Here is a 72,089-nt window from a genome sequence, read left to right as displayed (position 1 = left end):
GCCAAATTCAAACCCGAAAACCTCAAAATTATCATTCAAACCCGCTGACTTTGACTTTGACCAAAAAGTCAAATTTTTTTGAAAAGTCATATTTTATGTTTTTCGACGTCTTGAATCTGATTCTGAAGTTTGTTTTACCAAATTCGAACCCAGTAAGCCATTTTACACTGATTTATCAACTAATTCGATCCGTTTTTCACAATTAAGCTCTGTTCTGATGAAATTTATGTTGATATGTATCCGAGGAATTATTGGAAGTTGATTTCAAGATCGAGGGCATTCAAATGGAGTGTAAATGGTCGATTAGTATGGCATGGAAATCGAGGTAATACATTACTACCTCTTTATGCTTTATAGAATATGTTGAAAATGGAAAAATGCATGGATGTATATGATTGGACTATTATGCCTGTTTGATTATGGATGGACTCGAAATGAATACGGTTTAAGTGATAAATTACGAGAATACTTCGATTAGGTAAAATTACAAAAATACCCTTATGTTGTAAAAAGATAAGAATTGACCTTGGAAGTTGGATAAGAAGTTATAAAGACATATTGATCTAATAAAACTACTGATGTGTATAGAAAATACTAGCTTTGCTTAAAAAATCTAGATAATCGATTTCTAAACCCAAGATGGCTTGTACAAGATACTATAAGTTTGATAAAAAATAATTTAAAGTTTAAGGATTATCTGAAATGAGATAAACCCTAGAATCTCTAAATTATAATTATCTTTGTTAAGAGTTTTAATACTGAAATTATATGGTTAAGAAATTATGAAATTACCCTTGAGAGGGAAAAGTAGCCCGAATTGACCCTGAATAGAAAAGTACTCAAGAAGTCATGCCTAAATCGATGAATTACTAGTTTCATCGTTAAGTTACACATTTATACAGAAAATTCCTGATAATCCGTAAATCTCCAAGTTATGAGTAAATACCTGAAGAATAATTTATCGATGGTGCTCTTTAGGATAGAATTGTTCAAAAGGACTGAAATAAATGATAAGTTTGAATTTGATAATAAGATCGGACGGAAGGAAATGATTGAAATACACTAGATATATAAAATAACCAAAATACCCTTAGAATAGAAATGGCTCAAGAATATTACCAAGCCTAGGAATGAATGGATATCCTCAAGCTTTGAAATGAATGGAAAAACATTGAGCACCAAAATGACCAAAATACCCTTATGACCTATACTAAGTAACTATCTTGGATTAATTAAGGAATCCAAATAAGCATAGGTGTTGTACTACCTTTAAAAGTTATATAACACAGCTTAAGTGAGTCGATCAATCCTAATGCTATGTCAGTACCTGAAAGTCATATATATCACTTGAATGTGTATTCGTTTTCTCAAGTTTCGATCGATGATAATTCTGGAAGTACTCAGCTCAGCTCAACTCTAGAGCACATTCAGTATTAAAATGTGGATATTCGTGAGACAAATCAACCACAAAGACCAAAATGACTTTATTATATGACCAAATTGAACTGAACAAAAATACAATATATATCCGAAATACAGAAATGTATGAATTACTCTGGAAAACTCTGGAGTAATCGAATAGACTTGTCTACTAAATGAACTAAGTAACCTCAATGAATGAGGATTAAGTAAGTGATTGAGATAAGTCTAGAAACTCGAATGAACTTACATGATGTACCATCCCTATGGGTTATGAACCACAAATCAAGTACATCAGTATTTCTTGATATCGTTGAAGCGTAGAAATGAAATAAAAACCATTGGAAGATTTATTCAGCGATGATTCCTAAAATGATCTATGGACAAGAATTTTTGGTATTAAAGAGTAAATACCCTGGAAGGACAAGGAATTGACCAGTCGACAAGCATCAGCTCTGGAGTTATTCAGTTTGAGTTATTTTGATAATTCGATATATCGACACAGAATATAAATGTCCTGAACCTTTATCTCTTTCTTATCAGCTCAAATCACATTATGAATAACTAATGATTATGTCAGTTAATGAACTCTTTCAATAGTGATTCTAAATTCTAACATTCTATCAGTATATTGAAGATCCTTGTTTCTCTGCCTGATAAGATTAACCAATATCTCTGGATAAATACTTTGATCCTCTAGTATGTTACATGTGTACTACATGACAGTTTTATATGTTTGAAATGAGTTTTAACAAAAGTATTGATTTACTAGTTTATGAACCATGGCAACATGGTATATGATCTCTGATTACGATTTTCATCGAAAAATATGAATTTGTTTAGTTAATCAATCGATGAATATGGCCAAGAGGGGGTGAATTGGCAAATAAAAATTTTAGTGGAAGCTTATACAGAAAATTGAAAGTAAACAGCGATTTAGAGTGGTTCGACTTTCTCAACCAAAGTCTACGTCCACTACCTTAGCTATCCACACTAAGGATTTTCCAACAAATTCACTAATTTGTTCTTTCTTTTGAGGACAAAGAGTAACCTTACAACTTCCTCAAGAATTATACCCCAATTCTTGAGCACACTCTTTTTCAAAGAGAAATACACAAATTTGCAAACTTACAAGGAAAACCTCACAAGGCAATATGTTTGCACAATTCTAGAACAAGATAAGAACACTCAAAGATGATTACAAATGAGAAAAAAAATGTGTTCTTGAAAGCAAAATGAATATTGACAGGAAAATTGGCTTGAATTACACAAACTTGATGTTTGATGCTTTCTCTCTTGTTTCTCAATTGATTCTTCTTAATTATTATTGATCAATGACTTCTAAACTTGTTTAAATACTCCTTCAAATGATTCTGAACGTTGGGGATGATTAGTGGAGTCAATAGAGCCTTTTAAGTGTGAAAACAATTAATTAAAGCAGTTAGGAGCATCAGCGCATCGATGCATAACAAGGTGCATCAAGTGTAAAATTCAAATATTTTGACAGTTGGAACACTTAGTGCATCGGTGCACTAAGTGTGCATCGATGCATAAAATACATTTGATGTTTCAAAATAGCCTGAGTGCTTCGATGCTTGGCTTGTGCATCGATGCATCAAATGCATTCGATGTTTTCATAAAACCCTGAGTGCATCGATGCATGGAGAGTGCATCGGTGCATAAATTGCATTCGATGTTTCAATTTATTCATTGGTGCATCGATGCATGGATTGGTGCATCGGTACATGCCTTTGAAAAATTAATTTTAGGCTTGATTTTGGTTCAAAATACTTTGTGAAAATTGTTTCAGAAATATATTAAGTATAAAACACAATTTTACTCATTTAGTAAGGTTTGAAATTGATCTTGAAAGACTTGGAGTAATAATTTGATATTCGAGTAATTAAATCGAATATACTTAGAAAACCATTTGTAAAATCCTTAAAATTCATTTAACTTAATTTGTTATATCGAAACATCAAAAATGTTCTCAACAATCTCCCCATTTTTGATATAACAAAACATTTGTGTAATTTTAAGATTTTATTTTAAAAAATCAATTTTGAAAATTAATTTTGAATTAATTTTGAAAGTACTCCCCTTACTATAACACTTCTCCCCTTTAAAACACTTTAACACTTACTTTAACACTTAACACTTCTCCCTCTTTTTGTTAAATCAAAAAGACTCAAAAATCGATTTAAAACAAGGTTTTGAAAAAGATACACAATTGATTATAAATATAGCTTAAGCTGCTAAGATCACAATCAAAAGAAAGATTAACCATTAGTTTCATAATCAATATTCATATCAAATGTGAAATGATAAATGTGTCATAATGCAACTAATATGTAAATGATGCAAAAATTAATAAACATTAATCTCAAAATGAAAATTCAAACCAAATATATAAAATAAGTTCAAGATCTAATCATCCAACTCCTAACAAATTTAAACGTTTAACAATCCAAAACAAACAATCCAGAAACATCAAAATCAATCTAAGTTTTAAATCCAAGTAAGCATAACAAGGAAACAAATCTACTCCATCGGAGGATCGGGAAGAGGAGGAAATTGTGCTTGCATCTCAAGATAAAGAGCATCCATACGCGCAAGCATCTACCGTTGAAACTCTATCTGTTGAGCTTCCAAAGCATTCAAGCAATGATGCACGGCTTCGTTGTTAGCAGTCAAATGGGATTCGATAGAAGCAAATTATAGATCAAATGTCTCCAAAAACGAGCGAAAATATGGAGGCACTTGATCCTCTTGTGGTGCCGGTGCATTGTCGGGATCGTCAATATCTTGAAATAATCCTTGAAGCTCGGGATCATCATCTGCAGCCGGATCCGGAGAAGGAGGAGCACGAGAAGAGCTAGGTGCAGCTCATGAAGAACTAGCTTCCGGAGTTTGCATAGAGGGTCGAAATACCCATTGACCAATTTTCTCGTCCTGTTTCTATTCAGCTTTCTTCAATGAGATGAGATTGATAGGGTTTTAGAGTGGAATGGGATTGTCAAGAAACACGTTTAGACGGAGTTTGATAAAAAGGTTACTAAGAAGACATCCATAAACTAATGTTTCAACATGTTTTGAAGGAACACTGTTTATGAAATCTACTAGTTGACTAAATATAATGTGGGGCAGATTTATTTTGTTTTTATTCTTGAGACAGTGCATCCACCATAAATCCCTAGCATGAAGAGTGGAGTACCTACCTCCGGATGGTCTAAACCACCAAGAGATCATCAAATGAAGAAAACGATCGTGATGAGAGTGTAGAGTACTAACACTAGCATTTGGAACATAGGGATAATCCACAGTTTCTTTCTCATTAAATAAACCTTCGTCATCTAGCCCAAAATGGAAAGCTATAGTCTCAGGGTCAATATTAACATATTGTCCTAAGAGATATGATCTGATTGCTATAGTCTCACACTGAGTATTGTTTTGAATACATACTGCATTGGAGTAGAAAATGCGAACTAACTGATGAAAGAATATAGGTTTGAGGTGAAACAATTTATCAAACTTCCAAATTTTAAGAATCGAAAGGTATTTGAAGTCAATATCTATCATGGCTTGAAGAGAATGAATACGCTCTTCCCTGATTCTTTAAGTTTGGAAAGAATTTATATACCTATGGTACAAGTCATCTCTACGACGTTCAGGCATATTAAAACATAATCTTATAAGATTATTAGGTGGAGGAGGAACGAGATTAGGAGGTCGGGTGGAACGACTAGAAGATGTCCTAGGGTGTTTGGTATTAGACATGGTTTAGGAATCAAAATAAGGAATATAACCTACAAATTGAAACATATGTATGCAGTTTAATCATTCCCAAAACTCAATTGAGTCTGCAATAATTCAAGGTTCTCTAAACCGAATCCTAATGAGCATATTTTTGAAAAACTATTTAGAAAATAATGTTTGAAAATTATAATATGAATAGTTTTCATGAAAACAACATAATTGAATCAAAAACATCAAATTTAAAAATTAAATTTAGATTTTCGATTTTTTAATTTTGGAAATTTAAAAATTCATTAAAAATTTGTGAGTTTTTGATGAAATTAGTTGTAAAATCTAGTTTGTAATCATCAAACAATCAATGTCTGATATAATGTTCCTCCTAGAAGTAATTAAAACTAGTCCTAAGATCAAAAATCAATAAAATAAAGTTTTTGAAATATTACTTTGAAAAATTTCGGATTTAAGAGGAATGTGATGTTGTTTTGCACGATTTGATGATAAAAGTAGGACTTTGAGATGAAATGAGGATGAATTCCGATCCAAATCGTTGATTTTGGAGCAAGAATGGAGATTTTGGATGAGAGAGGGATGAACGGCGGGGTGTATGGAGGCTTAGGTATTTGAAAGAATGAGAAAATAGGGTTTTAATACCTAAAACCCGACGGATGCATCGATGCATGGCTTTGTGCATCGATGCACATTCAAGGAGTGCATTGCTGCACCTTCATGGTGTATCGATGCACATTCAAAGGGATGCATCGATACACTGTTAAGTGTATCGATGCACAAAGCACAAAAATGTCAAAAATCCTTTTTAAACACTCAAAATGCTAAATTAATTAGCTTTAGTGGTATTGGAAACTCATATATTGAAAATTAATCATGTTCAATCAATCAAATTAATACTTAAACTACATTTGAACATAAAATTAATTTTCACCAAGCAACATAAACTCCCCCTAACTAATAGCAATGAATGCAATCAAAAATTATTATAAGCATTTTTCATTTATTCTTAAAAGTGCTAAACTTATTTTAAACACTAAGTGAAGATAGGTTAGTTAAACCTAATTCTCTCCTAAGTGTCCAAAATCTTTCCTTGTCTAAAGGATTTGTAAAAATATCCGCTAATTGGTCCAAAGTATCAACAAATTCTAGAACTACATCTTCCTTAGCGACATGGTCTCTAATGAAGTGATGTCTTATTTCAATGTGCTTAGTTCTAGAGTGTTGGATGGGATTTTTTGTGAGACAAATAGCACTAGTATTGTCACACTTGATAGGAATAGTACCTACTTTAATTCCATAATCAAAAAGTTATTTTATCCATAAAATTTGTGCACAACAACTACCGGCTGAAATGTATTCCGCTTCAGTGGTAGATAATGCAACACAATTTTATTTCTTTGAAAACCAAGAAATCAGCATATTTCCAAGGAATTGGCAAGTACCGGAGGTGATTTTCCTATCTAATTTGCATCCTCCATAATCCGCATCAGAAAAGGCATGCAAGCTAAAGCTAGAGTCTCTAGGATACCAAAGTTCTAAACTAGGAGTGTCCTTAAGGTATCTAAAGATTCTCTTAACAGCTAGTAAATGTGATTCCTTAGGACATGATTGAAATCTAGCACATAAGCAAACACTAAACATAATGTACAGTCTACTTGTAGTTATATAAAGCAAAGAGCCAATCATTGACCTATATAATTTAACATCCACACATTTACCTCCTTCATCTATGTCAAGCTTTGTTGATGAGCTCATTGGAGTATCATGAGGTTTCCCATTTTCCAATCCAAACTTCTTGAGCATATCTTTGACATACTTAGCTTGATTGATGAAGATGCCATCTTTTCTTTGCTTGATTTGGAGTCCCAAGAAAAATGAGGGCTCCCCCATCATGATCATATCGAATTCACTTTTCATTAGCTTAGAAAATTCTTGGCAAAGAACATCATTAGTAGAACCAAATATGATATCATCAACATAAATTTGAACTACCAATAAATCTTTACCTTTTCTTTTTATAAACAATGTAGTGTCAACCTTCCCTTTTGAAAAACCTTTTTCAATTAAAAAGTTTGATAATCTTTCATACCAAGCTCTAGGAGCTTGTTTTAAACCATAAAGCGCTTTTATCAATTTAAGAACATGATCCGAAAATTTTGAATCTTCAAAACCAGGAGGTTATTCCACATACACTTCTTCTTTTATAAAGCCATTTAAAAATGCACTTTTAACATCCATTTGATATAATTTAAATTCATGAAAACATGCAAATGTTAATAACATTCTAATTGCTTCCATCCTAGCTATGGGAGCATATGTTTCATCATAGTCTATGTCGTCTTCTTGAGTATACCCTTGACCAACAAGTCTAGCCTTGTTTCTCACTATATTACCACTCTCATCAAGCTTATTCCTAAATACCCATCTAGTACCTACAGTAGATTTATTACTAGGCCTTTAAACTAATGTCCATACTTTACTTCTCTCAAATTGATTTAACTCTTCTTGCATAGCCATAATCCAATGTTTATCATTTAATGCTTCTTTAATATTCTTAGGCTCAATGCATGAGATAAATGCAATATAATTACATATATTTCTAAGAGAAGATCGAGTTGTTACCCCTTTGGATGGATCACCTATAATTTCACCATCCTTGACATAGTTGTACTCTCTTGGGTAAGATACTTCCCTTTCTTCAATGGTTAGATTCTCGAGAGGATCTTGAGTTTCCTCATTTTTCGTTTCTTCCTTTGACGAAGGTTCTCCAACGTCATGTCCAACGTCATTTATATTTATAATGCCTACATCATCATTCACACAAGAATCATTCCTCGAAAGGAGATTATCATCGAAAACAACATGTATAGACTCTTCTACAACTAAAGTTCTTTTATTAAATACTCAATAAGCTTTAGAATTTAAGTAATAACCCAGAAAAATTCCTTCATCACTTTTAGCATCAAATTTGCCAAGATTTTCTTTACCGTTGTTTAAAACAAAACATTTACATCCAAAAGGATGAAAATAACTAATGTTAGGTTTTTTATTTTTGAAAATTTTTATATGGAGTTTTCTTTAAAATTGGCCTAATCATTACTCGATTTATAATATAACAAGCGGTATTTGTGGCTTGCGCCCAAAAATATTTTGGCAAATTATTTTCATAAAGCATGGTTCTAGCCATTTCTTCTAAAGTTTGGTTTTTTCTCTCAACAACTCCATTTTGTAGAGGGGTTCTAGGTACTGAAAAATTATGGCTAATACCATTAGAATTACAAAATTGAGTAAATCCAAGATTTTCAAATTCAGTTCCATGATCACTCCTAACACTAGTGATAGAGTAACCTTTTTCGTTTTGGATTACTTTTGAAAACGTGATGAAATGTTCTAATGCTTCATCTTTATTACTTAAAAATAGAACCCAAGTATATCTAGAATAATCATCTACCAAGACAAATGCATATTATTTTCCACCCAAGCTAGTAGTCCTAGTCGGCCCAAAAATATCTATATGGATCAATTGTAATACTCTACTAGTTGATACATCATTAATAGATTTAAAAGAAACTCACTTTTGTTTTCCTTTAGCACAAGCATTACAGATTTTATCATTATCAAATTTTAGTTTAGGCAACCCTCTTACTAAATCTCCTTGAATTAGCCGTTGCAAAACACTCACGCTAGCATGTCCTAGTCTCCTATGCCATAACCAACTATCATGCTCATCCTTAGCAACTAGGCATAAATTAGTCATATCTATGGAATCTAAATGCACCATATAAATGTTTCCTAATCTATGACCAACAAGCATAATCCGATTAGATGCAATGTCAATAACTTTACAACCATTAGTTTCAAACATGACACTGAATCCCTTATCACAAAATTGACTAATACTTAAAAGATTATGCTTTAATCCATTCACATATAAAACATTCTTAATTTGTATGGAAGAGGTATTACCTATAGTGCCTATACCTTCAATGTGACCTTTTGAGTTATCACCCAAAGTCATCTCTCTTCCATTTTTGGCGTTAAGCTCAATGAATCGGCTTTTGTCTCTGGTCATGCGTCTTGAGCATCCATTATCAAGGAACCATGAGTTTGAATTTGTTTCCCGTACCTTGTAGCAATGCTCCTTTTCCTACAAACATAAATTAATTTTTGATTTTTGGTACCCAAGTTCTTTTGGGTCCATATTCATTAGTTTCCAAAATCCTAGTCCCCTTAGGTATCCTTTTGTGTAGGATATCCTTATCTTTAGTAGTAATGAGTCCTTTAGGAACCCATATACTTCTAATGATTTTTCCATTAGAGGTTCTTTAGGGACTTCTATGATTGTAGTTTTTAAAACTTTTTCTAACAAAGTTGGATTTTGAATTTTCTCCATTTTCAAAACGTTTTGTTCCAACTTTATCAAAAGAAGCTTTAAGATAATCAATTTTCTTTTGATGATCATCATTGACCCTTGAAAGTAAATTTTGCAAATCTGAATTTTTCTTTTCAAACTCTTCTAGTTTGATTTGAAAATCTTTGATTTTACTTTCAAGATCATTGTTGGTTTTGGATATGAGTTTGTTTTCATTTTTCAATTTTGAAACATCATTTTTATATTTTAAAAACAACTTCTCATAATCTGAAGCCAACCCATTATATTCCTCTAATAACTCATCATAAGATAAATCATCTAAATCAAATGAGTTAGAGGTTACCTTAGAATCTTCCCCGAATGTCATCAAGCACAAGTTTGTTACTTTTTGTTCCTCTTCATCGGAACCTTCTTCATCGCTCCATATAGCCACGTGAGCCTTGTTTTTAATCTTTGATTGACCCTTCTTCTTTAATTATGGGAAATCATATTTGACATGCCCCGGTTTTTTTTGCATTCATAGCAAATGATCGGGTCCTTCTCTTTTGGTTCATTTTTGAAGCCTTCATTTTGTTTGAATTTTCTTCCTCGGTTTGGCCTCATCATTTTTCTGAACCGTTTGGCAAACAATGTCATCTCCTCATCGTCGTCATCTACATCTGAATCACTCTCATCTCTTGTTGATTTGAGAGTAACTCCCACGTTCTTCTTCTTCTCCGTCTCCTTATTTGGCTCGTCTCTTTTCTCAAGGTCTTCATCTTCTTTAAGAATCATTTCATGCATGAGCAGAGAGCCAATAAGTTCATAGAGGGTCAAGGATTTTAAGTTCTTAGCCTCAATGATCGCCGCCTTCTTTGATTGCCAAGCTTTTGGAAGAGAGAAAACTAACTTCCTTACAAGCTTATCATTTGGAATGATTTCTCCATATGATTTGAGACTATTGAAAAATGTGGAGAATCTATCCGTCATAGCTTTGACATCTTCATCCGGTTTCATCCTGAAATTTTCATAGCTATGAGTTAAAAGACTAATTTTAGATTCTTTTACCTCGTTTGTGACTTCATGAGTGACTTGTAGTTTGTCCCATATCTCCTTGGTGGTTGTGCAAGATGAAACTCCCCCGTATTCATCCGGTCCAAGAGCACAAAAAATTATATGGATGGCTTTGGAGTTGAGTTGGAACATTCTTGTCTCTCCTTCACTCTATAACCTCGGGTGAGTATAGGGTTTGATGTATCCATCTTCTATGATATTCCATACTCCCATGTCACTTTATTGAATGAAATACATCATCCTATTCTTCCAATAAGCATAATTAGCTCCATTGAAGAAAGGAGGCTTGTTGACGGGCAATGAATCGAGACCGAAGTCGGAGTTTGAAGCGCCAGCCATTGATGACTTGAATATCGATGAATTCTTCCCGAATCGACTCAAGAGGTGATTAAACCTTCAAATGAGTGAGGCTCTAATAACAATTGTTAAGTTAATCAATCGATGAATATGGCCAAGAGGGGGTGAATTGGCAAATAAAAATTTCAGTGGAAGCTTATGCAAAAAATTGAAAGTAATTGCGCAGCGATTTAGAGTGGTTCGACTTTCTCAACCAAAGTCTACGTCTACTACCTTAGCTATCCACACTAAGGATTTTCAAACAAATTCACTAATTTGTTCTTTTTTTAGGACAAAGAGTAACCTTACAACTTCCTCAAGAATTATACCCCAATTCTTGAGCACACTCTTTTTCAAAGAGAAATACACAAATTTGCAAACTTGCAAGGAAAACCTCACAAGGAAATATGTTTGCACAATTCTAGAACAAGATAAGAACACTCAAAGATGATTACAAATGAGAAAAAATTGTGTTCTTGAAAGCAAAATGAATATTGATAGGAAACTTGGCTTGAATTGCACAAACTTGATGTTTGGTGCATTCTCTCTTGTTTCTTAATTGATTCTTCTTAATTATTATTGATCAATGGCTTCTAAACTTGTTTAAATACTCCTTCAAATGCTTCTGAATGTTGGGGATGATTAGTGGAGTCAATAGAGTCATTTAGGTGTGAAAACTATTAATTAAAGCAGTTGGGAGCATCAATGCATCGATGCATAACAAGGTGCATCGGTGCATCAAGTGTAAAATTCAAATATTTTAACCGTTGGAACACTTAGTGCATTGGTGCACTAAGTGTGCATCGATGCATAAAATGCATTCCATGTTTCAAAATAGCATGAGTGCATCAATGCTCGGCTTGTGCATTGATACATCAAATGCATTTGATGTTTTCATAAAACCCTGAGTGCATCGATGCATGGAGAGTGCATCGGTGCATATATTGCATTCGATGTTTCAATTTATTCATTGGTGCATCGATGCATGGATTGGTACATCGATGCATGTCTTTCAAAAATTGATTTTAGGCTTGATTTTGATTCAAAATACTTTGTGAAAATTGTTTCAAAAATACATTAAGTATAAAACACAATTTTACACATTTAGTAAGGTTTGAAATTGATCTTGAAAGACTTGGAGTAATAATTTGATATTCGAGTAATTAAATCGAATATACTTAGAAAATCATTTGTAAAATCTTAAAATTCATTTAACTTAATTTGTTATATCGAAATATCAAAAATGTTTTTAACAGAGTTGTACATGAATAATGAAATCATGAAATTTACTGGTTTATGAATTATGGTTACCTGAAATGTGTTATATGGTTTCCTGTTTTCACTGGAAAATATGAATTGTTCATGATTTATAAAATCATGGAATATACTGGTTTATGAATTATGGTTACATGAAATATGTTATTGGTTTCATGTTTTCACTGGAAAAATATGAATTGTTCCTGATTTTTGGAATCATGGAATTTACTAGGTGTGCAGGTGGGGGAACCTACATATTATGTAGTGTTCGGTTGGAGGGATTAATATGGTTTTTGAATAAAAATATGTTTTAAACTGTCACTATTTTAAAAAAAGATCTGTATCTTTTCACTGGTTTGGCGTGAACACATTAGATAACCTATCTTGATCTCCTGAACTCAGTCATCCAAAAATATTTCTCTAAACTAAAAGCTCACTGTCTGTTACTACTTGAAATATCAGTAGGATTTCCGCTCAACATAAAGATCTGTAGATGTCTGAACCGATAAGGAAATATATATTTATCTGTATCTGCACGTTCTTCAGCATCATCTGATAGTTCTGTATCACTGAGCTTTTTAAAGGTCACTATGTTACTCACCTTTTCAGGTTAAAAGAATCGTACCAGTGCATCTATCGACATCAGTAAAGAAGTTCTTCCGGCATTGCTTGTAGAGTATGGTACATGTGATTAGGGGGCATGTAATTGTATTTTGTTTTATATATATGAGTCTGAAAATCTGTTTTATTTCTGAATACTGATAAATTTTATTTTGTATTCATAAATCATTTTATGAGTTTACATATTTTGACAAAATTTTTAAATTTTCTGAGATTTTTACATTGGGTCACTTTGGTGGCCCCAAATGTGACACCACAGATCGGATTGGGTTATAAGCATCGGTCTGAGGGAGTTACATCTACATCAAACTTTGACTTCGTTCTTGATTCTCAGCCCGTCAATAAACCTCTTTTCTTCAATGGAGCTAACTATGCTTACTGGAAGAATAGGATGAAGTTCATCATTCAAGCTAGTGACATGAGAGCATGAAAAATCATGATGAACGAATACTCTGAACCATCCACAAATCTGAATATATGGAGTGAAGAAGAGATGAGATTATTCCAGCTCAACTCAAAAGTTATCCATATTCTTTTCTGTGCACTTGGACCAGAAGAATACGGGAGAATATCATCTTGTTCAACCGCCAAGGAGATATGGGACAAACTTCAAGTCACTCATGAAGGAACCAATGAGGTAAAAGAATCAAAAAATTAGTCTTCTCAGTCATAGCTATGAAAATTTCAAGATGAAACCAAATGAAGATATCAAAGCTATGATGGATAAATTCTCGGTGATTGTCAATGGCCTTAAGGAATTTGGAGAAATAATCCCCAACGAGAAAGTTATGAGGAAGATAATTTATTCTCTTTCAAAAGCTTGGTAATCAAATAAGACTGCGATTATCGAAGTTAAAGACTTAAAGTCTTTAACTCTCGATGAGCTCATTGGTTCTCTCCTCACTCATGAAATGATGATTCAAGATGAGGTAGACCTCAAGAAGAAGAACGACACAAAGAATGAGATGGAGAAAAAAAATGCTCTCAAATCCACAAAAGATGAGAGTGATTCTGATGATGATAACGACAATGAAGAAATGACATTATTTTCCAAATGATTCAGAAAATTAATGAAGCCCAATAGAGGAGGAAAATTCAAACGAAATGAAGGCTTTAAAAAATGAATCAAAGGAGAATAACCTTATTATTTGCTATGAACGCAAAAAGCTCGGACATGTCAAATATGATTACCCATAATTGAAGAAGAAGGGTCATTCAAAGAAGAAACAGAAACCACACGTTGCTACTTGGAGCGATGATGAATCATCCAATGAAGAGGAACAAGAAATAGTAAACTTGTGCTTCATGGCCACCGGGGAGGATTCTCAGGTAACCTCTAACTCATTCGATTTAGAAGATTATTTTTTTTATGAGTTATTAGAGGAATATAATGGGTTGGCGTTGGATTATGAGAAATTATTTTCAAAATACAAGAAAGATATTTCAAAGTTGAAAAATGAAAAAGATCTCATATCCAAGACCAACAATGATCTTGAAAGTAAAATAAAAGAATTTCAAATCAAAATAGAAGATTTTGAAAAGAAAATTTCTAATTTGTATAATTTACTTTTAAGAGTCAATGATGATCATCGAAAAGAAATTGATGATATTAAAGCTTCTTTCAATAAAGTTGGAACAAAATGTTTTGAAAAAAGTGAAAGTTAAAAATCCAACTATATTAGAAAGAATTTTAAATCTTACAATCATAGAGGTCCCCAAAAAACCTCTAATGGTAAAATTATTAGAAGTATATGGGTTCCTAAAGGACTCAATACTACTAAAGATAAAGATATCCTAAATAAATGGATACCAAAGGGGACTAGGATTTTAGGAGCTAATGAATATGGACCCAAAAGAATTTAGGTACCAAAAATAAAAAACTAATCTATATTTGTAGGAAAAGGACCATTGCTTCAAGGAACGAAATACAAGTTCAAACTCATGGTTCCTTGATAGTGGATGCTCAAGACATATGACCGGAGAAAAAAGCCAGTTTACAGAGCTTAACGACAAAAATGGAGGAGTGATAACCTTTGGTGACAACTCAAAAAGTTACATTGAAGGATATGTATTATAGATAATACGTCTTCCATACAAATAGAAAAAGTATTATATGTGAATGGGTTAAAACATAATCTACTAAGTATAAGTCAATTATGTGATAAAGGATACAATGTCTTGTTTGAAACAAATGGTTGTAAAATTATTGACATTGCATCTAATCGGATTATGCTTATTGTTCATAGAATAGAAAACATTTACATGGTGCATTTAGATTATATAAATATGACTAATTTATGCCTAGTTGCTAAGGATGAACATGATAGTTGGTTATGACATAGGAGACTATGACATACAAGCATTAGTGTTTTACAAAGACTAAATCAAGGAAATTTAGTAAGAGGTTTACCAAAACTGAAATTTAATCTTGATAAAATATGTGATGCATGCTCAAAGGGAAAACAAAAGATAATTTCCTTTAAATGCATTAATGATGTATCCACTAGCATAGTGGTACAATTGATCCACATAGATCTTTTGGGCCAATTATAACAACTAGCTTGAGTGGAAAACAATATGCATTTGTCTTGGTAGATGACTATTCTAGATATACTTGGGTTCTATTTTTAAGTACTAAAGATGAAACATTAGAACATTTTATCACTTTTTCAAACGTAATCCAAAACAAAGAAGGTTACTCCATTTTAAGTGTTAGGAGTGATCATGGTACTGAATTTGAAAATCTTGGATTTACCGATTTTTGTAATTCTAATGGAATTAGCCATAATTTTTCAGCACCTATAACCCCTCAACAAAATGGAGTTGTTGAGAGGAAAAACAGAACTTTAAAAGAAATGACTAGAACTGTGAAAACAATTTGCCAAAATATTTTTGGGCGGAAGAACAAATAATGCTTGTTATGTTGTTAATTGAGTAATTATTAGGCCTATTTTGAAGAAAACTTCATATGAAATTTTCAAAAATAAAAAACCTAACATTAGTTATTTTCATCCTTTTGGATGTAAATGTTTTGTTTTAAACAACAATAAAGACTATCTTGGTAATTTTGATGCTAAAAGTGATGAAGGAATTTTTCTGGGTTATTCCTTAATTTCTAAAGCTTATCGAGTATTTAATAAAAGAACTTTAGTGGTAGAAGAGTCTATCCATGTTGTTTTCGATGATAATCCCCTTTCGAGGAAGGAATCTTGTGTTGATGATGATATAGGTATTGTAAATGCAAATGACTTTGGAGAACTATCATCAAAGGAAGAAGTGAAGGATAAGGAAACTCAAGATGTCTTTAAGAATCTAACCATCGAAGAAAGGGAAATCGCATACCCAAGAGAGTACAACTATGTCAAGGATGGTAAGATATTAAGTGATTCATCCAAAGGGGTAACTACTCAATCTTCTCTTAGGTAAATTTGTAATTATGTTGCATTTATCTCATGCATAGAGCCTAAAAATGTTAAAGAAGCATTAACCGATGAAAATTGGATTATGGCTATGCAAGAAGAGTTAAATCAATTTGAGAGAAGTAAAGTATGGACATTAGTTGAAAGGCCTAGTGATAAATCCACTATAGGTATTAAATGGGTGTTTAGGAACAAACTAGATGAGAGTGGTAATATAGTGAGGAACAAGGCTAGACTTGTTGCTCAAGGGTACACTCAAGAATAAGGTATAGATTATGATGAAACATATGCTCCCGTAGCTAGGATTGAAGCAATTAGAATGTTATTGGCATTTGCATGTTTCAATAAATTTAAATTATATCAAATGGATGTTAAAAGTGCATTTTTAAATGGTTTTATAAAAGAAGAAGTTTATGTGGAACAACCTCTTGGATTTGAAGATTCAAAATTTCCAAATCATGTTTTTAAATTGACAAAAACACTATATGGTTTAAAACAAGCTCCTAGAGCTTGGTATAAAAGATTGTCAAACTTTTTAATTGAAAAAGGGTTTTCAAAAGGGAATGTTGACACTACATTGTTTATAAAAAGAAAAGGTAAAGATTTATTGGTAGTTCAAATTTATGTTGATGATATAATATTTGGTTCTACTAATGATGCTCTTTGCCAAGAATTTTCAAAGCTGATGCAAGGTGAATTTGAGATAAGCATGATAGGGGAGCATTTATTTTTCTTGGGGATCCAAATCAAGCAAAGGAAAGATGGCATCTTCATCAATCAAGCAAAGTACATTCAAAATATGCTCAAAAAGTTTGAATTGGAGAATGTGAAACCCCAAGCCACTCCTATGAGTTCTTCAACAAAGCTTGACGAAGATGAAGGAGATAAATGTGTCAATGTTAAATTATATAGGTCAATGATTGGTTCTTTACTTTATCTAACCGCAAGTAGACCAGACATTATGTTTAGTGTTTGATTATGTGCTAGATTTCAATTATTTCCAAAGGAAACACATCTACAAGCCATTAAGAGAATCTTTAGATACCTTAAGAACACTCATAGTATAGGACTTTGGTATCCTAGAGACTCTAGCTTTAGCTTGCATGCATTCTCAGATGCGAATTATGGAGGATGCAAAATAGATAGGAAAAACACTTCCGATACTTGTCAATTCCTAGGAAATATGTTGGTTTTTTGATTTTCAAAGAAAAAATATAGTGCTGCATTATCTACCACTGAAGCGGAATACATTTCAGTCGGTAGTTGTTGCGCATAAGTTTTATGGATGAAACAACAACTTTTAGATTATGGAATTAAAGTTGGTACCATACCTATCAAGTGTGACAATACTAGTGCTATTTGTCTCACTAAAAATCCCATCCAACACTCTAGAACTAAGCACATTGAAATTAGACATCATTTCATTAGAGATCGTGTCACTAAGGGAGATGTAGTTCTAGAATTTGTAGATACTTTGCACCAATTAGCCGATATTTTTTACAAAACCTTTAGATAAATAAAGATGTTGGACACTTAGGAGAGAATTAGTTTTAACCAACCTACATTGACTTAGTGTTTAAAATGATTTTATCACTTTTAATTAGAAAAAGAAAAATTCGTATAAAAAATAACATTTTTGAATGTCTTCTATGCTAATAGTTAGGGGGGTTTATGATATTTAGTGAAAATTAATAATATGTTCAAATAAAATTTAAGTGTAGATTTGATTGATTGAACATTGTTAATTTTCATGATATGAGTTGCCAATACTACTAAAGCTGGTTAATTTAGCATGTTAAGTGTTTAAATGTGGATTTTTGATAATTTTGTGCACTAGGTATCGATACCTGACACCCAGGTACCGATACCCTCTTGCTAGGTATCGATATTGATTCAATTGGTATCAATACCGTCCTTGAATGTGTATCGATATCCCCTGTCAGGTTTAGGCTTTAAAATCCCTAAAATCACTATTTTTGCCAAAACCCCAATATCAAACTCATCTTCATTCCTCCTCTAAAAATCCATAATCTCCATATTGCTCAAAACCTTCGGTTTCAAGTCGGATTTTTATCATTTTTCAACGTATAATCCTATTATATTCATTAAAATCGTGCAAACAATAACAAATCTCACTCAATCTTCAAATTTTCAAGGTAACTTTTCTAAAAACACTATTTTATTGATTTTTTAACATAACACTAGTTTTAGTTAGTTCTAGTTCGAATTAATGATCGGGGATTGCTTATATTATGATTTTACACTAGAATCTACAACAAATTTTATCAAAAATACTATTTTTTATAATCTTGTTTTTTGAAATTCGAAATAAAAAAATTGTTTTTGATTCAAATGGTTGTTTTTGATTTAATTATGTTATTTTCATGAAAACTATATACATTATAAGCATTCAAACTTAGTTTTCAAAATAATTTTCAAAATTGCCCGTTAGATACTGAGTAAGAGAACCTTGAAATATTGAGGACTCATATTGAGTTTTGGGAATAATTGTTGCATACATGTGTTTTAAAATTGCAGGTATTCTTTCATATTCCAATTTCGTAAACCATGTCTCATTCTAAATGTCCTAGGACATCGTCTAATCGATCAAACCCACCTTTAAATCCACCTCATATTCAAAACCGTAATGAACCCTAGATGACAATTCTAAACTCGTGTTTTAATGAACCAAACCGTAGAGGTCTCTACACTAGGTTTGTTCACCACTTCGAGTCATATGACATTAGGGAAGAATATATCCCTTCTCTCTAAGCCATGATAGAATGAAATTTAAATATCTCCCTACCCTACAATCATTGAAATTTGATAAACTCTTCAATCTTGAACCAGTTGTTTATCACCAACTCGTTCATATTTTCTACTCAAATACAATTTGTGTTCAAAACGAGCCTCGAACCGCAACCGAGAGTATTTAGTCTTATCTCTTAGGCTAATACATTAATATAGACTCTGAATACATCGCTAATGAATTTGGATTAGATAATAGAGGGTTAGATAATGAGCGAGCTATAGTGTCTACTCCTTATAAAGCCAAGTCTATTGCGAGTGTTTTAGATCAGATCCTTTCCTTCATCTCATCATCTCTTGGTGGTTTAGACCATCCGGAGGAAAATACTCCACTCTTAGAGCACTTGACTTATGGTGGATACACTGTATCCAGAAAAATAAGAAAATAAACCTTTCTCGGATTATCTTTTCGGAGCTAGTAGAAATCGTAAACAACGTTCCCTCTAAATATGTTGAAACATTAGTTTACGGCTGTCTACTTAGTAACATATTTATCAAAGCCAAGCTTAAGGTAGAGCTTGATGCAGCCATCCCTCTTTTAAATCAATCTTACATCTTTACGTAAATTGGGATGGAGTGGAGAAGAGGATCAATGGGTTTGTTCAACTCATAAAACCCCCGGTGCTAGCTCTTCACAAGCTGCTCTGGCTCCGGCTACTGCTCAAGTGCTTAACGATCTTCTACGGGATGTCGATGATCCTGTAAACTTGCCCGAAGATGATCCAGCCCAGCAAAAAAACATAATACCTCCATACTTGTAATCCTTTATGGAGACATTGGACTTAAGGTTTGCATCCTTGGAGTCCCACTTGACTGCTATGGGAACTCAACAATTGGAGAATCAAAGGGAAATTCGAGCTAACCACGAAGTAATGGATACTAGATTCAATGCTATGGATGAGAGACTCGACACACTTACCCGCGATGTTGCTTATCTTAGAGGACATCGATTCGATCCCGATACTCCTACGGATGTTTGACCTTGACTTGCTAGTTTTCTTAGGTTGAAACTTGAACTTAGAATTATTAAAACATTTTGAATGATTTGGATGGATTTTGGATATTTGGTTTGAATGTTTGTGTTTTGGATATTTTATGATTGATTATGAATGATATTTAGTTATTTGAACTTAAATTGAATCTTCAATAGTTTTTGCATCATTTACATATTAGAAATCTAATGACCAATTCCCAATTACAGATGTTTATGAATATTGATTATGGACTAATGATTAATATTTCTCTTGACTTTGATCTTAGCAGCTATATAAATATAAATTGATTGGTTATTTTCTTTAAAAACTTGTTTAAACATTTTATAGAGTCTTTTTGATTTAACAAAAAAGGGGAGAAATGTTATAGCAAGGGGGAGTAATTTTTCAAAGTAATTTTGCAAAGTAATTTTTCGAAATACAAAAAATCTTAAAATTTCTAAAAGTGTTTTGTTATATCAAAAAGGGGGAGATTGTTGAGAAAATATTTTGATATTTCGATATAACAAAAGTGTTAATGATTTTTAAGATTGAATTTTAAGATTTTATATTTGATTCAAAATTATATATTCGATTAAATTATTAGAATATCAAAAATATTACTCCAAGTCTTCAAAGATCAATTTTTACTCCTTACTTAATGAAAAATTGTGGTTTATACTTAAAATATTTTTGGAACAATTTTTACAAAGTATTTCAAACCATAATCGAGTCAAAATTGAGTTTTAAATAGGATGTACTGATAACTTCTTAAGAGGTACTGATACCCCTCAAATATCGAATGCAAAAGATGTACTGATACCCCATAGGGTATCGATACCCCTTTATATAGGAGTACTAATACCTATCCCAAAAGTACTGATACCCATCCCAAAGGTACCGATACCCCTTTTGTTGATTTTGACTTCAATAAAAACAGAATGCAATATGGGTACCGATACATGATATGTATCGATACCTCTTTGCATAGAAGTATCGATACCACCTTAAGAGGCACTGATACCCTTGTTTTTATAACGGTCGAAATATTTGAATTTTATATAGGTAGTATCGATACCCATTGAAGGGGTACCGATACCCATATGCTCCCAATAGCTTTTTCAAGTGGATCTTCACACTATAACGGCTCTATCATCACCAATTTGATTCCCAACTGCTAGAACTCATCCAAGGTGTATTTAAACAAGTTCCTGAAGCCTTTGATCATTAATTATTACAAAGAAAAGCTAGAGAAACAAGATAGAAAGCATCAAACATCAAGTTTGAGCAATTCAACCCAAATTCCTTTCAATATTCATTTTGCTTTCAAGAACACACTTTGTGCTCAATTGTATTTATCTTTGAGTGTTCTTTCCTTGTTCTAGAATTGTGCAAATAATCTACCTTTTGAGGTTTTTCTGTAAGTTTGAAAAATTTGTACGTTTCTCTTTGAGAGAGGGTGTTCTCAAGAATTTGGGGTATAATTATTGAGGGAGTTGTAAGGTTACACTTTGTCCTAAAAAGAAAGACAAATTAGTGAATTTGTGGAAAATCCTTAGTATGGATAGCTAAGGTAGTGGACGTAGACTTTGGTTAAGAAAGTCGAACAACTCTAAATCGTTGTGCAAATCTTTTCAATTTTATGTCAAATCTTCCATCGAAATTTTAATGGTCAATTCACCCCCTTTTGGTCGATTCATCCGATCGATTAACTCAACACCACATTTGATGCATCACTTTCAAAAAATAGCTTGGTTGCAACCCCACTAAACAACAAGACAAAGATCGAAACAAATGGCTTGAGCTTTAATATAACATGCATCACGTGGACCAGTAATGCAAGTTGCCCGAGCAACCAAAATAAAACCTTTAGAATATCTGACCATTGCACCCATTGTCTCATCAAGAGGATAAACGACATCGACATTAACCTTAAGAAATCTCACTGAAGGTATATGCCAGTAACAAACCCTGAAACTTTGAAAGTTATAGAAACCATTACTCGATCATAAGCCATTTGTATAGCAGAACTCGAAGCAACCACTTGCCATCCTAGGAGAAGGCAACCCTCATGCACATATACGTTTCGTCGATACCAAATCTGTGAAAGAAGCACCACAAGAGGAAGTAAAGGATCCACTAGTCAAACAAGATAGCATTGAATCTAGCCATGAACCACATGAAATAAACTCCCCGAAAGTCATAAATGACGGTAAACCTACACTAGTAAAGATAGGTTGAACCAGTGGACACTCCCTTAATGCATGCAAAATTATTTCTTCCACTGCACCGTTAGGAATCGCGGTCTTTCCCGCTTCGTGAAGTTAAGATAGGCTCTTAGAGATTAAGGATAGTAAAGAGAGCACAAGAGTATAATTCTCCAATTTGGAGATTCTTCCACTATACAAAAGAATAGTAGGATTACAGTAGGATTACAGTAGGATTACAAGGATGTGTTCACCAAATTTGACTCACACTTGGTGGCTCACTCAAGCTTGAGGATAAAGACTTCTCAAGCTATCTCTCTTCTCTCTCAAAGAGGCTCTCTAACTATCTAGTTTCTCTAGTTTCTCAAGCTTGGATTTCTTAGATGGTTAGGAATGAAGTCTCTCTCCCCTATTTATACTACTCCACCTCTACAATGAATGGTAGAGATTACTTATCCAAGGGTGGAGATTAATTATCTAGAATGCTCCACACACTCTAAGAAGCTCTACACTCTTCCACTCCCTTCCATATCCTTCCATACTCCTTTATAAGGTTCCACACATCTCCAGAAAATTCCAGAGGATTCTAAACTCTTCTACAAGCTTCTAGAGAGTTCTACACTTCTCTAGAGTTCTTTGGAATGTTATAGAAAATTCTACACTTCTCCAGAAAGCTCTATAATTTTCTAGAACCTCTCCAATTAAGGAGAAATCTAATAAATCTCCCCCTCTTGACTTAATTGGGAGGTAGTAGCAAGCCGAAACCTTGACAACAATCTTCGAACTTCTTTGTCGGTATTACCTTGGTCATCATGTCTAACCAGTTCTCATCTGTGTGAACCTTGTCAAGATGTATTTGCTTTTCTTCGAGAACTTCTCGGATCTAATGATATCTAGTGTCTATGTGCTTTGTACGAGAATGAAATATTGAATTCTTTGCCAGATAAATTGTACTTTGATTGTCACACTTTAAGAAATAACTTTCTTGATCTATTCCCAGCTCCAACAACAAAATTCTTCATCCACAACATCTCCTTACAAGATTTAGTAGTTGCGATGTACTCTACCTCAGTAGTGGACAATGCAACACACTTTTGTACCTTTGATTACCACGAGACACCTCCCCCTGCAAAAGTAGTTACGTATCCCGATGTTGATTTTATTGAATCAATATTTCCAGCCAAGTCTACATCTGTGTATCCTTCCAACACATGTTTTCCTTTTCCAAAGAATAAATACCTTTTGGAAGTTCCTCGTAGATATCGAAGGATCCATTTTACTGCAACCCAATGTTCATTCCCTGGGTTTGCCAAGAAGCGACTCACGACTCCAACTGCATAGGCAATATCTGGTCTTGTGCATATCATTGCATACATGAGACTTCCTACTACAGATGAGTATAAAATTTTCTTCATTTCCTCCATTTCATTCTCACTTATGGGACTCTGCTTCAAACTCAGCTTGAAGTGTCCAGCAAGTAGTGTGTTAACCGACTTTGATTTGTGCATGTTTAATCTATCACAAGTTATTCGCATCCCAAGGATTTGTTTAGTCGATCCCAAATCTTTCATGGCAAAAATATTGCTTAGTTCTTTCTTTAAAGAAGCTATCTTCATGTGATCTTATCCAATAATTAATACATCGCCAACATATAGCAAGAGTATGAGAAAATCACCATTTGCATACCTTTTTGTGAAGACACAATGATCGCTTTTCATCTTTTTGAAATTATGTTCTTCCATGAAAGAGTCAAACTTTTTGTATCATTGCTGTGGTGCTTGCTTAAGCCCAAATAGACTCTTAGTCAGACGACACACTAAATTTTCTTTGCCTGGAACTTTGAATCCGTCAGGCAGCTCTATGTAGATGTCTTCCTCTAGATCGCCATATAGGAACGCCATCTTAACATCAAGTTGTTCAATCTCCAAATCTTGCATGGTTCGTTAAGCCAAGGACCATTTGTATGGATGACATCTTTACCATGGGAGAGAGTATTTCTTCAAAGTCTATACCTTTTTCTTGTTTGAATCCTTTGACGACCAACCGAGCTTTATAGTGAGGCTTTGAGCTGCTATCTTCGATCTTGATTTGATACACCCACTTATTCTTCAAGGCTCTTCTCTATTTTAGTAGCTCCACAAGTTCATAAGTATGATTCTCATACAAGGATTGCATCTCTTCTTGCATGGCTTTTCTCCATTCTTCTTTATGACTATCACTCATTGTTTCTTTATAGCTTTGAGGCTCCCCTTCATCAGTGAGCATAACGTACTCATTTGTATTATACCAAGTGTATGGTCTTCTATCTCTCGAGGATCATCTCAGCTCTGGTGCTGTTGGAGAGCTAGATTGAGGCTCTTCCTGAGCTGGTTCATCATGAGTCTTCTGGTTGCTTTGCTCTAACATAGGTTCATGATCTTCAGTATCATTTTTTTTCTTATGTATTATTAGGATATTACATTCATCAACGAGATATAGTAGATATTCTTTTGATACTACAGTAGTAGTACTATTTTCTTCTTGCTTATTTGTTGGGCTAACTTGGTCTGGCTTAACATTATTGGTCTTCTGATCTCTCTTGAAGGATCAACATTCCATTTTCTTGTAGCACATCCTTCCACAGTAGTAACATGTAATCTTCGAGCGTGACTTGGATCTACCTCGAGATTGATGTAGATCTCGACTTTTGCTACGTCCACGAGTTTCATTCTTACCCTAATTCTCAATAATATTAGCTTCGGGATTAATAGACTCACCTCATTCCATTCTCCTTTCTTCTTCACCGAGGAAGTTATCACTAATGGTATCCATGGTGAGTTTTCCTTCCGGAGCTGAATTACTAAGTGTAACAACGAGTGTATCCCAACTTTCCGGTAAGGAACTAAGGAGTAGAAGGGCTTGTTGCTCATCATCAATTTTCATCTCAGTTTTTGTTAATTGATTTACGAGCCCCTTGAAATTATTTAAGTGCTCAATCATAATTTAACCATTCTTATACTCCAATTTCACCAGCTTTCGAACTAAATTGGCTTTGTTACGAGGCGTTTTCTTTTGAATCATGAACTCAAGCTTTGTCCATAATTCATAAGCATTTGTATAAGTATAAACATGCTCAAAGAGGGTTTTATCAATGTATTTACGGATCATAGCAACGACCTTCCGATTTAGTAGCTTCCATTGATCATCACTCTTGCCTTCTACCTTGTCTTTGTAGATGATGAGCTCATGCAAATCCTTGCAGTATGGGTGGTCCTCCATCATCGGCTTCCAATATGAGTAGTTATTGGTTGTGAGCTTAAACATGTCTTGTTGAAAACATTTTGATATTTTGATATAACAAATTAAGTTAAATGAATTTTAAGATTTTCCAAATGATTTTCTAAGTATATTCGATATAATTATTCGAATATCAAAACATTACTCCAAATATTTCAAAAATCATTTTTAATCCTTACTTAAGTGTAAATTTAAGTTTTAATCTTAAAAAAATTTCAAAATAATCTTTCAAAGTATTTCGAACCATTTCAAAGCCAAAAATTCCAGATTGCTCAGAGGGAACTGATTCCCCCCTAAGGGGGTACCGATTCCCCCCTGAATGGTTTTGCTCCAAGATTTCCAGAATGCTCGGAGAGAATCGATTCCCCCTATTCAACGGTCGAAATATTTGAATTTTACACTTAGGGAACCGATTCCCTATGAGAGGGTACCGATTCCCCCCACGCTCCAAGCATTTTTATTAAATGTTTTCACACTTAAACGGCTATATTATCTTCATTAATCATCCCTAACGTTCAGAAGTGATTCAAGATATATTTAAGCAAGCTTAGAAGCCATTGATCAAATACAAGAAACATCAAGCAACTAGAATCAAGAGAGAATCAAAGAGAAAGCATCAAACCTCAAGTTTGAGCATTTCAAGCCTATTTTCATTCAATATTCATTTTGCTTTCAAGAACACATATTGTGCTCAATTGTATTCATCTTTGAGTGTTCTTTTCTTTATTCTAGAATTGTGCAAACAATCTACCTTGTGAGGTTTTCCTTGTAAGTTTGCAAATTTGTGTATTTCTCTTTGAAAAAGAGTGTGCTTAAGAATTTGGGGTATAATTCTTGAGGGTTTGTAAGGTTACTCTTTGTCCTCAAAAGAAAGAACAAATTAGTGAATTTGTTGAAAAATCCTTAGTGTGGATAGCTAAGGTAGTGGACGTAGACTTTGGTTGATAAAGTCGAACCACTCTAAATCGCTGTGCAATTACTTTTAATTTTCTGCAAAAGCTTCCACCAAAACTTTAATTGCCAATTCACCCCCCTCTTGGCCATATTCATCGATCGATTAACTCAACAATTGGTATCAGAGCCTAACTCATTTGAAGGTTTAATCGCCTCTTGAGTCGATTCGGGAAGAGTTATATCGATAATCAAAGTTATCAATGGCCTCCGCTTCAAACTTCGACTCCGGTCTCGACTCGATGCCCGTCAACAAGCCTCCTTTCTTCAATGGAGCTAACTATGCCTATTAGAAGAATAGAATGATGTACTTCATTCAAGCAAGTGACATGGGAGCATGGAATGCTGTAGAAAAATGATACATCAAACCTCTCACTCATCCAAGGTTGTGGAGTGAAGGAGTGATAAGAATGTTCCAACTCAACTCCAAAGCCATCCATATCATTTTTTGTGCTCTTGGACCATATGAATACGGAAGAGTTTCATCGTGTACAACCGCCAAAGAAATATGGGACAAACTTCAAGTCACTCATGAAGGTACTGATGAGATAAAGAAATCTAAAATTAGTATTCTAACGCATAGCTATGAAAATTTCAGGATGAAACCAAATGAAGATATCAAAGCTATGACGGATAGATTTTCAACGATTGTCAATGGTCTCAAATCATATGGAGAGATCATTTCAAATGAAAAGCTTGTGAGGAAGTTAGTCTACTCCCTCCCAAAATCGTGGCAATCAAAGAAGACGGCAATCATCGAGTCTAAAGACTTAACGTCCTTAACTCTTAAAGAGCTAATTGGGTCACTCCTCACTCATGAAATGATGCTCGAAGATGAGGTGGACCTCGACAAGATTGACGAGACACCAAAGAAGAAGGAGAAGAATAAAAACATTGGAGTTGCTCTCAAATCCACAAAAGATGAGAGTGATTCGAATAACGATGACGATGACGAGGAAATGGCATTGTTTGCCAAACGGTTCAGAAAAATGATGAGACCTTATCGAGGAAGAAAATTCAAACGAAATGAAGGCCTCAAAAATGAACCGAAAGAGAATGACCCAATCATTTGCTACGAATGCAAAAAGCCAGGGCATGTTAAATATGATTGCCCACAATTGAAGAAAAATGGTCAATCAAAGAATAAGCACAAGGCTCATGTGGCTACATGGAGCGATGAAGAAAGTTCCGATGAAGAGGAACAAGAAGTAGCTAACTTGTGCTTGATAGCATTTGGGGAAGATTCTAAGGTAACCTCTAACTCATCCGATTTTGATGATTTATCCTATGATGAGTTATTAGAGGAATATAATGGGTTGGCTTCGGATTATGAGAAATTATTTTTTAAAATATAAAAATGATGTTTCAAAATTGAAAAATGAAAACAAACTCAAATCCAAAACCAACAATGATCTTGAAAGTAAAATCAAAGATTTGCAAATCAAACTAGAAGAGTTTGAAAAGAAAAATTTAGATTTGCAAAATTTACTTTCAAAGATCAATGATGATCATCAAAAGAAAATTGATGATCTTAAAACTTCTTTTGATAAAGTTGGAACAAAACATTTTGAAAAAGGTGGAAATTCAAAATCCAACTTTGTTAGAAAAAGTTTTAGAAACTACAATCATAGAGGTCCCCAAAGAACCTCTAATGGAAAAATCGTTAGAAGTATGTGGGTTCCTAAAGAACTCATTACCACTAAAGATAAAAATATCCTACACAAATGGATACCTAAGGGGACTAGGATTTTGGAAACTAATGAATATGGACCCAAAAGAATTTGGGTACCAAAAATCAAAAATTAATCTATGTTTGTAGGGAAAGGAGCATTGCTACAAGGCACGGGAAACAAATTCAAATTCATGGTACCTTGATAATGGATGCTCAAGACACATGACCAGAGACAAAAGCCGGTTCATTGAGCTTAACGCAAAAAATGGAGGAGAAGTGACTTTTGGAGACAATTCAAAAGGTCACATTGAAGGTATTGGTACAATAGGTAATACCTCTTCCATACAAAGTAAAAATGTTTTATATGTGAATGGATTAAAGCATAATCTATTTGAGTATTAGTCAATTATGCGATAAAGGATTCAATGTCTTATTTGAAATTAATGGTTGTAAAGTCATTGACATTGCATCTAATCGGATTATGCTTGTTGGTCATAGAATAGGGAACATATACATGGTCCATTTAGATTCTTTTGATATGACTAATTTATGCCTAGTTGCTAAGGATGAACATGTTAGTTGGTTATGTCATAGGAGACTAGGACATGCTAGTATGAGTGTTTTGCAACGGTTAATTCAAGGAGACCTAGTAAGAGGGTTGCCTAAGCTTAAATTTGATAATGATAAAATCTGTGATGCTTGTGCTAAAGGAAAACAAAAGCGAGTTTCTTTCAAATCCATTAATGATGTATCAACTAGTAGAGTTTTATAATTGATCCATTTAGATCTTTTTAGGCCAACTAGAACTACTAGCTTGGGTGGAAAACAATATGCATTTGTCTTGGTAGATGACTATTCTAGATATACTTGGGTTCTATTTTTAAATACTAAAGATGAAACATTAGAACAATTCATCACATTTTCAAAAGTAATCCAAAATGAAAAAGGTTACTCTATAACTAGTGTTAGGAGTGATCATGGAACTGAATTTGAAAATCTTGGATTTACTGAATTTTGTAACTTTAACGGTATTAGCCATAATTTTTCAGCACCTAGAACCCCTCAACAAAATGGAGTTGTTGAGAGGGAAAATCGAACTTTAGAAGAAATGGCTAGAACCATGCTTTGTGAAAATAATTTGCCAAAATATTTTTGGGCGGAAGCCACAAATACCTCTTGTTATGTTGTAAATCGAGTAATGATTAGGCCAATTTTAAAGAAAACTCCATATGAATTTTTCAAAAATAAAAAGCCTAACATTAGTTTTTTTCATCCTTTTGGATGTAAATGTTTTGTTTTAAACAACGATAAAGAAAACCTTGGCAAATTGGATGCTAAAAGTGATGAAGGAATTTTTCTGGGTTATTCCTTAAATTATAAAGCCTATCGTGTATTTAATAAAAGAACTTTAGTTGTAGAAGAGTCTATACATGTTGTTTTCGATGATAATCCCCTTCCGAGGAAGGATTCTTGTGTGAATGATGATGTAGGTGTTATAAATACAAATGATGTTAGACATGACGTTGGAGAACCTTCATTAAAGGAAGAAACGAAAAATGAGGAAACTCAAGATCCTCTCGAGAATCTAACCATTGAAGAAAGGGAAGTATCTTACCCAAGAGAGTACAACTATGTCAAGGATGGTGAAATTATAGGTGATCCATCAAAAGGGGTAACAACTCGATCTTCTCTTAGAAATATTTGTAATTATGTTGCATTTATCTCATGCATAGAGCCTAAGAATATTAAAGAAGCATTAAATGATGAACATTGGATTATGGCTATGCAAGAAGAGTTAAATCAATTTGAGAGAAGTAAAGTATGGACATTAGTTGAAAGGCCTAGTAATAAATCTACTGTAGGTACTAGATGGGTATTTAGGAATAAGCTTGATGAGAGTGGTAATATAATGAGAAACAAGGCTACACTTGTTGCTCAAGGGTATACTCAAGAAGATGGCATAGACTATGATGAAACATACGCTCCCGTAGCTAGGATGGAAGCAATTAGAATGTTATTAGCATTTGCATGTTTCAATGAATTTAAATTATATCAAATGGATGTTAAAAGTGCATTTTTAAATGGTTTTATAAAATAAGAAGTGTATGTGGAACAACTTCCAGATTTTGAAGATTCAAATTTTTCGGATCATGTTTTAAAATTAACAAAAGCACTTTATGGTTTAAAGCAAGCTCCTAGAGCTTGGTATGAAAGATTGTCAAATTTTTTAATTGAAAAAGGTTTTTCAAAAGGGAAGGTTGACACTACATTGTTTTTGAAGCATAAAGGTAAAGATTTATTAGTAGTTCAAATTTATGTTGATGATATAATATTTGGTTCTACTAATGATGTTCTTTGCCAAGAATTTTCTAAGCTAATGCAAAGTGAGTTTGAGATGAGCATGATGGGGGAGCTCTCATTTTTCTTGGGACTCCAAATCAAGCAAAGAAAAGATGGCATCTTCATTAATCAAGCTAAGTACGTCAAAGATATGCTCAAGAAGTTTGGACTGGAAAATGGGAAACCTCATGACACTCCAATGAGCTCTTCAACAAAGCTTGATTTAGATGAAGGAGGTAAATGTGTAGATGTTAAATTATATAGGTCAATGATTGGATCTCTACTTTATCTAACTGCAAGTAGACCGGACATTATGTTTAGTGTTTGCTTATGTGCTAGATTTCAATCATGCCCTAAGGAATCACATTTACTAGCTGTTAAGAGAATATTTAGATACCTTAAGGACACTCCTAGTTTAGGACTTTGGTATCCTAGAGACTCTAGCTTTAGCTTGCATGCTTTTTCTGATGCGGATTATGGAGGATGCAAATTAGATAGGAAAAGCACCTCCGGTACTTGCCAATTCCTTGGAAATATGCTAATTTCTTGGTTTTCAAAGAAACAGAATTGTGTTGCATTATCTACCACTGAAGCCGAATACATTTCAGTTGGTAGTTGTTGTGCACAAGTTTTATGGATGAAACAACAACTTTTTGATTATGGAATTGAAGTAGGTACCATTCCTATCAAGTGTGACAATACTAGTGCTATTTGTCTCACTAAAAATCCCATCCAACACTCTAGAACTAATTACATTGAAAATAAGACATCACTTCATTAGAGACCATGTCACTAAGGAAGATGTAGTTCTAGAATTTGTTGATACTTTGCACCAATTAGCGGATATCTTTACAAAACCTTTAGACAAGGAACGATTTTGGACACTTAGGAGAGAATTAGGTTTGACCAATCTATCTTCACTGAGTGTTTAAAAAATAATTTTAGCACTTTTAAGAATAAATGAAAAATGCTTATAATAGTAATTTTTGGTTGCATTCGTTGCTATTAGTTAGGGGGAGTTTATGATTCTTGATGAAAACTAGTTTTATGTTCAAATATCGTTTAAAGAATAATTTGATTGTTTAAACATGATTAATTTTCAATATATGAGTTGCCAATACCACTAAAGAAAATTAATTTAGCATTTTGAGTGTTTAAAATCAGATTTTAGCATTTTTGTGCAGAGGGAATCGATCCCCCCATGAGGGAACCGATTCCCCCTTTGAAGGGGAACCGATTCCCCCCACAGGGGAATCGATACCCCCTTGGGGTTCTGTTAAATCGGACAGAACACCCAAAACCCCAAAATACTCAAACCCTCTTCTCTTCCGCCGTTCTATCTCAACTTTTCTCAAATCTCCATTTTTGCCCCAAATCAACGATATTAATCGGAATTCGATTCAAATATCATCTTCTAAACCTGTTGGAATCATTAAAATCGTGCAAACAACATCAAAATCCCCTCAATATTCATCTTTCAAGGTAAATTTTTCTAAACTCTCTATTTCATTGATTTTGAACATAGGATTAGTTTTTAATTAGTTCTAGGTTGAAATAGTGATCGGGCATTGATTGTTTAATGATTAGAAACTAGATGTTACAACTAATTTCATCAAAAACACAAGAATTTTACAAAATTTTAAAATTTTTGAAATTAAAAAAAATGTTAATTTTCAAATTATTGTGTTTTGATTAAATTATGTTGTTATGAAGACTATATATATATATATATATATATATATATATATATATATATATTGTTTCTCAAAACCATATTTGTCAAAAGTTTTTCAAAAACTTTGCCCAATAGGATTGATTTAGCGAACCTTGAAATATTGAGGACTCAATTGAGTTTTGGGATTAATTGAATTGCATACATTTGTTTTTAAAATTGCAGGTTATCCAATCTATTCCGATTTCCTTTACCATGTCCAATCCTAAACGTGCTAGGTCTTCATCTAGTTGTTCTAGTCGTCAACCAAATTCACCTCCAAATCCTCCTCCTATTCCTCAAAATCCTATTCCAAATCTTGATCCTAACTTGACTATCTAAAATTCTTGTTTCAATCAACCGGGTCCTAAAGATTATCGTTTTTGGTTTTACCAATATTTTGACTCGTATAAGATTAGGGAAGAACGTATCCCATCTCTTCAAGTTATGGTTGCTATTAACTTTAAATATCTCCCTATCTTGCACGAATAGAAATTTGATAAACTTTTCGAACTTGAACCCGTTGTCTATCATCAACTTGTTTGTATCTTCTATTGTAATGCCGTTTGTATCAAAAATCGTGACAAAACCAAAACCATAGGAGTACGTTCCTACCTCCTAGGTTAATATTTCCATCTTGATCTGGCTTACATAGCCAATGCCTTAGGCTTGGATAATGAAGGTTTATCAAATGAAAAACAAGTTTTAGGCTCTCGATATAAACGAAATGATAGTGCAAGTGTTCTAGATCTTCATGAGTGTTTTCTTCATCTCATGATCACTTGGTGGTTTCGACCATCCGGGGGTCGTTATTCTACTCTCAGAGCTTTAGATCTTTGGTGGTTGCATTGTTTTTGAACACAATATAAAAATAAACCTTTCCGAGATTATCTTTGCTGAGATTGTTGAAACCGTTAACCTAGTGCCAAATAAGAAACTCTGTTATTCACTAGTTTACGGTTGTATCCTTAGTAATCTCTTTTCTAAAGCCGAGCTTCGAGTTGGTCTAGATGCCTCCTTTCCTCTTAAGAAACAAATCAATCTTCTTTCTTTAACAAGAGCGGGATGGGTCAAAGATAAAGAAACCGGTGAATGGGTTCGATCTTCTGCAACTACTCCGGGAGCTAGTTCTTCACAAGCTCCACTCGAAGCTGACGAAGATCCAGAGTTTGAACAATTAATAAGGGATATCGATGAAGCCGAAGATGAGCCTGAGCAACCCGAGGAGCACGCACAACAATCAACTCAAATGCCTCCATATTTTCAATCCTTTATGGAGACATTTGATTTCCGATATGCGACCATGGATTCGCGCTTTACTTCTATAGAGTCCCATTTATCCACAATAGGAGCTCAACAATTAGAGATTCTCCGAGAGATGCGCACAAACAACGCTTCGATGAATGAACGTATTAATGACCTCACTAACGAAATGGCCGCTATGCGAGCTCGTTTTCCTCCTCCTGATCCGGATATGTGATTAAATGTTTTACTTTGAACTCCAAACTTATTGTTTTAACATTTTGAATATTTTGGAATGTTTGAATTTGTGAATTGATTGATTGTGAATTTGTTTGGATTTATGGATGGTATGAACTTATATGTTTTGTGTGATTTATTCATTATTGCATCATTTACTTCATGTTAGATAAATGACCAATTTTGCCATATCACATTAAATATGAATATTGATTATGAAGCTAATGGCTAACGTTTCTCTTGATTGTGATCTTAGCAGCTTATGCATACATATACCTAATCAATTAGCTAAAATTTTTTTCACGTTTCTTTGAATCTTTTTGATTTAACAAAAAGGGGGAGAAGTGTGTGTTTTAAGTGTGTGTTTTAAAATGATAAATGGGAGAAGTGTTAAAGTAAGGGGGAGTAATTTCAAAACTTGATTTCAAAATCTTAAAATTACTAAAATGTTTTGTTATATCAAAAAGGGGGAGATTGTTGAAAACATTTTGATATTTCGATATAACAAATTAAGTTAAATGAATTTTAAGATTTTCCAAATGATTTTCTAAGTATATTCGATATAATTATTCGAATATCAAAACATTACTCCAAATATTTCAAAAATCATTTTTAATTCTTACTTAAGTGTAAAATTAAGTTTTAATCTTAAAACAATTTCAAAATAATCTTTCAAAGTATTTCGAACCATTTCAAAGCCAAAAATTCCAGATTGCTCAGAGGGAACTGATTCCCCCCCAAGGGGGTACTGATTCCCCCCTGAATGGTTTGGCTCCGAGATTTCCAGAATGCTCGGAGGGAACCGATTCCCCCATAGGGGGTACCGATTCCCCCCTATTCAACGGTCGAAATATTTGAATTTTACACTTAGGGAACCGATTCCCTATGAGAGGGTACCGATTCCCCCCACGCTCCAAGCATTTTTATTAAATGTTTTTCACACTTAAACGGCTATATTATCTTCATTAATCATCCCTAACGTTCAGAAGTGATTCAAGGTATATTTAAGCAAGCTTAGAAGCCATTGATCAAATACAAGAAACATCAAGCAACTAGAATCAAGAGAGAATCAAAGAGAAAGCATCAAACCTCAAGTTTGAGCATTTCAAGCCTATTTTCATTCAATATTCATTTTGCTTTCAAGAACACATATTGTGCTCAATTGTATTCATCTTTGAGTGTTCTTTTCTTTGTTCTAGAATTGTGCAAACAATCTACCTTGTGAGGTTTTCCTTGTAAGTTTGCAAATTTGTGTATTTCTCTTTGAAAAAGAGTGTGCTCAAGAATTTGGGGTATAATTCTTGAGGGTTTGTAAGGTTACTCTTTGTCCTCAAAAGAAATAACAAATTAGTGAATTTGTTGGAAAATCCTTAGTGTGGATAGCTAAGGTAGTGGACGTAGACTTTGGTTGATAAAGTTGAACCACTCTAAATCGCTGTGCAATTACTTTTAATTTTCTGCAAAAGCTTCCACCAAAACTTTAATTGCCAATTCACCCCCCTCTTGGCCATATTCGTCGATCGATTAACTCAACATGTCTCCATCATGAGCAACGTTATCCTCCATCTTGAACTACACGAGCTAATTACGGCTACGAATGAACCTGAATCTGATACTGTAGAGCTTCTTAGAGTATGTGGAGTATTCTAGATAATTAATCTCCACCCTTAGATGTAAGTAATCTCCACTATTCATTGTGGAGGTGGAGTAGTATAAATAGGGGTGAGAGACTTCATTCCTAACCATCTAAGAAATCCAAGCTTGAGAAACTAGAGAAACTATAGAGTTAGAGAGCCTCTTTGAGAGAGAAGAGAGATAGCTTGGGAAGTCTTTATCCTCAAGCTTGAGTGAGCCACCAAGTGTGAGTCAAATTTTGTTAACACATTTGTATAGTGGAAGAATCTCCAAATTGGATAATTATACTCTTGTGCTCTCTTTACTATCCTTAATCTCTAAGTGCCTATCTTAACTTCACGAAGCGGGAAAGTCTGTGATTCCCAACACCATCTGCATAGCAGAACTCGAAGCAACCACCTGCCATCCTGGGAGAAGGCAACCCTCATGCACATATACGTTTTGTCGATACCAAATTTGTGAAAGAAGCACCACAAGAGAAGTAAAGGATCAACTAGTCAAACAAGATAGCATTGAAGCCAGCCATGAACTACATGAAATAAACTCCTCGGAAGTCATAAATGAAGGTAAACCTGCACTAGCGAAGATAGGTTGAACCAGCGGACACTCCCTTAATGCATGCAAAATCGTTTCTTCCACTGCCCCACAAAATGCACTGCCCATCTGAAACGCCAGCAAGGAAAAGACGACGGCCAACAGGCAAAGCCTCATGAGCAGCCCTCCAACCAAAAAGATGCACCTGAGGCAATGTAGAAAGGCGGGAGAGTAAAACCCAAAGAGGAGACACATGCAAATGAGGACGATGTTGACGTGAAAGCCATTCATACCCAGATTTAACCGAATAAGCCCCCAAAGAGTGTCCATCCAAAACTAGAACATCAGAATGAATTGGAGCAATAGGACAATTTAAGATCAAGGAAGCATCGGTAGTTGAAAATTACCTGTCGAACTAACCTCGAATTCCAAAGAGGGGCGCCTGGAATCATGAACTCACCCACTCGAATGGGAGCAGCAGAATTATCGGTATATGTAGACTGAAATGTAACCAGAGCAGTGCCACCCCTTTGTTCGACATGCATCAGAGCCAAACTGTTAATCCCAACCAGCCGAAAAATCCAGGCAGGAAAGTTTGAAGTGCAATAAATATACTTCCCCATACAAAAGGAGGACATTCACCTAGCCTCGTCGAAAGAATATTCCCAGACGAATAATATTTGGCAGCAAGAAATCGGGAAACTAAACTATCTGAATGTTGCAAACAACACCACACCTGCTTACCGAGCGTTGCTAAATTGAAAGATTGGAAGCTGAGAAAACCTATACATATGAATTGTTCTATTTTATAGTAGCCAAGAAACAGTATCGATACCTAATTGAAATATTGATACTTAAGCTATAATTCATTATCATAAGAGAAAATATCGATACATTTTATTTTTTATTGATTTTAAAAGAATACTGAAGCTTAAAATTGTATCAACACATTGATTTAGCATTGATACCAAACATAAAGGGAATCAATATAATTTGTTAAGTATTAATACCTTTTGTTATAAAGTGATAACGGTTGCTTTTTTTTAATTTTTTTATGATTGCTCAAATTTTCTTTGTGCCATTGATAACTTTTAAAGTATACAATATAGTTCCTAAACTACATCATTTTTCACATAATTCAAAACATATAACTTGATAGTTTAAATCATTATTTTATATGTTTTAAATTTATAACGTGATTTAAATAAAATTGATAATTTAAGTATTAAACGCATAGTTTATCCTAATTTATATTTATTAAATGAATTGTATTGTAGGGGTAGAAACAAACTATTTGTTGGACAAGAGGAGTTGTGATCCCTCAAAATTTTTAATATAATAATATTGTAGATTTTTATTAATTTAAATATCAATCAATTAAATTTTAATTTTTATTAATTTTTAAATTTAAATACTTATTTTTTTTAATGTCTTCCGATATTTAATCTTGTTGTTGGTATTGTATTGAAATTATTGATGCACTTTTTAATCATTTGATAAGTGGGAAAATCAAATGTTAAGATATATTGATGAAAGGCATATTAAAAGGAAAGTCCAATAATTTATATAACACAAAACAAAAAGAAAGGGAAAATTAATGCAGAAAATAATTTCCAATAATTGGGAACCTGACAACTATGGAGACCCATAACTCATTTTTTTAAGCTAATTTCCAAGTCAAATAAATACTAACAATGTGTCATTGTCAACTAACTAATTTTCCACCCTATTTTGTGGAGACTCGAAATTGTTCTTATAATATATATTATTTGTTTTAAATAAGATATTTTGGTTCAACAGTTCTGATATATTAGGTTGATGGAGTTTATTTAAATTCTTTTTAATTTAAAAATTTTAAGATTTATTAATAACTTTTTTTAAAAAAATAAAAAGGACTTAATTAAAAGAAATAAAAGCTTAATGAGCATTTTTAAAAATATCAAATATTAATGCCGTTACAATGCAAGGGGTAAAAACTACAATTATAAATATTATATTTGGGTCAAATTCTTATATTTGTTCTTTTACTGTATATAAAATATAGGTTTGGTTTTTACTTTTAATTTGATCGATTTTTATTTTTGACTCAAATACTATAAATAAAATTTAATTAAGTTATAGAGTCCTGGAATGATTAAATTAGTTAACATAAATTTAATTTATAGATTATATATAATATAATAATTAATAACAAAAATTGACTTTATTACTACATGTGAATTTTTAGTCCTGCGAATCCCGTCCATGCAAACATAAGACTTATTTGGACCTTCATATATATGGATCATACCCTAATAATCTAACGTGCCAACCACCTACTATCCGTGCTTACACAGTTTACAAATAAAATCGGAGCTCCCTTCAGTCTAATACCCCATACTCTTATTTTTCTTTCTTATTCTTTGAATTTCCTCTCTTGTTTTCACAGTTTGTTAACAATTTTCCTTTTTCTAATCTGGGTTTTGCTTCTTTTCTGGCGGGAACTCCTCAGTTAGCGGGGAGAAACCAACTTGCCTCTTGTGTTTCCATTTTGTTCTGTAGAATCCCGAGGAGAGGTGTTAATTAGATAGGGAAGTTTTGAATCTAAAATTAATGGCGAACCCACCGGGGAACCATCAACAGGAAGCAAATCACGCGTCATCTTCTTTTAATGGAGCTCACTTGAGCGACGGGAATCCTAAACCCGAGACATCGGGTTCGTGTTTGAAGCATAATCCTGTTATTTACTTAGATTGGACCTTGGAAGAGCAAGCTATACTAGAAAACGGGTTAAAAAAGTGAGCTTTTTTTACTCTCTTCCCCCCCCCCTCTTTTGGTTGGCATGGAATTTGGGGGGTTTTGGTAAAATTCTATTTTGTCAATTTTGAATTTTAACTCCTGGGAATGTGATTTTTATTGACTCAAACTGTTTGGAATTATGTAAGAAGAAAATAGTCTGCGTTTGTCACTATTGCTGTTTTCAGTTGCGTGGTTGTGAAATAACGGTTTTGGACGGCACCTTCACCACTATATAATGACCACTATTCCAATACCAGACCGCTATTTAAATCCCTGGTCTGCATATCTCAGTGTTTAAGTGTATGAATGGAAGGGAATGGAATGTTTACCTGCTAATAAGCATAGGAGCAACATACTTATATCCATCGTTGTTCCTTGCTGGAATTTTAATGGAGATAGAAGTCTGTTGAATGCGAGTCTTGTGTTTATCTGAATTCTTTGTTAGTTGTTTTTGATAATCCAATTGCTGCTTTTCCACATTTTACTGAATGAGCTCATTATTAGCCTAATTTATTTATAGTTCTTCCTTTTGTTGGTATTAGGAGACTGCAAATTTTGATTCTGATTCTATTTGTGTGACATCTCGCAGATTTGCATCAGAGCCGAGCATAATTCGTTGTGCAAAAATAGCTTTGCAGTTACAAAATAAGACTGTCCGGGATGTCGCTTTGCGATGCAGATGGATGACTGTAAGTTTTGCTGTTCTCATAAGTATCGATTTAAACTCATCATCCAACTGTTTGACTTACATATTTTCTTAAGGAAGAACATAATATAGCCAGGAAAAGTAAAGACAAAAAGGTATTATTTACTGGTTCTTTCTTCTGTGTGCGAAGCTGTATTTATTACCATTTTCTTTACTCTGATGACTCTGCTTGGTTGGTTAACTGTTAGAATGCAAGATATTAGATATCATTAGAAAAGTAAATCATCACTCTCTCTCTCTCTCTCTCTCTCTCTCTCTCTCTCTCTCTCTCTCTCTCTCTATCTCTCTCTGTGACACTGATATGCAGAGACTATATCTTATTTATTTTTCTATCTTGTCTTCACTCTGGCACATTGTGAATGACTGCTTCCATTAACACAGGAAACATCTCTTATACATGCAAGGTAGTGGAGCAAAGCTCATTGACCATAGGGAGGTTATTGAGTTTAGCATAGTATTTTACATTTTCATGGTAGAGATGTTTGATGGAGATTTAATTAGTACCTTGGCCCAGAAGCTGTTTCTTTGGATTTTTTATTGGTTATCTTAGGTTCTTGTGGCATGATCATTACAGTATGATTGAATCACAGTACGGTGCATTTTTATCGTTGTCTTTCCATCATCTTTTCATTGAGGCTTCTGTTGGAAGATTCGCATTGGAGCATTCTTCATGTATGCTGATAAAACATTTTCTACTGTACTTAATCTTTAGACTTGGAATATATTAGACTTAAGTAAAAAGAATTTCTTTTGAAGTTGCCAATTCATGATAATATGTTTCTGATATAAATAGAAAAAAGTAAATATGTATAGTTTATGAGTTACGACTATGTTTTGGACCAAAAGATGCTTAGGAATATCTTTTGCACTTGTTTTCAGGAAAGAGTTGCTGATACTCCGGCAAAGCGTACCCATTTTGCAGCTCAACCTAATCTTTCTCCATATGCACCTCCAATGATACCTATGGACTGTGATGATGGCATTCCATATACCAAGGTTAGATTATATCTTTGAATATTTCTATAGTTGCCTTTCGGAGCTTGGGGTTTAGAGATGTGCTCTGTTGTTTCTTTCGTGCAATTGCAAGTTTTACTTTCTTTCTTTTTTTATAAGAATAGTAGGCCTCATTAAAAACCCCCTTCATGATTAATGGAACTCGAAAACAGGCAAGTTTTACTTTCTTAAAAATACTATCTTTTAGCCTGCATTTTTATATTATGTTTACTAGAATGTGTTGCTTTCTGTTTAGTCAAAATATACTTAGTATTGTAGTTGAAGCTTTGTCCTATAAAAAAAAATAGATGAAGCTTTATGTGCATCATCTTGAGGCAGATAAACTGAGTTTCAGTGTTTCATGTTCTATTGCCTCACTAGTTGCATTCAAATTTTAGTTTTTCCTTCAGATGTTGTTTGGGTTTCTGATTTTCTTAATCCTCGCTGTTTATATCATTCTTAAATCTGAAATTAGCCTGAACTGTCTGTAAAAGCTGCTGATTTTTTTTTTGGCAAAAGATGGTGTTTTGAAGGATTAGGACAGTTGGGACGAAGCATTATTTATTTCTCTCCTTATCCTGTGGTGTTTTAGTTGGCATGACCTGTTTGATGCACCTTTTACGATTTGCTATGAACTTCAATAAACTACCGATTTCCATATATACGTTTTGAGGTGTGAATTATTATTAGAATTCATTTAACAGAAAAAAGACAGGTTTCGAGACATGATTAAAAATAGTTTAAAAGATAATTAGTAGCCACAATTATCATTAAACTTATTCTGTTGTTGACCATTGCAACAAATGAAGCTTGAATTTGTATTTATTTATGGTGCCTGAAATTTACTTAGCATGAGAACCTTTGTCTTTTATGATGTTGTTGTTGGAAATTTAAATCGAACGCTGCATTTTGCTATTTCACAGCCATTGGCGGGGTGACGGGCGAACTTTTGGAGCAGAATGCTCAAGCCTTAAATCAAATATCCGTAAATCTTTCAGCTTTTCAGGTGAAATACCAGTGTTATGAATAGATCGATTTTATGTTATCCTTGTAAATATGTATGTGCAAATGACTAGTACCAGGTCCCTTAATGCCATCTTTCCAATAACATTTTGCGGCCGTTCATGTCGATAAACCAAAAGTTGCGATGTTCTTGTTTCAGCTTTATGGGTCTCCCATGGAACTTGTCTCGTTTTTCTTTTCCAGATACAGGAAAATATCGGTCTCCTCTGCCAAACTCGTGACAACATTCTGAAAATCATGAACAAGTAAGTTCCAGTTTTTGCTAAATGCTCATTATTTTCCCCGTCGTACAACGTGCCAGATGGTACGAAAGACTTAATTATATGAATTTACTTAAAAATATAATTCGGGTTACGAAGTTGCTATTTATATAACACCTGATAGTGTTATTAAATGTTGCTCATGTCTCGGTTAGCATCGAGGTTGCCAGACTTGCTTATCATATCATAGAACTATTAATTGTGTGCTTATTGCAGGTTGAGTCTCATGCCAAGTATAATGAAGCAGATGCAAGTACTTCCGGTGAAACTGAAAGAAGAGCTGGCTAATACCATCCTTCCCCGTTCATCTCATCGTATGTTTTTTCACGATCCTCTGCCTTCTGCTTAGTTTCCGATAACCGAGCAGGGGATTGCGGTTGAGCTGATGTAGAAAATAACCGGAGATACGACCGACTCGCCATTTGAGAATAAGTTCTCTTCCCCCCTTTCTTGCATGTACAAGGCATGGTGTTTTCTTGGTGTCTTCATTCTATGGTTAGTTTGTTAGTTCATGCAGGAGAAGGTGATTTAAGGCTTTGCTTTGGGGATATTTATATTTCATAATTAAATCAAGAGTGGAAATATTATATTTTAATTTTTTCTTCTTTTATTGTATTTTTTATATTTTTAAAATTCTACAGGTTTATTTTCAATTTATTGATTTTTAATGACCACTTAAATGAACATTCTTTTATTGCATTCTTTCTTATATTAATAATTTGAAATTAGAAATATAATTTATTAGTATATTACTAACTATTAATGATAATATAAAAATAATATTGGATAGAAAAAATGATTATTTAGTATATTTTTAATAATACAAAACAATTATATTTTGATAAAAAAAAATCAAATCAGCTTTAGTAATTATAATTTTAAATAAAATTAAGGGTCAAATACTTCAAATACCATTACCTTTAAGCATGGGTTCGAAAATGTCACTAACGTTTTAATTTTGTCAATCTTATCACTGACGCTTATGTTTTACTATAATTATGCCATCCCGTCGTTAATCCGTTAACGGGACGCTGACATGGCAATTGATTTCCATAACGGTGATGACATAGACTGATTTATTAAAGTCATTTAATCCAAGTAAGATCCATGTTGACATTTTAACAATAATATATTTGATATAAAACCCTAATTTGAAACTTAAACCTAAATCCTCTCTTCTTTTCTCTTCTCATAAGCGGTATAAATCACTTATTTTCTCTTCTCATAAACGGTATAAATCACTTCTCTTCTCTTCTCCTTTTCATAAGCGATAGAAACAAAAAATCACAAGGGTTACACATAAACTTCCCTGATATGGGTGTCAATCCTGTTAGTTACACATACAACTCCATTATGAGTTTATTTCTCAAGAAAGGGTATATTAATGAGGTCTAGAATGAGGTCTAATGGTGCCCCTGTTGAAGCACTCAGGGAACAAACTGAGGCAGCTAATGAAGAACATGTGCTAGCTGAGTTGGCTCAGATTGAAGCTCTGAAAGAAGCTGGAGAAATCGAAGCCCAAAAAGTGAAAGAAGCAGGTGAGTTCTCGCTTTCGATGGAGGTAACAAAGAAGAAAAGGATTAACATAATTGAAGAGGAGTGTAACCCCCAAGACTCGGCCTAAACGTTAGGCCCAAACCTAGGCGGTCACATGTCGCATTCAGAGATTTTTTTCATATTTAAAACAACGTTAAAATCCATATAAAAGATTCATATGATAAACATATATGTATACATATGTCAGAAAATTGTATAAAACATATACATATCAAAATATCGTAGAAAACTATATAAAACATTTACGGAATAAAATATCGGTAATACAAATATATCAAGACGGTAGCAAAACACATGTCACCAAAATATAACTGAAAGACATATAGAGATATACAGTAGTACAAAAGTAAGAGTAGTCGATCCTCCTGATGCCAAGTCTGCTAGTCTAGTATGCTATTATCTGAAAAGGTTAAAATTTACGGAATGATCTAAAAAACTCAGTGTGCTCTTTACGGTATGTAAAAACATACAAATAAAATATTTCAGAAAAATCAGTTTATCAAACATGTTTTAAAAACATCAACACTACCCCCATCCGATCATCAGAATGTGTAAGTTCCCCATAACTATACACTCACCTGTACACCCAGTAAGGGCTTACCCTGTGCACAAAGCAGAGGAGCCTGCAGTAAGCGGTAAGGTCTTACCCTTGCACATAGCAGAGGAGCCTTCAGAAATGGTAAGTTCCTACACTTGCACATAGCAAAGGAGCTTTCAGAAACGGTAAGTTCTTACCCTTGCACATGGTAAAGGAGCCTTCAGAAACGGTAAGGTCTTACCCTTGCACATAGCAAAGGAGCCTTCAGAAATGGTAAGGTCTTACCCTTGCACATAGCAAAGGAGCCATCAGAAACTTCCTCCAATAATACCCCAAATGATAGTAATAAACATATATGTATTCGAGTGAAAACGATAATTAATCTATTACATGAAAATGTTTCATGCTTGGAAATCATATACAAAAATACAGTAATCAGAAATCAAATCAGTAATATACAATAAATCATATGTCGGATAAGCAGTATTAAGAAATTAGGTATCATATCGTAAAAATATTCAAAATTATCACAAATCTGAAACAGTTCAAATGGGTAGTTTAAAACAATAATGTAACACCATCAGGAAACACACATGTATCGATCTGAGTAGTTTGATAGGGAAGCTTACTACTGAGTTTGTTGATCACGATCAGCGGCAGCGCTATATCCTACAAATCGAAAAATCCATATCAGAATCCTAATATGAATAATATTAACCTTTCTTTAAATAATTTATGAAAACCTACGGGTAAATCTCATAGAACGTGGATAGAGAAAATCTGACGGACGGGAAACAATGGGCCTAACTAACCCTCGGTAAGGTGAAACACGAGTATCTTCATTAAAATATCTTATTGGATCAATTCCATAACCAAATCTCAAATAAATAAGCAAAATGCTAAAAATACTAAGCATTTTTTGGTTAACAATCTCGATTCAGGGCTTTCTGGTCAAAATTTGACAAAATGAAATTCGAAATCGGACTCAGGACATCGAAAAACACAAATTATGATTTTTCGAAAATTTTGACTTTTTGGTCAAAGTCAACGATCAACATTGGACCAGGTCGGATCGGGTCGGGCAGGCGAGTCAGATTAGCGGGTCATGTCAGACAAGGGTTAGGTCGGATCGACCCATTCCAAGCAATCCACCCGGCAGTGGACTTTCCCCACACGCAGGGGCGGCGTGTGGGGGCGCGTACGACATCCTAGAGGGTCTAAAAAATCCATAAAAATTCATACAACTATTTTAAGGGGTTTTGAGACTCTTACCAAACTCGATTCACAACGATGAACGGCAGAGAACTCGATTTCGAAATGTCAAAAACTTGATATTCCTCACCCCTCACACGCCGGCGACAACGAAGATAAGAAGGACATCGGTTGACTAGGGATGACACAAGGAACACGATGGTGCAGGAGGTGTTGAAAACGAAGCAACGGTCGACGATGAATCGACGATCAAATATTTCTTCTATAAGAGGAAATGTTCTGGAGAGAGAAAATTTAATAAAAATTCCCCAGATTTAGGGTTATATAACCCTTAAAAAGAAATGGAAAAATCAAGCCATAAGTCCTCAATCTTTAGTTGCTTTTTTGAATTTGTATCTAAATTTAATCAAAATTTCACTTTGGTCCTCGAAATTAATCAAAATTCAATTTAGTCCTCGATAAATTTTTAAGAGAATTTTAGGCCTATTTTGGTGTGTGACAAGGTGGATCAGTCAAAAGAGTTGGAAACAAAATTAGGTGCAATTTTGTTTGATTTTAGACACTTACAAGATAAGCAGAAGCAAGTTAAGGGACTAGACAATGTGGTTCCGAGAGGCGATGATGATTGCTCGGAGCAACAAGATGATAGTTTTCATAATGTTGAAAGGTTGGAACCTTTAGTTTCCTTGGAATCAATCAAGAAAGAACTGGAGGCAGCTAAGAAAGACTTGTATTCGATTAAAAATGAAGGTTTTCAGTTATGTCCTCCATGGATATCATAAGAAATGAGCTTAAACATGTTAAAGAAGAAACAGAAAAGTTGAAGAAAACAGAAGAAAAAGCATATTTGAAAGTTAAAAGCCTCAATTCGAAGCTGGTGAGAGCCAAGTCCAACCTGGAAGCAACGAGTGCAGCTAAAGATAAAGCTAAATCGATTGAAACAAACCTTTCCCTCACCCTTGAACAGTCAAAGGCAGAACCAGAGGCATCAAAGAAAGAGAAGGTGCTTATCACCAAAGACATTGAAACTATCAAGGCAGAAATCCAGAAAACGGAGTCCGAAATAGACGTAACCTAGGAAAGATTGCTGGAGAAGAAGACAGTGGAGAAGAAGAGAGTGGAGAAGAAATATACAACTGCAATTTAACATATATATTAGTTTTGCTAATAATATATTAGATTATTAAGATAGCTTGGTGGTTGGGTGTTTAAGTGATAGAGGTTTGAATCTCATGGAAAACAAATTTTCATCAAATGATTCTAACAAAACGACGTCGTTTTGAGTTTTTTTAGCATCAAAACAATTGCGTCAAAACAACGTCGTTTTGGTTAGGAAGTCACATTAGCAACGTCACGGCGTGGAGATACCACATCATCGTGTCGTTAAGCCATTAACAGCGGGGTGACATAATTACAGTGAAACATAAACGTTAGTGATAGAATTGGTAAAATTGAAACGTCAGTGACATTTTCGAACCCGAACTTAAAGGTGAATGGTATTTGAAGTAATTAACCTTAAAATTAATTATAAATATTATTTGACAACATGAAAGCTACATACAAATAATATATCTTATAATCTGAAAAAGTGTTACCATTTAATGTATTGATGATATAAGAAATTTATTTACAGTTGAATTATAATTTTTCAAGATTAACAATGATTTTAATTATAATTTGAAATTCTTCTATTTTATAATAATTTATATATTTAAATTATATTTAATAATTATTTATATTAATTATTAAAACAAAATATTTCATGAAATAATAAAAATAACTAAGTATGTATATTGACATTTAGCACACATGATGCGACTCAAAAAGCAAACATAGGTGTGGAAATGTACATTAAAGGAGGATGGTTTTTTAATTATTATTAATATAGAGTAATTATAAGTGGTAATATATGTTCTAAAGACTCAATTATTTGACAATCAATACTTAAATACCCTGCAGTCGTTGATATTTAAACTTGAGATCTTTAAAGATAATAATTATCTCTTTAACTACTTACATCACTCAATTCGTACTTAAAAGAGGATAGTCCAAGATTAATATACATAGAGTCTATAAATAATATATAAATCCTTAATTTGAAGCATGATTTAGACTTGCCAATCATATAAACGTGACATGTTTTTTTTAAACAAATACAAAACATTATACAAAAAAAAACACGACATCAACTTACAGAATAGTTCTAATAATAAAGAATGACAAATTCATTTAGTGATTTTAGCGGTTTAAGAGAATATTATTTTCTTCAAAGTTTGGTTCTTTTTTGAAAATTCTCTTTTAAAAAGAATATTTTTAAAGGTCTTTATATAAAATTTGAATAAAAAATAGATTCAAGAGTCAATTGAACTAAAGGAAGGTTAAACGCCCCCATGAAACCAAAAATTTAGTACCTTGTTTAAATGTATGTCGTCTCGAATTTTGAAAAGATTCGAATATAAATTTAAATTTAATTTATCCATTGAATGAAAGAAACCATAGTTATTTTATCGATTTTATCTGATGGTTTATTAGTAGTCTAGAGATACCCAGACCTCACCTCTTCACCAAATATCAATATGATACAAAAATCAATATACATCACTTCATCTCGTCGGGACACGAAGTTTAAACACACAACATTCCTCTGTCTTACCAAGACCAAACTCTTAAATGAACTCGTACACAAGTACTATAGACCCTATGAAATATCAATTGTTCCCGAAACTAAACTAATAAGCAGAAACTCGTTTTAACACTTTACTAAGTACAAATATTTTCCATTTAAATTCTCCAATTACTATATACACATTGAAACATACCTTATCACTTAAGTTAATTATTTAGTTTTCGATCATAAATGAAATAATTCAAACATAACTTGCCTAGACCAAAGCACATGATACACAAAAACATCTTAACATAATTGATTTTAATTACACTCGCTTCATCTGAATTTACGATATTTTTTGGATTATCAATGATATATTAAATGTTAAATATTGAAATCCAAGTGATATATAAGGATGCATACCAAATTTATCCATCAAATTCTACTATAATTATCAATTGGGGTAATTGCCGTGCATTATTCATCTTTTCTCTCTCTTTCAATTTTGTCCCGAAGTTTTCAATTATCACTTTTTGATTTTCAATCTAATTCGGATCAAATTATCAGTTTGACCAACTAATCTGAATCAAATATGACCCTCTTTATGATAATTTAAATTAATATTAATAATTAATTTTATGATCATCAAACCCAAAACAGATTTCGATTAACAACTATATGTTATTCCCCAGACATTTAATGATTTCGTGTTCGTTATCATACTTGAGAAATGTTCATTTTTATTTCTTAAATAAACAGTTAGATTGAATGATTCTTCTGTTTTTGGGTTCAATCTGTAGGAATTAAAGGTTAAGGGATGGAAATTTAATAAACGAAAGTAGATAGTAAAAGAGGATTATGGAGAGTCAAAAGCAGGCAAATAAAATATTAGGTAAGAAATAATAGTGGTTTGAATTTGGTCTAATGATCCGTCAAATTCACAATTTGATTTTGTAGCTTTAGATAACGTTTTACTAAAAATATTAAAAAATAATAATATTTTAGATAAGATATTTTATTTGTAGTATATTAAGGCATCCTTGCTTTCAACAATGAACAAAGACAAAGTCGCAATATTTGATTCACGCTCGACTTTGTTGCACAAAAATAAAATGGGTAAATTACGTATTTAGTCACTCTAGTTTCATTTTAGTAGCTTAACATAGAAGAAGTGCTCAAACTATATATATATTTTTCTATTTAGGTGCTTGACTATGGGAGGAACATCCTCTTGACCCCGCCAATTATTTTTTAAATATTAATTAATATTAAAAATATATTTTTAAAAAATACACAAAAAAATTTATCAACCCCTTTAACTAAAAAATGTATTTATGAAGAAAAAAATATTTTAACCCATACTATAATAAATTCCTGGTTCTGACCCTACGTCTAACTTTCTTTTTGGTCAATTTAAGTGCTTAACGTTTTCAATATTATTATTTAGGTGCCTGAATCGTGTTAGACGTTAAAAATATTTTTGTCAACCACTCAAAATATGATACGCGATGCCTTTTAAATTTCTAAAAATTTTATTTTAAAAAAAGCTTAAAATTATTATTATTTTTCAAAAAGTCCCCAAAATATTTCTAAAATCTCAAAAAGTCCCAAAATCATATCTAATGTTAAACATGAGGCACCTAAATTATAGCATTGAAAACGTTAGGCACCTAAATTGACAAAAAAAATTAGGCACCTAAATGGGAAAAAGAGGTATAGTTTGGGCACTTATTTTTATATTAAGCCTTTTTGAAATAATATCTAATGTTACGTTTTTGTTTCATTTCGGTCATCCGTCTTTAAAAAAATAAATAGAACTGTTGACATGATTTTTTTAGTTTTTCTCAATAATGACATGACATTACTTCATGGTGATATATCAGCACCATCATTAAATTTTCAACTGCAAAGGACTAAACTGTAACATTATATATGATTTTGAGAAAAAAAATAGTTGGTGACCAAAATAGAACCAAAACATATTAGAACAACTAACTACGTAGTTTACCCAAAATAAGAAAACGCAGACAAATGACATCATATTGACAAAAAGGCGGACGACCATTTTGACCGCTAAAGAAATAACACAAACAAAAGTTTGGTTCTTTCTTGACTTTTGCAAAGAACATGGAGACAAAAGGAAATTGTTTTGGTTTAAAGCAAATCCATTTCAGACAAACCCAATGAACATACATATATATATATATGTGAGGTGAAGCCGAGAGAGTTGTTTTCATAAGTGGGTTCAGTAATAAACAAATCCCCCAACACTTGGTTATCTGGGGAACTTCAAAGCTTATGGAGATTCTGATGAAAATGGATATGAAATCCTCAAAGTGTTTTTCAGTTTGATGATTTCATTTGACAAGAGTTGAAGCTCGTACATCATCTTCTATTTATCTGGGAATATTTTTGTGGCAGCCATTGCAGAAAACAAGTAGAGGTTTGAAGATTGTAGTGTAAGTAGTTTCATTTAAAACCATTCCCATTGCAGATTAAGCTTCTTCTCTCTGATCTGCCATTGTTGCTTCTTTGAAACAAAAAACTCTTATTCCCTGCATGTTTCTTCTCTCTTATCTGAAATTGTTTTTTGGTTGCTTGAGAGGCCATTGCTTTTACAAAAGTTATGCAAACACTTTGGTATCTTTCTCCATTCACACTTAAACTTGCTTTTATTTTCCCATGCCCAGTTTCTTTTTATTTCTTCCAACTGAAGTTCAAAGCTTGTTGCTATAAAACTTTAAGAAATGTTGATTTGTAGTCTCCATTTTTTGTCTCTATCATGTGTTATCATAGTTTGAGTTGGGCAACTACTTGTTTATTTATGGATAGATTGAAGTATTCAAGTATTTCTCTTGAAATTTTTAGATATTTTTATTAGTAATTTATTTATCTCCTAAAACTTTATAAATAATGCTTTCATTGACGAATAAATGGGAGAATAATTAGGGGCAGTAGTCGCTTCTTTAAAAAAATTAAATTCCTTTTACGTTTTAGATTTTTTTTTTTTGAAGTTTCTATTATAATCTATTTTTATTCCATAAAATTTTATAAATTTAACCTTAATTCGTACTCAACATAAAATTATGCATTTACCCATTGTCGTACTCATATTTAATGGTCCAATCATGGTAGACCCTTGAGGTTGGGTGTGATGGAAAAACAATGGCGTTGATTATTTAGGTTTGATTGTTTGACAGGTTGAAAATGGGGTTTGCAACATTGGTGGTGGTGGTGGTGGTTTTAGCCTTGAATTTCATAGCAATTGCTGCCCAATTTGACTCACCTTCCTCAGGTCAGTTATAATTTCATTTGACTTCTCAATTACTAAGGGTGGAAATATATATATACATATTTCATTGAGAATAAAATCTTGGAAAAAATATTCTTCCTATACAAATTAGAATGGCGAGACTTAAATAAAACCTAAATATTAAATATAAAATAATATCTTAAGCCAATTCCAACTTTAAAATTCTTATTTTTAAGGTGTAAAATATGGGCCGAGCCCAAAAATTATAAGAGGGGGCGAGTCTTGTCTATGATAAATTGGTTTCGCTAAACTGTCAAAATGGTCACTTTTATTTTATAAGTTTTCACTTTTAGTCATTTATGTTATCGATTTATAATGTTCAGTAGCTTATATTATCAATTTATAACATCGTTAGTTTGATGATGTAACACGGTAATAAAAGGATTATTTTTGTTTCACTACACTTAGTCTCTTTAGAATGAAACAATATGATGTTTTTTTAATAATTTGTGGTGATTATAAGGTAATATATGTTTAGATCTTTTTTATCCAATTGACAACACACACACCCTACAGACAAAATTGCTTGAATCTAAAATCTCTAGGTATAATAACATTCTCTTTTATCGTTAAGGTCACTTGATGGATTCCATTATGATACTTTATTAAAATTTTAGAGTCTAATGGTCATCGGTGACAACAACCAATGGTAGTGGTGACTGGAAGACGGTGACAGAAGACTTTGATCAGATTTATTTGATATATTATTTAAAATTTAAGAGTTAAATTAATATTTTATCTAAAGTTTATGAGATAAATATTTTACCTAAAGTTAAGGGGTCAAATTAAAAAATAAACCCTTTTACTAATGCAGTAGATCATAAATTACATTAACATTTCAGTAATCAAAATTTAGAACTTTATAAATCAATAGCATAAGTGACTAAAATGTTATTTTTTAAAATTTAGTGATTATGAAACAAAAGTGACAATTAACGAAACTGATAAATCCATGACTTTTAAGTTTTAATTCGTTGGTTTTGTTTTAATATTGATTAGATACAAATTCAAGCAATGAAGATGATACAGTGAGGGTGGATCCATTGGACAATTTCAACAAGTATAGAGGAGGATTTGATATCACTAACAAACATTATTGGACTGTAATTCTCTTCTCCATCTACAATTTCACATCTTAATTTGATTTGGTGTTAGATCTAAAATGGATTAAAAATTATTTTTGAATAAATTTCCGCTGTTCTGCAGTCAGTTGTTTTTACAGGGATCTACGGCTTCGCAATCGCATTCTTATGGCTTTTGTGTGGATTATTGTACGGAATATATCTCCTGGCAATCGCTTACTGTTGCAGAAGAACCAGAAAACCCAGAACGAAATCGGTCTGTCACAAGCAGTGTTACTTATGGCCTATTCTCCTAGCTATGATCTTCACAATCCTTGCACTGTAAGTTCTTCAAATTCTCAATTTTAATCAATTGGATTGAATAATCTTATGTTACTGAGATTTAAAGATTGAAATCAATTCTGGGGTCGGAAGAAAACCCTGTTTTCGTTTTCAGAGTTGCTTCAGGTTTAGCTCTTGGAGGCACAGTTAGATTCCATTCCGAAGCGAAAACTGTGGCGGACATTGTTATAAGAACGGCAAATGAGGCATCGCAAACTATATATAATACAACGGGAGCCATGAAGGAAATGAGGGATAGCTTGGGAGACACGGATGTAACTGGTCAGGCTTCTACTTTTCTTACGACTACATCTCAGAGAATGGATGTCGAAGCCGATGATATCACGAGACAGGCAAGAACAAACAGGCGATTGATCGAAAGGGGTCTCCAGATTGTGTAAATCCCTCTTGAACTTACTTAGCATCTTGGCATCTATGTTACTCGAATTCGAGTGTGAGTCTTCGGGTACTGATTATGGATCCTTGTATCTGTTTGTTCTTACAGGTTTATAGTGACCACAGTGACTATTTCTTTGAACCTGGTAGCAGTTATTTCTTTGTCAGGTATGTTTATCAATGTTCCAGAAACTTTTCATGATCATGAACAAAATTCATAATCCTTATCGAATTTAGATAATTGAATTGAACAGCTTCGGATATCAATATATAAATCGAATTTAGATAGTTATTTGTCATTGTTCTTTCCAAAGTTGAATTTTTCCTTTTACAGTGACTGGAATTCTGAGAATTCGACGAGTACTTTACTGGTAAGACACTTGAGCATTCATGAGCTTGAGATTCTAGTGAATGAATGATCAAAGGTGAGAAAATTTGGTTGAAGATTTTGATTTTTTTCCAATCTTTTTCAGGCTAATTGGAATGTGTTGGATCTTGACAATTCTATGCTGGTTGTTCTTTGGGGTTTATTTCTTCCTGGAGAAGTAAGTGCAAGCTTCATATTTATCTGGTTTGCTCAATCTATTTGTTATTTTCTCTGGATTTTTCCAGGTTTGGTTGAATTGAAAAACTCAAAAACAAATGCTTGAATTGAATTCCAGGTTTTCAGGGGATACATGCACTGCTCTCGAAAACTTCCAAGAAAATCCTTACAACAACACTTTGAGTTCAATCCTCCCTTGTGATGAATTGCTGTCTGCAGAGTCAGTCCTCTCTGATGTTAGTGCTGGAATTTACAACCTTGTTAATGCGGTAATTCAATCACATTTGTTGTTTTACTTCATATGTTTAATCTGAACTCGAAAATTAACCTGATTATCCTAAATCCAAACTCGATATAGACTTGTGCAACGACATGAACCAAACTAAACAAGAAATGATTTAAACAGTTTAATGAGCATTATGATTTCAATTCTTCAGGTGAACTCAAACATATCTCAGCTGCAAGCAACAACATATCCAACCCTTTCTCATGTTTGCAACCCTTTCTCTGCACCACCGGAATATACATATCAGCCAAATAACTGTCCTGCAAATACGATCAGGATCGGCGACATACCAAAGGTATGCAATCGGTCATCCGGTTTCAGGTTCTGTTATGTTGTTCTTATACATTACTCCTACCCGATATTTGTTTCGAGTTTAACACATCAGTTAAATCTGACACTGTCGGTTAAAACGGATATCAGTGACTAATTGTCTAATCTGTTCGCAGATATTGAAAGTATTTACTTGTTCGGATGCCAACAATGGGACCTGTCAAAAGGGACAATTCATATCCAGCAACGATTACAAAACAGTCGAGGCCTACACAAGTTCGATTCAAAACCTGCTAAACGTTTATCCAGCATGGCATGGGCAGCAATGGTTCTTCTCTCCGTCGTCATGGTAATTTTGGTTCTCGTATGGACAGTGGAAGCTCGCCATGATCAGGAACTTCATTTATCAGACATTTCATCCAAACCCGAATCTCAAACAACGGATTCATCAGAATTACAAAAGAATAAAGAAGTGATAATGAAGCATCACTCAACAAATCATGATTCAGTTTAAAAGCAAAAACACTGCAGAACTCAAGATTTGATACCTTGGAAGACAAGGCAAGGCAGCAGCTTCCAGAAAATACAAGTTTTGTACAGGTAGAGATACAAAATTAATTAAATTGAAATGATGATAGAGATAGATAAAGAAATATAGAATACAAGGGCCATTTTGTTTGGCCTGATTTAAAGTTTAGAATTTGTAATTGATTGCAGATTCTTTCCTTTAATTTTATGTACTGCCAAATCCGGGGATCAACCCCTTCATACAATGTAAACATATACTTGCAGAGAAATAAAATGAAACAATTGCCAGAGATTTTGACCCGAATTCGATGTGGCATAAATTAATAAAGATATAAAGTTAAGAGATAATTGAGAAAAGTAAGAAACCGATCTATTTTAATCGTTCATTAAATTCAATGATTAATTTCAAAACTGCTTGTTTAGCCTCATAATATGTCCATTTGCCTTAAATTGATATCTGATATTTACATAAATTTAACAAGAACCACCCATCATATTTTAGAATAGAAAAACGATAATAATGAGAAACATCAAAAGTTAAGATAATGTTAAAATAATTAAATACTAAGTTTGAAGAATAAAAAAAGATTGTTTATTGTGTTGATAACTTATTTGTTAGAGTTTGACCCGAATTTGGATAAATATATAAAATTAAGAAAAATTAGGAAAAAAATTGAGAAACCTATCTATTATATTTTATGTGACAGGAACTGCACTACATGACAAAATGAAGTACATATTGAAAGAACCGATGAACGTAACCATAAAAAGAACCAGCAGTGACATCAAGCATAAAAGGTCAAGTTGAGCGCAGCATTCAACTTGTGAAATCTGCCATTTTCCCAAGCTGGAACACCCAGAGAAGATAAAACAAATTATCAGTTCATCACAAAAGGATAAATTTTGAAAGAAAAATCCAAGTTAAAGATGATGAAACCATGCTTACCTAAAGGTTTAAAGTAGACCCACCGACGCTTTTGATGCTTCTTACCAGAGATGTTCATTGCGAAAGATTTTGCTACAAGGCAACAAACATGGCAAGTGCCGTTTCGATTTGTTTATTCTAATTTACAGGAAGAACTGCAGATGATTATTTTTGAGATGCAGGTGCAGTTTCACTCAATGATGAAGCTAATCGAAGCATAAGAGGATATACAGGACTGAACTCCTTGTCTCCTCTAGCCCTAACCTTTGCAGCATAATCATCCAGTGTTGCCTTGATTCCTTTCCAGATCTGATCTTCCCCTTGAGAATCCAGCCACAACGAATATTGCAAATGTGTAAGCTTGTTCCTCTGCAGCGGTGATTGCAAGTCTTCAGGACCTCGGGAATAGAGATGATGCAGTATGACACTTGATGGTAAATCTTGAAGAAGAGGAGATGCTCCTAGTTGAGAGGTTTCCAAGAAGATTAGTGGCCTGAATGCTCGAAGAGCTCGGTATGGTGCACCTAGTTGTTCAACTGGGAACAAATTTTGGCCTACAGCTAATTCCAGCTCAGCCATGTCGTCTCTGGCCATTCTCAGCTTACCTGACTCCGAAAGAGGTCTAACAAGAGAAGCATGCCTGATAAAGAGAATCAAAACCCTTGAAGCCATGCTCCTCACATGCCTAGTGCTATGGTTTCTGTTCCTGCGGTTGTTGCATTGGCTGAAGATGGCAACAGCCTAGATAGGAACTCACGAAAAAAGTGAAGAATGCACTTTTGCAACTCCTCCATGTAAGGCCATTCTCAGCTTACCTGACTCCGAAAGAGGTCTAACAAGAGAAGCATGCCTGATAAAGAGAATCAAAACCCTTGAAGCCATGCTCCTCACATGCCTAGTGCATATGGTTTCTGTTCCTGCGGTTGTTGCATTGGCTGAAGATGGCAACAGCCTAGATAGGAACTCACGAAAAAAGTGAAGAATGCACTTTTGCAACTCCTCCATGTAAGGCGAAGCATTATTGTCCATAGCGGCATCCATGCCCAGTGCGGAAAAGTTCTGGTCATGGATTTGCAAGATGCAAGATTCAAGACGATCGATCATTGCCTGGAACAAGGATGTTATAGTCTCACGAGCAACACCATATATTGCACCAAGTGAAGGTGACAACACATCTGCATAAATAGCTGGAAGCCCCATGATCATAGAAGTTCTGCGTGTATGAATTTCTTGTAGATGCTGACATAATGCAAAGCTCTTGAACTGAGCTGCAGTAGCAGGACCAGATAATTGGCGGGCTTCAGGACCAGTTGATATCTGCCAGTTTAACAAAGTTGAATACACGTATTATTTCATATATATATATATGTGTGTTTTGTATGCGACAATTATGTACTTTAGGACACACACAGAGTTGTATTAATTGGTATACTATTATAAGATTTGGCGAAGACTTTTCAGGGTTTCGAGGAAAGGAAACCTTCAGAAATCACCAATGATATTAAACTGATCACTAATAGAAAGATCAAGTCCATGATTAGATCAAATACAGCACCAGAGAATGCCAAAGGTTTATAATGTCACCTAATACCTACGATGTATGCCTAAACAAATTATCACACAAAACAATGCATTTTATACTTGTAAGGCAAAAAATTACGACATACAGTCAGAAAAGCTGAAAAAAGGACAGGGTAATTGTTTTAACTAGTTGCCTTACCAGATGGATCATTGTAGTGTAGAATTGAATAAACATTATCGGCATAAACACATTGGAAACCGCCTATATTTCTCGAGTTCAGATTTTAGAAATAACAAAATAGTGTTGTAACTTTTAGTGAATGCATTCATTCGATGATATAATATTTAAATGTTACCCCATGCAGTTACGTCATGAATTGCAAAATGATGTTATAGAAAATATGCAACATAATCACACTGAGACCTGATTTCCCAATTATACCAAAAACATACAACGACACAGCAGGGATGAAACTAACAAAAACTTGTATAGACAAACCATAGCAGATATAGTAAAGGCAATGAAGCAGTGTTCATTCTCCCCTACCCTGATCCCAATTCTAAATCAGGGATATAAGTATTTAGCGTATACTAATGTATAATTCATCTCATAGCAGATATTTCAATTCAGCAAGAAAAAGAGATTTTGCACAGGAAAAATGAAATACCAGATATTCAGCTCGTTCTGCGATCAGCAGCAAAACCTTACTAATTTCACACAGCACAAGAAGAGTCAATCGAGCATCCAATTGAACAGCTTCGACTTCTTCCTGTATGCGAGAGAGAATTCTAGAGATCTGTTCTTTGGAAGGAACACTACCACGACTGGAGACTGGGAAAACAAAATTAACATCTGACAGACGGCTTAGGCAGACAGCCAAGAAAGCCATCTGGAAAGTTTCAATAGCTACAACCATTTGAGCTTTTCTATCATAGAGAAGAGCTTCGGATACCCATTTGTGAATATCTCTTTGAAAAAACTTGATGCAGTAAAAGCAGACTTCATTTGGGTAGCAAAAGACCTAACTAGAGTTTCCCACACTTGATCTGTCAGCATGGGATCACCCTCCTGCACCAAGCAGCATAAATAATTACAGTGAAGCAGGGAAACAGCAGTTACATGTTATGCCATTTCCAATGTTGTTATGACATCCATTTTAGGAAGTAACTATGAATAGAGAGATATAAACATGTAAAAACTTAGGAAAAAAACTGTACATAGGGACTTACTAATGTCTAACACTAAATTAGACTAATTCAATTATGAATAGAATTACCATGACAGAAAGAAAATGAAAATAAATCGAAATGGGGTTACCTTATGACTTCATCAAGCAGTAAGACATGTGAAAAAGGGTCTCTCTTCTTCGACAAAACCCTCTGCAAATGCCAAATTGCAACTGATCCATACAACTCCCCATCCGCTGCCACAACGCCTCTCTTGCCTTCCCACCTCCCCCAATCTGCGGAGTTCCACTCCCCCTAATACCTCCGGGACCGAATCCGCCACCTTCGCCACCAGCTGAAATGGCCTTCATATCCAATGTCACACTCACACTCACACTCTTCACACCCATTCCCTTACATTTATTCACCAATTGCTCCACCGTCCCTCTCAACTCCCCAAGATTGTTGTAAAACACTTGCAACCCAGTTCCCACCTCAGCCTGATTCAGCCCTTCCATTAACTTACCCCCTATTTTTTTGACAGCATTGATTTCCTCGTCGGCCATATCGATACTGCCCAGATCATATTCCTCACACAAGGTCAAGATATCATTATGCAACTGAACAGCCTTGGCATGATCCAACTTATCAGGCTCTGCCTCAGCGGAAGCCATAAGATCTCTTAGCTTTTTGGAAAGACGAATAGCACGTATGGAGTGGTAGAGAAGCTCCGAAGTTTTATGTAAATTCGAGAGCTGGACAGTCTTGGAGAAAATTGAATTATGGGGTTCACAGAGCTCAGATCGGACTCGACGAACCGAAGATTGAAGCGAAGAGATGGAAGATCTAAGAGTGGAGAGGGAAACCTCATTGTTGTTGTGAGAAGATAACAGTGAGGAGGAGAGGGTGGTTGGCAAGGACGTGAGAGCGGATTTGGAAATCGAGTTGGCGGATGGCTTGGAGGAGGCGTTCGGCGGTGGAAGCAGGGGATCCGGAGGAAAGAGCGGCGGAGGAGAAGGTAGTGGAAGAGGAAGAAGGGGAGAGGATTGGGTCTTTGGCGAAAGATTCGAGAATGGAAGAAGGATGAGGAGGAGAAGCGGGAGGGTTTTTGAAAGTGGAGAGACGGTGGAGAGGGGAGGATGTGTTGGTGGTGGTGGTGGGTGATCTTTGGAGGGTAGCTGGCGAAACCATTTTTCTGGGTTTTACGAATCAAAAATGAGAACACAGATCTTTCATATCTATCAAGCAATGAAAAGAAAATTCAGGAAAAGATTGAAGGAAAAAAAATTGCAGAATCGCTGTAAAAGTTAAGTAATTGTAGCTATACAATAGCGTTGGGCAAGCACTTCGTAGCCCCGGCTGATCTCTAATGACTTAGAAAATCAGTTACATAAATATAAAAGATTAAGGATAAAGTACACAAATGGTCCTTCAACTATAAGTTATTTATTTTTTGAGTCCATAATTATTAAAAGTTATAAAATGATCTTCCGATTATAGGATACTATTTTGTTGAGTCCCCAATTATTAAAAGTTATAAAATAGTTATCCGACTATTTATATGTTCCAAACTCGTCTTTTCTGTTAAAAATTGATGGTCTTCTGACCTGGACGTTAACTTGTTGACTCAGATATGATAAAATTATATCTTAATAATGTCTACTGATGCGGACGTTGCTTTCAAGCACTGGCTCGACAACGTAACATAAGCAGAGAGTTCATCCACAAAATACAACTCAAACGATTATGAGATAAATTTTATCATATCTCAGTCAACATACTAACTTCCAGCTCATATGCCCACAAATATTTTAACCAAAAAGGATGAGTTTAGAATATATGAATAGTCAGGTAATCATTTTTACAATTTTTAATAGTCATTAACTCAACAAAACAACATTCTATAATTAATTAAAGATCATTTTATAACTTTTAATAGTCAGAGATTTAATAAAACATCACCCTGTAATTAGGGGACCATTTATGTATTTTACCCAAAGGATTATTTATCTTTGATAAAAAAAAATCTAAATTTCCTTTTTAAAACATTTACCTACATCAATATATTATTTAAATTATTAAATTTTCGTATAATTTATTTGAAGAAGAATTAATCGTTTACTATGAGTTAATTTTTATTTTAATAAGTTTCAAACTCATTTCCTTGTTAAGATAAAAATTATTCATTTCATTACATATTAATATTAAATATATTCAGTGTTCACTAGTACGTATAATGACTCGGGTCGAATTTGACAATTATAAACTCATAAACTTTTAAATCGAGTACGTAAAATGATTAGGGTCAAATTTGACAATTACAAACTCATAAACTTTTAAATCAAGTCTAATTCGTTTTGAGAAAAACAAAAATATAAGCTCATAAACCCTAACACCATCAACAAAATATAAGGAAAGAGAGAAGTGAACAAAAGAATTCAAACCGAAGATTCGATTAGAGAAAAACAAACACAATTTTGTACATCTCATGAAACAAGAACCATCTAAATACTGTTCTAAGGCTACAAATCGAAGCTCGAGGATGAAAAAAACCGCTGCAACGAAGCAAAGCAAAGGTCGTTCTCGTCGTCCACAATCGCAAGCTTAAACCATAAACCCTACTCGAGAGATTTAAACCAATATTTGACCTACAGAATCGAAACAAAAACAAGCCTTTTGTCATGTTGAGATTTCAGGATTGCTTTGGCTTAGTAAATGAAATGCATTTTTTAAGGCTCAAGTTGGATGATGAACTTTGGCTTGGAATCATAAGATAGCAAAACAATCACCTAAATAACAACCATCCGGTTCAAATATCGTTAAAACCGTATCCGCTAGGTTATTCTGGATTGATATGAGCGTTGAAGACTTAGTTTATTCCGATCTCTAGAGGGGCGTATTCTGTATCCGGAAAATGAAAGGTCGAAACAACATAATAATCGATAGGAACGAATCAAACAGAACGCAGCTGTCAATGAGATTAATGTACTTCAGACACAGATGACAGAACATAACCTTAAATAATACTCGACCCTTCCCTATGTTATGTTCCAGAAACCATCAAACCAAAGCTCAAACTTGTTTTTTCCCTTTAACATAGTTCATATGTTTTAGGGTTTAGATGTTCAACCTCTTCTCTGTCTCTGCCATCAAATTTTGGCTTGTATTCTAAAATGCCCAGAAAAGCTATTCTTTCTGCACGAATTCGGAGAAGCTACACCGAGGTTTTAGATTAAATATCCAAAGAGTTACAACTGTGTTAAGTGAGATCTATTCCAGTGGCTGCAATTTGTGTTTACAAATCCTTTGAAAAAAGTAAAATTTGTGGGTTTTGAATGTCTATAAAGAAGCTTGTTCTAATTTCACATATCTAGCTATTACAAATTACAGGTACTCATGTTAAGTTTTGGACTTCATTTAAGAATCTATCTTACCCATGACTCGAATCGAAATACGGATATACTTTTATGTTTCTTTCCATATATTGGGAGAATAATAACCTCATCATATTCATGTTCGAATATGAATAGGACATATATTTTAGGGGAAAAATGAATAGTCCAGGTAAATATAGCACCTAGCTTCAATGGTAAATACTTAGACTAGAAAAAGAACAATTTTAACATTTCAACACTCTTTCAGCTTGGTAAATTAACTTGGTTACAAAGTAATATTACAAATTTGAATCCCATAATATTTACATGTTAAAGAATTCTAGGGTTCATCCTATTGTCTAGTGTGAACTGCAGATAATTGAGAAAAAAAGATAGACAAATAGAAACAGACAGAGAAATAGACATATAGATAGATAGAGAAATAGACAGATAAACAGACAGATACAAAAGAGGGCCAAAAGAATAACACAGCTAATACATATACTAATTGAAGATTAAAATATATGTACAAAAAAATATCTATAAAGATTATAAACCAAAGAAATGACCACTAATATTTAAATTTTGTATTTTGACCACGAATATTTAAAAACTTACATTCTACTCACTAACATTGTTGATTTATTACATTATAATCACTTGGTAGTTTATTTTCTAAAAGCGTAAGGTTACTCTTGCATGATTGACCATTTGCGTAGTTTACTCAAGAAGATAAAACAATGAAGAAGCATGAGTGAAAAAACCTTAGGCAATGCTAAAAGCGAGTACATGCGGCAGATCAATTCCATAAAACAAACACAGGTAGGAAAAACGAGATTAAACACGGATCATAACATGCAGTGATGTCAATCCTAGCTTGAGATATAAAATAATTTCCCTCATACCTAATCCAAGTTACTAAACTACGGAAACCGTCCATCAAGAATAGGTTCATGGCTAACAGTGGAAAGTCTAAGAAGAATAGTGCACGAAAGTATGAAATTGACCAAGTTCAAACAAAAGCATTGAAAGTTAAAGAAACTTCAACCAAAGCCCTAGAAGACTAGAAAGTTCCAACTTGAATCTCTCCTACTAAATTTTCTAAGTTCTAAATCAACAAAGTTCAACTTCATATATGCAATTTTCAGAATGAACATGCAACCATCTAAAAGGGAGGATAATAACAGTCATCTATAACAACCATCATCGCATAACAAACATAAATCAAAGACTATCCCTAAATTAACTAGCCAAGCAGGTATGAGTTCAAGAAAATAAGCTACAGAAATTACCTAGATTGAAGGAGATTTCACAGCTAACTCCCTGTCCCTTGTCCACCTGGAGTATGTGTTTGCTGCTGTTGCTTCTGCTGAATCTGGAGCAGCAGGTTAGCTGCAAATTGCAACGTTGACTGGTACCGCTGGTTCTTATCAACCTCTACATCTGATGTACCTTGACCAGCTCCAGAAAGCACAGATTGCAGTGGCTGTACTTGACTAGGAGGGTCCAGATTTTGTGTTTCAGCTTGCATCAGATTTAGTGGCTGGGAAACAGTAGCACCAAGAGCCTGATTAGACAAAACATTTGGATTGCTCGGCTGCTGAAGAGTTGGTGCACCGTATAACCCGGAACCACTGGCTACATGCATCATTCCATAGCCTTTCTGTGTACCAGGAGGAACTTGTGGCTGGTAGTGCTGGTTAATAGGGGCAGAAAAAAATACCATGTTCACTTTGAGATGGGATATTGAAATTAGTCAATGGCATTGATGATGCAGCACCTTGCTGTGGCAAGCCGATGGCAGACTGCTGAAACTGAGTGCCGCCATGGGCCATTTGAGCAGAATGGGCAGGTGTACTAGATATGGTGGAGTAATGCTGAACTGGTGGTAGTTGTGCTGAAGGATTAAACCGTTGGAAAGATGGGACTGCAGTCTCAGAAGGTTGTTGATCCTGGTTCCACACAGAAGGTCCTTTAAGCGCATTTGTTTGAGTCAATGAGGACTGCGTAGTTGATATCATTAATGGGGGCTGAACACCTCCAACAGCTGTGGACTGCGAGGTCATCGGGAGGAAGGAGGCTAGAGTAGCAATCAGATCAGGTGTTAAAGCAACACCAGTATGGGACAGTACTCCCGCAGTATTGGGTTGTTGACTTTGCATGGTAGATTGTCCAAGTGGTCTTGCAGGAGGATTGGAATCCTCATGCAAAACCCTTCCATACTCCTTCAGAGTATGTTCTTCCTTCAAATGACTGTAACCAGGATGAGAAAGAGGTGGATGCGGTTGTGGTGGTGCAGCGCTTGGTACCTGTGGATTCAACTTTAAAACAACACCACAGAGCCGTTCAGGTCCTAAAACTTTTAGAACTTTTGTTAAAAATTCGGATGGAGGCACAAAAAATAACATAGTCCCATCATCGAACTTAGCAACACCAGCTCTGTTTTTTGAACCAAGGTAGCGAAGGAATTCGGTATATGATGCAAAATCATCTTCGCTGTCCGGTAAGAAGAAAACAATATCAAATCCAATGGCCTCACGATAGTGATTTGCTAGTGTATCCAATCCTGTTCTGGCTGAACAGTTAACAACTCCGGGACTGAACAAAACAAGAAATTCAGTAACAACATAGAAACAAAGAAAACTCTAATTTAACAAAGTTTGAGGAAGCAAGCCTTCAAAACCAAGGACCTTAATAGGCAAGGTCCCACCCACGAAAACAAAGTCGATAATTTAGCAAATAGGAAACTTCACTCAAGTCTCTGAGATACTAATGATATTAGCGACCGCTAAATGTCAAATTTGTAGGTTAGATGTAAATTTTCCCAAAATAAATTCAAGAGGAATTCAGTAATCCAACATATTGCAAGTGGCACAAAATAGTGCCAAAAGCCAACACAAATTTCAACTATTTTATCTTCCTTTGGCATTACATGTGTCCGATGTACCTGAATGTTCACTAAATTCTCCCTTCTTCAATTTCAGTAGAACCTATATTATTTGGACTTGGATGTGAGTGTTAAATAAGGGTATGTACATGACATGGGTATGTTCATATTTTTCAAGTGTGGGACTTGGGTATTTTCAAGTGAAATACAATCACAGTAACATAAAATAGAATATTCACAAGAAAGAAACAAACAAATTAATGTGTGTAACATCATTCTAAAACAGATCCATCAGATTAAACCCACTATATGCTATGAACAAAATTCAAAACTAAAAGTAAATCACATTGGATATTTACATGGAACGGAAAAGGAATCGAGCATTTTCTCTACAGAATGGAAATTTACAAAGAAGCACCAAGGGAAAAAGAACAATACTTACAGTTCTGTCTCTAGTCCCTTTCCAATGGGAACACAGCGAGCATGACAAACAGGCATTCCACCCATGAACCAGATGCTTGTCTCGGTGAAGGCCTAAGAATTTGAGCAGAAGGAACAGGAGGAGATGGCCTTCCCCGATTTACACCCACACGATTTTTAAGATCAGCATCCTGCGCATTGTTTTGTACATACAAATCATTGTATTCTTGATGACTAAAAGACCTGATCGGTACATTTGATCCAAGAATGCCACTGGATGGCAATGATCCAGATACTGTATTTGGTAGTAATGGATGATTTTGACCAAGAATGTCCATTTGTGAAGGCCTAAATGGATGGTCACTGAACATCGTGCCAGGCCTTGGCCCCTTTATGCCTGAATCAAAGCCATAATCTCTCCCAGGTGCAAGTTCACTACTTCAGTACATAATGGTGATCCTTGGATCACTAAATAAACGACCCTGTAAGCCCTCCTTTGCACGCCGAGCTTCCTCCACACTCCTAAATTCCACAAACGCATGGTGTCTTGAAGGGAAGCTTTTCATGTTCTCAATCTCACCAAAGAGTATCATGGCATTATGAAGCATTTGTTCATCAATTTGCACAGAGGGAGGATAACCTATCCACAAAACTTTGCTAGGCTGACCATCAACTTTTTGGCCACCTAATTGAGAATGCTGCAAAAATGATTCAACAAATCAGAATGCGAAAAAATTCAAGCCAGGCAATAAATGTCAGTGCAGGAACAATGAAGAACATTATGCAAAATCTAGATCGAAAGAAGCTTTTCGGTTTGGAACTCACAGCTCTTTTTGCAAGAGAATGGCTGTCGGAAGACCCCATCCTTCCAGAAAAAAGTCCCATCTCTAAGGTCATGAGAATTAGGCCACTGATCCTGTCAAGAGGGTCGATGAGAAAATTCATTCAGAATGATAATTACCAGCATATTAAAGAGTTTTAAATGTGTATTTCAAGATACATGGAAGGAACGGAGAACTGGATTGACAAGCTTTAAGAACAGGAAAATATTGGTATGGGAACTAGATGCCAATTCTAACCGAAAGGCAATTCTTGTGTCATTCTAACTCTTCTTTTTTCCTGAAGTAACTGAACATGAGTATGAATATATGCCCTCCAAGGACCCTCAAAGCACATGAAAAAACTTGGAAAAAAAATTGAACATGCCCATGTTGAACACATACTTGTTTCCAATCGTCTCAGTCGAGTACGAGTAACATAAAATAGTTCTAACTAGGAAAAGAAGACTTAAAATTCTAAATGCAGGTACTTACTCTTCTTGAGGGATGGGATCTCAAGAAATCAACACGTATCTGCTCACCACCTATTCGCTTCCCACTCATGTTTCTCATGGCCCCAGAAGCATCTTCCATGCTAGAATATTCAACAAATGCGGTATTACGATCTCATCCCTTTGAAACTGTATGGCTAATCCCACCAACCCACAGATTCTTACAAGGTTTTGCCTGGGGAATTTCACAACAAACCCCAAAAAAGATCAAAGGTTAGATATGGTTTCTTACATAGTGCAGGGCATCTAAGGAGGAAAAACACATTAGAAACATTGGAGGAATATAAATCATAAAATTGAAGATATAAACTAAAACGCATTCTTCAGTAATGCTAACATCGAATTGCTTGAATTCATGTAATTGCAGAAATGCTCTACTGTTTGTTGTATTGCAAGCAAATATGTAGATTATGACATCCTACAATTCTTCAAGTCAAGAAAAAAGATGACTTTCTACATGCACAATTTATAATCTATATGAAGCTCGCCATATTGACGTCTCTTTTGACATGAAAGATTTCAACTCATTTTAAGTCGTCAATATTTAATAAACCCCAACCAGTTTAGGGGCAAGGCTTTTGTTGAGGTGAGTTGTACTATCTGTCTTCTTCAAAAAAAAAAAAAAGATGTTATTTTGGTCAAAATGCATCACTATATATGTTCTCTAGCCTCTAGAAATACTCCATTTAATCACCTTGTTCGTTTAATATTCATCTAAATTTGCCAAAATTTAATCAGACGAAGATCAATTGGCTTGGAAAAGTTTTCTGGGGATTAGTAGTGCAAATCAGTTTAAAAGGAATATTATAATTTGTCAAATGGCTTAACAATATGTTGCTTTAGTGTGTTCGTCCTAGTATAAAGATTGACGTTCCGAGTTTGAATAGTTACGTCTACAGAAAATATGTACATCGATTGTCAATTAACTAAGAAAATTCAAAACATATAATATCTTATAATCACCTCGTACTAATAAAAAAAATAGATTTGATTCATCAAATCTCACACATCCAACTCGGAAAACTCGTTTCACTTTTTTTTTTTTAAATAACTTTTTGATAGAATCTATTGGGTGAAAACAATAACCCGATCATATAACAACTAAATTCAGAATCAAAACGAATAATCCACACATTGAACAAGTATACCTTGATCCTTTTGATAAAGGGAAGCGAAATTATAAAACCTACAACTCAGCTAGCGCTAATGGCATCCACTCATTCCGTTGAGAGATTGATTGCAGGAAATATAATTGATCAAATTGTTGCTTTTGTTTGAATGCAAAGAAAAAAATTAATTGCTATGTAGATTCTTCTGAAAAAGAAGAAGAAATTATATTAGAAAATCCATGTCTTAAAGATCTTCATCATACCCGCCTCTCATGTTAGACACTTAAATCCGCGAATTTTGAAAACCACTTGGCGGTTGCGAGGATTTCTCAGTTTTATTACAGAAGAATCAACATTTTACGATCTATGGCCCTAAATTTGTTCCCATTATCTATATCCAGAATTCTTTTTATTCTTTTTAATTGATTAAGCTCGCGTTACTCTCATATTTTGACCGTGAATTTAAGTTCCAGGTCTATTTCGAGTTTAGACGTAAATGGGGCGAATAATTTGTGAAAACATTGTTCAAAAAACAAAAATACGAATTTGGAAGACATCTAAAACATCGGTTTCTATCCGGGATTACTTCAGAATATAAATAGATATAGTTATACAAAATTTGCGAAAATTTTGAAAACCCTAACGAGACGGAAAGGAAAAGAACAACGAAACAAACCGGTCGAGCGAACTCAATTTTGATCTGGTTTCCGTGCAAGGCTGCTCCCTGGAGAGCGTCCCTTGCCGCCTTGGCATCCTCCAAGCGCTTAAAGTAGACGAAGGAGTAGCTCCTCGAAGAGTACGTGGTGACGCTATCGAGTGCGCCGAATTTGTTGAACAACTCCGTCAGATCCGAATCCACCGTATCGCCCGGCAGGTTACCGACCCACAAATGGTTCGACGGCGGTACGGAATCATACGATTCTTTGCCTAGCATCCGTAGATACATCGGTGGACCCATTTCCGGAGATTTAAAGTTAGGGCTCTAAGAAATTGTTAGAACGAAACAGCGAGAGAGAGAGCTGAAACCCTAAAATGATTGAAAATCGATTTAAAAATGAATTTGAAGGAAAACGATGGACGGTGATTGGGGGAAAATATATAAACCTCAAGCGAGAAAGGATAGGGCCACATCGCAACGTTGTCGTTTCGAAACAGAGAGCCAATCTTTAAAATAAGGATTAATTATGGTTTTAGTTCCTTTATTATTCTACAATTTAAACTTCAGTCCATATATTTTAATTTGAATATTATTAGTAAATCCAAAATGAAAACATGATTGTTTGATATAAATGTGATAATTTCAAATGTAATATTAGTATAAATGAAAAATAATTCATTTTATAAATATGATTTTTTAGTAAATTAATTTTGTTATATATTTTATAATGAAATCATAAATGGCAATAAATATGATTTTTATAGTAAATTAACCAAAATTATATTATTGTTAATTTTGTTAATATAATCCCTAAAAATTAATGTTTTTATAATACTAGATGTTCTAAAATCCCGATTGAGTTGAGATTTAATATGGAATCATTTGATATAATTTTAAATAGTTCACTCGTGTAAATTATATGTTTTGGCATAATTTACGAAAGTATGTTATTAAATGACGAAAATGCTTTTATGTTCGCAAATACTTGTTTGACTTAATTTTCAAGCATACTCTAAATTGTTTGTCCACTCTTACATGAATTTCACTTTTTTGTTGTGCTTTTGTTGATGCATGTGTATTGATAATTAAAAGAAAAATATATACATATGCTTAGAGTTGGTTTTATTTTGGCTTACTCCATTGTTTAATGTAAAATTAGTATTAAAGGTAAGATATTCCGATCGAATATTGGGTGTCATATGATTGAATTGAAGGACCTCATCAAAGGCTTTCTATATGACCTCGTGTCATTCAAGGGTGGAACTAGGATGAAATCATGGGAGGAGCCAAGTTGTTTATCTTTGAAACTAACAAAGTTCTAAAAGGCAATTAAACCACAAAAAATAGAGGATTGTGGCTTATTTTCACTATTTTTAAAACTGTCATGTCCTAAAAGGTAATTAAACCAGAAAAGTTAGGGACGAGACTTAATTTCATTTAACTTTAAAATTGATAATGTCTTAAAAAATAGTTAAATCAGAAAATTTTGGGTGGGTTGAGGACTTAATTTTAATGATTTAAAAGACTTAAAACACAATTAAACCATAAAAGTTGATGTGGGTCATGTCCCTCTTCCGCTCTCACGTGGTTCCGCCACTGGTGTCATTGTTGTTCAACTAGTTATTCATGTTGTTAAACAATTTGAAAGACCCTAAATTAATCTTTTAAGTTACCTAATTTCGTTTTGTAGAGAAGTAAACCGGTAGGAGTTAGACCTATGGAGAAATGTTTGTTGAGGAGGCTGTTGTGGCTGAGATTCATACTAGAATCTTGAACTCCATGATGGTACTGAAAAGATTAATGGTCATAGAGCTTTGGTTCATGACTTGAGAAAGTGCATCTTGATCTTGTTCAAGGTGTAGAGGTGTTTGTTCGGGATATATCATTCTGACTGATTCTTTTGATTGAATATATGTCCATATTCACTCTACCAGAATATTGATGTTTTGGATGAATATATGTATATATATATATATATATATATATATATATTATAGTTTTTAAAAAAACGTTTTTTGAAATACATATAATATATAGATTTGAAAAATATTTTTCCGAAACTATATATTATATGGTTTTAAAACATTTATTTATTTATTTATTTATTATTACTATTATTATTAATTTATATATTACAATTATTTTGTAGGCCGATGTGGAACCCCCACCGTCTGATCTTCCCAAATGTTAATTTTGATAATTGTTCTTGGTTCCAGTTTCGAGTGTTCCCGAATCTTTTGCAATTCTTTTGTTACATCCTTTTTGGTGATGTACAATTCATCGATGTATGAACGGATGATTTGTTGGGTCGAAGGAGTGAATGTACAGCAGTTGAGGTGTTAATGGAGCACGTGAGATGAAAACCAAGATAAGGACCAATGTGGCCACGTGAGTTTCCGAGTGGTGATGCCATGCATAAGGCCCATGTGGAACCCTACACATCTTAACCGTTTCTCTTCGTGGGAAACTCGTTGCACCCATTATCTCCTCACCTGACATCTTTTGTTGAGGACGTGGGGTCTTATTTTTGGAATATAAACAAAAGTCTGGAAGCGTTTCAAAGGGGGTGATGTGAAACAAAGTTAATATCATGTATCACCTCTTAATCTCCATCATTTTTTTTTCCTTCAAAACCAATCATTCAAAGAACAAGACAGCCACCACCGTCCATACGAACACGTTACTCTCTTTTTTTTCCATTAAAAAAAAGGAGAGTGAATAAAAATGGAGATGGTGAAGTGTTTTATGATTGTTTTGCTTCTGGGTTTCTACCACTTGTCCATGGCTGAAACATCGGGGGGGCGACACAAACACAAACAAAAAGGCAGGGAGGAACAGAAGGAAAGACAGTCCATTCACCTGCACTCACGGGTTGCAAGGGTTTATGGTGTTTAATGCTGTCGGTGGTGGTACTGGATCTGGTCTGGGATCTTTGTTGGAGCGTCCGTCAGTTGATTATTGGAAAAATTTGAAGCTCGGGCTCAGTCTGCAAGAACTGCTACAAAAAGTAAATGAGATGGTGGGAAATGTCTACACTAGTAGTGCTTTGTCAGCTTTTGAGAAGATGGAAGAGAAAGTTTTAGCAATGGAGTCTGACGTTGAAGCTCTTGGGCGGTTGTCCACCAATGATCTTGACGGGAAGGTATTGACTACCCTGCTTTTAGTTTTACAATCTTTAAATCCAATATACACTTTCCATGGCCAAATTTCCATTGTCGGATGTAATCATTTGCATTAATTGTTGGCAATGGCCATTATAGGGCCAATTTTAACAATGTTAATGGGTTTTTGTGGGCGTAACCATGAAATGCCAACTTAGCTTTTGGCCCGGTTATACTGAATTGAATTATTTTGAAATCGAAGCTTACTTTCTGAAATATTTTCTGTGAGTTTATCCAAGAATATGAAATATGGACCAAAGAACGCTCCTGCTCTATTGATTTACTTGTTGTCATTTGCTAACATCAGACTTTTTGAAATTCAACAGCGTTTTGGTGTTGTAAGTTCTATGAGTTCAGTTGTTTAAATGTATGATAGCCTAGAATACATTTTAACACTTGTAGTATTCCATGATTATAATTCCCAACAGGAAGGCTATTGGAACCAAATTGTTATTGTTGAACCGATAGTCTTCAAATTACTTACCCTTGTTGGACCACATTGTTAATAGTCTTCGTATTTATTTATTTGTTTATTTTGATTCTTAATCTAACATTCTTTTTGATTTTTTTTTCCAACTCAATCAAAGGTAAGTAATTTGAATTTAATTTTTAATTTAAATTTTAATTTTTCGCAACTAAGACAACTGACAAATTAATTGGTACCGAAAGGGCGGTTTAAGGGTGCTAATCCTTCCTTAACCGTAACCGACTCCCGAACCCGACACATTTATGGTAAAACGCAGATCAGGTAAGATGGTGTCCGACCCACCTAAATTCGTTTTAAAATGGTCGATGGCGACTCCAATTCATTTAATCTAAATCGAAGCCCAATTCGGGGCCCAACCGAAAGACGGTTCCGACAATATATATATTTATATATTTATCCCTCTCCCCTGACTTACTTTTAAAATTAACGATTAATTAGAAGGGATGCATAATCGCCATTCAGTTAAACTACGACCCCATCTACTTCTATTTTGCTAGGAAAATAATTTTTGTAGTCCGATGTTACATATCATCCTTCAAGGACATTCCAAATACATTAAAAAATGAACATGCTTGTGTTTGGCACGTACTTGTATCCGACACTTGCACCTATAACCGGAGCTCGAACAGACTATTTCCCCTCCGTTACTCGAACAGCGACTTTTGGTTGATGCAAAGCGTTGTCGTTTCGGAAGGATGATGGTAGGCACCACCTCCATAAAAATTCTTTTAATTCCACCATGCAACAGAACAGAAGTAACCTAAATGCATCAATCTCTGCTCATATTGATCATAAACAAAATATGCAGT

The 72,089-nt window shown here is 34.1% G+C and overlaps 3 protein-coding genes, 1 long non-coding RNA gene and 2 pseudogenes across 4 annotated transcripts; 4 read left to right on the top strand and 2 right to left on the bottom strand.

Annotated features, from left to right (window-relative positions):
* The first annotated feature begins 23,883 nt into the window (after positions 1-23,883).
* On the top strand, positions 23,884-42,193 carry LOC120176548. Its single transcript, XM_039182967.1, has 7 exons — positions 23,884-23,888; positions 36,412-36,419; positions 39,367-39,405; positions 40,190-40,289; positions 41,227-41,309; positions 41,510-41,571; positions 41,803-42,193. The coding sequence occupies exons 4-7, from the start codon at positions 40,265-40,267 to the stop codon at positions 41,933-41,935; spliced, it is 303 nt and encodes a 100-aa protein (XP_039038898.1). The 5' UTR covers positions 23,884-23,888; positions 36,412-36,419; positions 39,367-39,405; positions 40,190-40,264; the 3' UTR covers positions 41,936-42,193.
* A 789-nt stretch (positions 42,194-42,982) lies between these two features.
* LOC120175936 (protein PLASTID MOVEMENT IMPAIRED 2-like) lies at positions 42,983-45,971 on the top strand. Its single transcript, XM_039182475.1, has 3 exons — positions 42,983-43,147; positions 45,397-45,560; positions 45,644-45,971. The coding sequence occupies exons 1-3, from the start codon at positions 42,983-42,985 to the stop codon at positions 45,969-45,971; spliced, it is 657 nt and encodes a 218-aa protein (XP_039038406.1).
* Positions 45,972-51,798: 5,827 nt separating this feature from the next.
* LOC120176541 lies at positions 51,799-52,573 on the top strand. Its single transcript, XR_005521337.1, has 3 exons — positions 51,799-51,917; positions 52,021-52,217; positions 52,333-52,573. It is a non-coding gene; the product is annotated as an uncharacterized LOC120176541 (long non-coding RNA).
* Positions 52,574-52,705: 132 nt separating this feature from the next.
* LOC120176522 lies at positions 52,706-53,966 on the top strand. Its single transcript, XM_039182945.1, has 6 exons — positions 52,706-52,781; positions 52,948-52,984; positions 53,087-53,158; positions 53,276-53,417; positions 53,564-53,738; positions 53,890-53,966. The coding sequence occupies exons 3-5, from the start codon at positions 53,097-53,099 to the stop codon at positions 53,696-53,698; spliced, it is 339 nt and encodes a 112-aa protein (XP_039038876.1). The 5' UTR covers positions 52,706-52,781; positions 52,948-52,984; positions 53,087-53,096; the 3' UTR covers positions 53,699-53,738; positions 53,890-53,966.
* Positions 53,967-55,232: 1,266 nt separating this feature from the next.
* LOC120176531 lies at positions 55,233-59,192 on the bottom strand (annotated as a pseudogene).
* A 3,131-nt stretch (positions 59,193-62,323) lies between these two features.
* On the bottom strand, positions 62,324-68,028 carry LOC120176512 (annotated as a pseudogene).
* Between the last annotated feature and the right edge of the window lie 4,061 nt (positions 68,029-72,089).

Source organism: Hibiscus syriacus, unplaced genomic scaffold (genome assembly GCF_006381635.1).
Source record: "Hibiscus syriacus cultivar Baekdansim isolate YM2019G1 unplaced genomic scaffold, ASM638163v2 tig00003398_pilon, whole genome shotgun sequence".
Classification (NCBI taxonomy): domain Eukaryota; kingdom Viridiplantae; phylum Streptophyta; class Magnoliopsida; order Malvales; family Malvaceae; genus Hibiscus; species Hibiscus syriacus.
Note: the sequence above shows the minus strand (reverse complement) of the source record. Positions and strands in the feature narration are given on the sequence as shown.

What these genes read in the sequence shown, in the direction of transcription:
- LOC120175936 (XM_039182475.1), top strand. Translation starts at nt 42,983, where the DNA reads ATGAGGTCTAATGGTGCCCCTGTTGAAGCACTCAGGGAACAAACTGAG. An exon ending in AGTTCTCGCTTTCGATGGAG is followed by an intron (nt 43,148 to 45,396) that starts GTAACAAAGAAG and finishes GTGTGTGACAAG; the next exon opens with GTGGATCAGTCAAAAGAGTT. An exon ending in AGTTTTCATAATGTTGAAAG is followed by an intron (nt 45,561 to 45,643) that starts GTTGGAACCTTT and finishes TTAAAAATGAAG; the next exon opens with GTTTTCAGTTATGTCCTCCA.
- LOC120176522 (XM_039182945.1), top strand. Translation starts at nt 53,097, where the DNA reads ATGTGTTGGATCTTGACAATTCTATGCTGGTTGTTCTTTGGGGTTTAT. An exon ending in GTTTATTTCTTCCTGGAGAA is followed by an intron (nt 53,159 to 53,275) that starts GTAAGTGCAAGC and finishes ATTGAATTCCAG; the next exon opens with GTTTTCAGGGGATACATGCA. An exon ending in GTGCTGGAATTTACAACCTT is followed by an intron (nt 53,418 to 53,563) that starts GTTAATGCGGTA and finishes TGATTTAAACAG; the next exon opens with TTTAATGAGCATTATGATTT.
- LOC120176548 (XM_039182967.1), top strand. Translation starts at nt 40,265, where the DNA reads ATGATACCTATGGACTGTGATGATG. An exon ending in ACCTATGGACTGTGATGATG is followed by an intron (nt 40,290 to 41,226) that starts GCATTCCATATA and finishes GCTATTTCACAG; the next exon opens with CCATTGGCGGGGTGACGGGC. An exon ending in TAAATCTTTCAGCTTTTCAG is followed by an intron (nt 41,310 to 41,509) that starts GTGAAATACCAG and finishes TTTCTTTTCCAG; the next exon opens with ATACAGGAAAATATCGGTCT.